The sequence below is a fragment of the Coenobita brevimanus genome, chromosome 94 (genome assembly GCF_032717465.1).
Source record: "Coenobita brevimanus isolate Jiangsu-jjx chromosome 94, ASM3271746v2, whole genome shotgun sequence".
Lineage (NCBI taxonomy): Eukaryota > Metazoa > Arthropoda > Malacostraca > Decapoda > Coenobitidae > Coenobita > Coenobita brevimanus.
Window position 1 is genome coordinate 10,235,880 of NC_137047.1, and position 72,089 is coordinate 10,307,968.

At 43.3% G+C, this 72,089-nt stretch overlaps 2 non-coding genes across 2 annotated transcripts; both read right to left on the bottom strand.

Annotated features, from left to right (window-relative positions):
* Positions 1-1,436: 1,436 nt before the first annotated feature.
* On the bottom strand, positions 1,437-1,508 carry TRNAP-AGG (transfer RNA proline (anticodon AGG)). Its single transcript has one exon. It is a non-coding gene; the product is annotated as a tRNA-Pro (tRNA).
* A 14,188-nt stretch (positions 1,509-15,696) lies between these two features.
* TRNAK-CUU (transfer RNA lysine (anticodon CUU)) lies at positions 15,697-15,769 on the bottom strand. The gene has a single exon. It is a non-coding gene; the product is annotated as a tRNA-Lys (tRNA).
* Positions 15,770-72,089: the final 56,320 nt, after the last annotated feature.

Genomic DNA, 72,089 nt, shown 5'->3' on the forward strand with positions numbered 1-72,089 from the left:
TCAGGCGACGATTGGCCGCTTCAAAGCTGCATGAAATCGTCTGTAGGTAGTAAGAATATAATGAAGACGCTTGTATCATCATCAGAAGGTTAGTTGGGAGATTCTTTTTACCCTTCCCCGATGACAGGCCATTCCAAAGTTATATAAAATCGTCTGGTGGTTCCTAATTTAAAATAGTTACGAATATCTGTGATGGTCAGAGGGTAAAGGCACCACACCTGTCACCAGTTTGTACCAGCATTCTCATCGGTTAACGAAACTCCCTAACACCTCTTCCTTGGCGATTTATTGTGCTTATCACACCTTACTGTTCGCCTCTGTGTTACGTGAATCCTTCCAACATCCCCATACTCTGCATAAATATCATACAAAATTATATTAACTGCCTTATTGAAAAATAAATCGCTATGGAAGATGTTTTAGGAAGCCTCCAAGATTCTGCCTACCCCTGGCTATAGTGGCTTTGCTTTCACCTGAGGGATCTGGGCCACTCCTATAATACTGAGCTTTAGTTATGACGTAGAAATGAGTCTCCTTGGTTACTAGACATAATTATCCTCCCATCTGTACAAGAGAATTACTACTTGAACAAATATGTCTGTTGGACCAAATGCGTCTGCTGGAGTCTAGAATGTCTGCTGAGGCCGTGATAATTTGTTGAGCCGAATGTATCTGCTGGAGGCGAGATGGTCTGCTTAAACGAGATTTCTGTTAGGCGTAAATTACTCTTGCTCTCCTAAATACTCGAGATGGTTTACAGGGCCGATGTCAAACAGAGTCGAGAAAGTCTGCAGTGTGTGTGTGTGTGTGTGTGTGTGTGTGTGTGTGTGTGTGTGTGTGTGTGTGTGTGTGTGTGTGTGTGTGTGTGTGTGTGTGTGTGTGTGTGTGTGTGTGTGTGTGCGCGCGCTGGGGCCGAGATAGTGTGCCGGGGACGAATTTACTCCCTCGGGCCCGAATCTGGAGCGACAAACAGCGCCTTGATTAAACTGGAGGGAGGGAGGGAGGATTGCTGGGATTATATGTTTTATTTTTTTTTTTTTTAGTTTCCCTCTTTATGTTCTGGTTTATTCTAAGTTCTATTTTTTTTTTGTACTGTTCTTTTGTTTTCTTACACTGTCGTTGATGTTTCAATGTCATCATTATTATTATCAATATTATTATTATTGTTTCTATTTATTATTATGATCATTATTATCATATCAGTATTATATTCATCATCATTATTACTTCCACTATTTTTCTTGTTACTGCAATAATAATAATAATAATAATAATAATAATAATAATAACTATCCTAGTCCTTTTTCCCACCTACAAAACATGAGGTAATGTACAGTACAGTCATCTTGTGTTCTCATGTAGTCACCAATCCAGGTACTAACCAGACCCACCGATGCATAACTCAGCTGACTGTACTGTTGCTAAAACTTTCTCCTGGGCCTGACCGGGATTTGAACCCGGGACCTCTCGCACCCTAAGCGAGAATCATACCCCTAGACCATCAGGCCGATACATAGCTTTCTCATTATTACTACTACTATCATTATTATTATTATTATAGATATTTTACTATTAATATCACCACCATATAATCATCATCATCATTATTATTATTATTGTTGTTATTACGACCATCATCATCATCATCACTATTATTATCTGAGATTATTCGAACTGATAATAACTGTCTTCACAAACCATACTTTTTCTTATTAACATCTGGTTTAATACATCATCTCGATATAATCTTCAGTGTGACTCACTAGCAGACGCAACCAACACCCCCCCCCCCTCTCCCGACCCACTCTTGCCTCATTCCACCACCTCCAGCCTCACCCGCACCGCCTCCTGCCCCACTCCACCACCCCCTGCCTCACCTCACCAGCTCCTGCTTCACCCCACCACCTCCTGCCTCATCCCACCACCTCCTCCTCACCCGCCTCACTTCCAATGCATCCTATAACGCACCACCTGCATTAACTCACCCCACCTCCTCCTGCCTCACTCCCGTCCTCCTGATTGCCATTCCCCTCAACACACAGCATCATCTCTCCCTCATCCATCAGCCTGCATCTTCCTTCATCCTTCAGTCTGGTTAACCAACTCTTTGCTTTTCAAACTGTTTATATCAGTTTTATAATATTTTTCCTTGTTGATATGCTGGAAAAAATGCGTATGTTCCGGTTCCGATCAAAACCACAGTACATGCGTTGAACAGCAAAACGAAAAAAATGAGAGAAAAAATAGAAAACTACATACTCTGAACACCAAGAATACCATACATACATCAGATCAAAACTACACTCTCAGAACAGCAAATAAATAAATAAATAAATAACATATGGGGAATTCTGTACACTGCCTATACACATCTTCCACTCATGAACATAAAGACATGACTACTTTAAGCAAATCTAAGTACGAACATGAAAGACATATATACATTTTCTAAACAAAAAGGAAATTAAAAATACCCGCTCCACCCCAATCAAGTCCAACAAAAGGAAGCCAAAATCAAGATGACGTTCCTTCCCAACCATCCCTTGTCATCTGGGTCTTTCTCATTTATATTCGACAGACATTTCTATATGTCAGCCATCCTCTCATTCATGTTTCCATTTTCTCCTCTTCATGATGTTGTGTCTCGTCCAGTGCAATAACTACCCAGTATCATGTGCTCTCTTCCTCTTTTCACTATATTATCTCTCTCATCTATATCTAATAACCTAACCTAACCTAACCTTTCATAATCTTGCTAAATCACTTATGTTTCTACTTTCATTGTCATTTTTCTAATCTACTTGTTAATAATTTCCCTAAGTGCTGTCCGACTAATCAATTGTCTTCTCCTTTCCTCTCTGTAAAATATTTCTGTTTTGCTTACTAATCATATCCCTACCTGCTGTCACAATGATCACTTGACCATCCTTTCTTTTCACTGATCACTTCCCTAACTCACTGATCACTCTCCTAACTCACTGATCACTTCCCTAACTCACTGATCACTTCCCTAACACAATAATCACTTCCCACACAGGTGCCTGTATCTTCCCTATCCTCGTTTTCTTTTCTTTTTTTTTTTCAATTTAACCCGTCCCATAACATCATAAGTAATGTTAACCATTAGAATAAAAAAAGCTATTTCTTAGCTGAATAATACAGTCTGGTGGTAGACAGAAAACAGTTTAGCGACAGCAAGATCAAAATAACTTAAGTTTTCAGCAATTGGAGAAGGATCAGTATCTTATTTGCACTCTCACACGACAAAAGGTTGACTGAGTAAAATCGTCCAAGGGTTGCTAAATAAATAAATAAGTAAATAAGTGAAAATAAGATAACAAAAAGGATACAGATTAATAACAAGCATTCTTAGATCTTTAGTGGAAAAGTTTCTAGAGAAGGGAAAGAAGTTGTATGCGGCTTTCATGGATTTGGAGAAAGCATATGACAGGGTGGATAGACAAGGACTGTGGAAAGTGTTAAGAATATATGGAGTAGATGGGAAGTTGTTGAATGCTGTGAAGAGTATGTACGATGGTGCGAAGGCTGCAGTGCGTGTGGATGGTGAACTAAGTGAATTTTTCTCTTTGAAAGTTGGGTTGAAACAGGGATGTGTCATGTCTCCATGGTTGTTCAATCTGTACATGGATGGGGTAATAAAAGAGGTACAAGGTAAGGTAGTGGATGTTGGAGTGGCCCTGGTGAGAGAGGATAGTGTTTGGAAACTCCCTGTACTGTTGTTTGCAGATGATACTGTGTTGTTGAGTGAAGACGAAGGGGAGCTGCAAGGCTTGGTGGATGAGTTTGAGAGAGAGTGTAAGAAACGGAATCTAAAAGTGAATGTAGGGAAGAGTAAAGTGATGGTCTTTGAGAGAGGTGAAGTTAGTGAATGTACAGCGAGGTTGGATGGTGAGGAATTGGAAAATGTGAGTACGTTTAAGTACTTGGGTAGTGTGATGAGTAAGGATGGAGGTTTGGAGGGTGAAGTGCTTGAAAGGGTACAGCAGGGAAGAAAGGTTGCTGGTTCTTTGAAAGCAGTGATAAGAAACAGGGAAGTGAGCATGGAAGTGAAAAAGTTACTACATGACAGTATTGTGATACCAACTCTAACGTACGGGAGTGAAGCTTGGACACTGTTGGAAGGACACAAGTCAAGAGTGAGAGCAGTGGAAATGAGTTATTTAAGAGGAGCCTGTGGAGTCACGTGGAGAGACAGGCTGACGAATGAAGATATAAAGGAGCGTTGTGGTGTGGATGTGGATGTGATAGGAAGCGTTATGAGGAACACACTGAGGTGGTTTGGCCATGTGGAGAGGATAGAGGGTGAAAGACTGACGAAGAGAGTGTATGTGAGTGAGGTGGAGGGGGGAAGAGGGAGGGGGAGGCCGAGGATGAGATGGAGGGATGGGGTGGAGAGGTATATGAGAGAGGGGGGTGTGAGTTAGGAGCAGGGCAGTGAAATGGCGGGGGACAGGGCGACTTGGAGGCGATTTGTTTGTGGCCACCCCAAACGGGATTGAGGCGTCTGGCAATAGATAGACAGATAGATAAATAAAGATAGCCAATATTTCCACTGTCTTCAGAGGTTGCAGGAGACCAACGTAAGACGTCTGAGGTCAAGCGGTTCCTCCAAAACTAAGAAAAATCGTCGAGAGGTGTACCAATACTAAAATACCTGAGAATTCTATCATCATCTGAAGGTTAATTTCCACGTCTCCCCTTCCCTGTCCTAATCCAGTATTTCGTTTCCCCTCCTTTCACTCCTTCATTTTTCATTTTCTTCCTTCTTTCCTCTGGTCACTACGCCACTTCCCCTCTCCTCCTTCTCGTTCTTCCCCTCCCTTATCCATCATTCCATTTTCCAACCTTCCATAATTTCCCGTCTCCAACTCCCTTTTTTTTTTTTTTTTTAAACTCCCTCTCCTTTACTCATTAGGCCACTTTACCTTTTATTCTCTCTCTCTCTCTCTCTCTCTCTCTCCCCCCCCCACGCCTCCGAGGAAGATTGGGGGAAGTATTAAATCAAGTCCCCACATCCTAATATTCCTCAATTAATTGTTTTTGGGAGACGCCATGAATAGGGAATGAAGTTAATTGCATATAGAAAGGCAGGGTGGGAGACAAGAGAACTGAGAGAGAGAGAGAGAGAGAGAGAGAGAGAGAAAGAGAGACAGAGAGAGAAAGAGAGAGACAGAGAGAGACAGAGGACACGTACAGTAAGTGAGAAGAAAAGGAGAGAAAATGAATAGACAAACATAACTTCAGATATAAAAAAAAAAAAGGGGGGGGGGGAAGACCACGAAGAAATAGGGTTGCCGACTGTTTGATGAGGGTGAAAGGCGCAGACCCGGATCGCTGGGAACTGGAGAAGGGTGAAAAGGATGGAAATGAGGAGGCGAAGGTCATTATGTGTGGTGAGATAACTGGATGGCGTGAGAAATGACATGGAAGCAGAGTTGTGGAGGCAGACGCAGTACGACAGAATGGGTTGAAGAGGATGTTTCAATCTGATAGGCCCGTATTCTCGTCTAGGAAGCTCCCTAACACCTCTTACTAAGCGATTCATTTTGCTTATTACACCTTGCCTGTCCTCTTCTGTGTTACTTAAATCATTCTAATATTACCAAACTCTGCATAAATAACATACTAAACGATACTGGCCAGCCGTATCCAAAAATAAATTGCTAAGGAAGAGGAGTTAGGGAGCTTCCTTAATCTGCGAAAGTACGAGCCACAGAGAGAATGAGAGATGAGACAGCAGTGAGAAATAAAATATAACTGTCATCGTATAAAGTTAATCCAATGCCTCACCTCAGACAACGACTTCAGAAAGCACAGGAGTTCAGATAAAATTAAAACATGGCCAGAACAATCTAATACTCCCTTGTGCTCTATATGCATCTTTTTAAAATCGACATAGAGTTCCAGTAATAACATACAAGAAGATAATTAGGCTGTAGTGTGCACAATAAATCGCTTAAAATGAGATGCTATGAGATGCCCTACAACAAGAATACGACCCCAAACCAAACGACCTCTTATAAAAACAAACTTCGCCAAACCTCCCCCTTGAATCGGTACTAGGGGTCGTGTTGGCACAAGGGAGGCATCTGCATCGTATCACCGGCCAGCCCCACCTTCACGGTCCAATATTCAGATTCAGCGATACCCAGTCGGAGATCCAACAGGTCCTGCCAAGTACCACTAGCGCTTCAACAGGTCCTTAATAACACTGGAACGACCTCAACACTCATTATGCTTTCTTTACACTAACCTGGGCCAGACTTTCGTTCTCTTGTACCTTATTTTACGTAGCTCAAGACGATTCCACACCTCTGCATCCTCCCCATAGTACTTCTTTGTGACTGGCATCATCTTCCAGTGTTCATCTAATGTTACAACTCGGAATTTAAGGTAGAGATGACAATTTTAGGCCAAGTTAGAGGAAATTGGGTATAGTCACCGAACAAGAATTCTCGTGATATATCTCAGAGATGCAAGTTGACCATCTAGGTATCTACAGCTTGTATTATAGTCCTTCCACCTTAACTTGGCCCAGAATTTTTACTTTTTGCATCTTATTTCACGAAGCTCAGTGGTAGAATGAGACTATATATGTTTAGCGCTACACTCTATCCACAGCACTTCTTCGTGACTAGCATCATATTCTTGGGTAAATCTCTCGAGCAAGAAAAGTACAGTAGTTAGTGGAGTGTGGCTATGAGTGACGTCAGGTCCTGGGCTCGTATTCTCGTCGGCTAAGGAAGCTCCTTTGCACCTTCTCCTTACCGATTTATTTTTGGATATGACTGCTTAATATCCCTGTGTATGTTATTTTTGCAGTGTATGGGGACATCGAAAGGATTTATATAACACAGAATAAGACAGTATGGTGTAATATGTAAAATAAATCGCTAAGGAAAAGATGATTGGTGGTTCCCTTACCCGATGAGAACACGGGTCCTGGAACACGGTGAACTCTTAGTATTATTTCCCGGGCATTTTTATCTCGCTAAACCACACTGTCTTAATACTCTCTTTCTCTCTCCCTCCAACCCGTAATTCAAGGATCCTGTGCCCCTCCGCTCCCGATCCCAGCCGCACAGGGATCCCTTTGTGCTTAGCGCCACACCTCCCACGGTATTCACAGCAAATTTACATAGAAATCGTAGCATCCTCCCTCCTCCTCCTCGTCCTGCTGCTGCTTCGCCCCCATCTGGTTCCACTCTCTGATGGCCTATCCCAGTACTCTATCGGTATTAGGCCAATCCTCTGCCGTCTGTGAAATGAGATGGGACGGGCAGATAAAAGTCTTGCACAAAACTCCACTTGACTCCTCTATTGTCCGCCAGTCGCCCGTATGGTAGAATTTTGCTACGTGAGAGAATGCAGGAAGTCTCAGTGGTCCTTAGGTTTTCTCTAGATACTCTAATTTTATAGCTGATTCTACACTGTTTTATTCATTTTAAAGGGTGATGGTCACTGGACACAAGATGCTTAATACTTATCTCCATTAAGTGAGAAGAGGAGAGAATCATCATCATCATCATCATCCCCACGAGTTCATGTGAGAAGAATAGAGAAAATCGTCATCATCATTGCTAAGAGTTTATGTAAGAATCATCATCATCATCATCGTCCTATTCCTTTGAGCTTAAGTGTGAACAGGTGAGAAAGTCATCGTCATCATCATCATCACAATTCCCACTAGAGGACGACGAAGAGAATCACAGCAATAAACCCAGGAACTAGCTATGCAACGGGAAGGTGTGGAAGCGGAACTTAAATATTTTCTTAGGCTGCGTATACAATCATTTCCTAATATTTCCGTCTTAACTCGAACAGGAACCAAACATTTCACTTGTACAAAAGCAGAGGGAATAAAGCGTGAAAAATGCAGCACGACAAAATTATTCATGATTTTTTTTATTACTGTGCAAACTAAAGTTGTTTCACTTGGGGGATTTTCATCATTCTGTAGTTTATTTCCCGTAAGTCAATGACAGAATAAGCTAATACTATGGCTCTACATCCTTTTCTGTGTTTCTGGCATCATATTCTAGTGTCAGTCTCTTCCTACAGCTCTGCATTCAGGATGGCAAGATGGCAGTTTCAGGCCAAGTTAAAATAAACAGAGCACAAGTTATCGTTCAGGAAAAACTAGAGGCATTTTCCCCCGTCATATCCCAGCATTTTCACCCTCCCTCACTCTTTCCTCCAGCCAGCCAGCCCGCCTCACCTCGCCGCTCGGGGTGGAGCGTAAAAACATGGCGGAAGGAAACAACAGCCTGGGCAATTTAGGAACAAAAGCAGAGATGAGAGGACTGCCGGATCCTCTCCCCCCCACCTCCCCCAGTACCTAATGGGACTCTTCTTTCATCAGCATAATCTTCACCCTGTTCCGCACCAAATATCTCCCCTAAGCTGAAATCGTCTGCCAGCAATAATAATTAAAAAAGCACTTTAATGAGGCGTTGAATGGAGACTGCTTCAAAGTCCTAACCACGAAACGTCTCTAAGAATATACAAAATCTTGCGTCAATTCCAACAATAAAACATAAGACATCATCCAATCAAACTGGTTAATGGCTATTGTTTCTAACCCCGTCAGTAGCAGAGGCTTTCCTTTAAAAAAAACAAAACTGTCCGGCCGTAGCAAGAATACTGTGAAACAAAAGGCGTGCTGGAAGTGAGGGTGTCAATTTCGGGAGGAGGTGGCCCCAGGAGGCACCTTGATGGCAGTGGCTTAGATAGGGGGAAAAAAAAATAAAGGCCTTCATTTCCGTTCCTTGCACCTCATCACACGCAGTGCTGGCGTGACGGACAAACTGGAAAATAAGAGTGAGAGAGACTGGGAGATGAAGACTGAGAGAGACTGGCAAAAATGACTGAAAGAGAGTGAGAAAGGACGCATGAGAGAAACTGGAAGAAGGTGAATGAGAGACAGGAGATTGGGAGAGACTGGCAGACAAAGAGAGAGAGACCGGGGCAGACTGAGAGAGGAAAACTGAGAAGGATTTGGAGACTGAGAGACAGGGAGAGGCTGGGAGAAGGCAGAGGGAGGAAGATTGAACAGAAAGACGAGGACAGAGAGGGAGCAAAGAGAAGAGGCAAAAAAGAGGTAGGGAGGGAGGTGGACAAAGGAGAAAAAAAGGAAAAAAAGGGAGAGAGGATGAAAAAAGGGAGAGACAGGAAAGTAGCAGGAACCAGAGGGACAAAAGGGAGCAGACACAAAGGAGTAAAAAAAAAAAAAAAAAATAAGCAGTTCATTTCCTCTTGCTGCAGTTGTCCTCCTTCATCAGACGCCGGTGTTGGGGAGAGACTGGCGAGACTGAGATAAACGGGAGGGAGGAAACGTGCAGAGAGGAGAAAAAATGGAGAGGGAAGGAAATAGTACTGAGGGCAGGGAGGGGAGAGAGGGGGAGAGAGGCTGAAGGAAAGAAAAAGAGGGAGACAAAAGGGGGGGGAGGGGAAGCGAGAGAGGTAGAAGGGAAGAATTCGAGAGAAGGGAGGGAAGAAGTTGAGAGATAAAGGGAGAAAGGGTGAAATACTTGAGGAAAAAAAAAAAAAAAAAAAAAAACTTGCTTCATTTCCGCTTCTTGTAGTAACAGTATGTTACCTGAGGCTGGTGTTAGGGAGAAGAAGAGAGGCAGACTGGGAGACGAGAGGAACAGGAAAGAAGAGGGAGAGAATACAGCAGATAGGAGGGAAGAAGAGAACAGAGAGTACTAGAGGAAGGACTGAAGTGACAGAAAATGCGGAGAGAAGGATCTAGCAGAATCAAAAGGGAAGGAAGACGGGGGGATGTACTGCCTGTCGACTACACAAGGTCCAGCAGGGCAGACAATCGGTTTCCGCTATGCAGAGTGGGTAGAGAGATCAACTAACTGTCCCAAAGGTGGCGAGTTCGATCACAGGCGAGGCTGGGAAGTCTGATTATTTGCATTTCGTTATAACAGACTTTACTTATTCACCACAATACCTACGGAAATGTCGTAAAAACGCCCCAAATATCATAACATCAGTCTTGAACTAGCAAGCCCAAAAGTATATTCAATAAGAACGGCGTGTATCAGCGCCTAAGTGGTGACATGTGAAAAGTGTGTCATGCAGAACTGCTAGGTCTTAGGCAACGGATAATCTGTTTATGCCCAGAGTCAAAAACATTTAAAAAATCCTAACTGTACTGCTGGACAAACAAGAACAAAGGAGGAACAAACTTCGTCAAAGCGCCTGATCGGCAAGAGAATCGAGCCAGTTAAAAAAAAAAAAAAAAAAAAAAAAAAGTAGTTAATGAGGCGGATGAAAGGAAAGCGAGGGAGGAGGGAGAACGGAATGGATGGAGGAGGGGAAGGAGAGGAGGAGGAGGAAAGTGGAGAGGAGGGAAACGAAAGCGAGACTACAAAAAGTATAGAAAAAAAATTGGGGGCAATAAAAGAGAGAAGTTGAGCGAAGTAGTAAAGAGTAAAAAGGGAAGTGAAGCAATAAAGAAGGAGGGAGAGGCAAAGGGTAAGTGGCCATAAAGAAGATGGGGAGGGGGTGAGAAGGTGTAACAAAGGGACGAGGGACAGAAGGAGGGAGGACGTGGAGAGCTGGAAAAAACAAGAGTACCAATTTACCGGAGAGAGAGAGAGAGAGAGAGAGAGAGAGAAACCCATCCACTTGAACAATACCACAAACAACTTAACCAAACTCACACACACACAACTTATATAATGCTGAACATCCCAGAGAGAGCCAGCAAAGTTAAGGCAGCAGACGGTAGCGGAAGTCAATGATAAGTACCACACCTCGCCATCGCTATTCCTCAAGTGCCCTCGATGATCTAAACACACTTCTTACTTTATTCTCGCTACCTAGGAAAGCTCTCGTGGTGAAGGGGTTAGAATAAATCTCCAATAATCCCATTAATTAAAAAAAACACATACACACGCTGAATAAAATCGACTGAAATGTAAGAATAAAAAAATAATACGATCTTGGATTCGATGGGTTGGGAATACGAAACACATAATTTTATCTTGATTTTTACTTGGTAATTTCAGAGTGGTCCATATATTACTCTTCCCTTTCCCTCCGCCTGGTGATTTCTCGTGTACTGAGGGGACGGCTCAGTCGAGGTCTACTCAACATAATCTAGTAATTCCCTACTTCCAATGTCACACCCGCGCCCACACCAGCAGACTGTACCATCCTCGCAGAGCACAAGATACCGCTCAGTGAGTTTCTGTAGTGCAGCGCTATTTACGGACCTCGCTGTAAATATTAAATTTGTGTGTGTGTGTGTGTGTGTGTTTGCCGAGTTTGGTCAAGTTGTATATGTTATTACGCGAGTGGTTGGTTATTTCTCTCTCTCTCTCTCTCTCTCTCTCAGTATGGGTTAGAGGCACACACACACACACACACACACACACACACACAAAACACATCCGGTCAGTCCCTGTGCAGTCGTATGAGTCAAAACTACATTAGCTGATTAAGTTACTGGCAGCAATTACCTCCCCCTCACTCACTTGCTACTTACACACTCACTCACTCACTTATTTACTCACAACTTACTCACTCGCTCACCCACTCATCACACTCACTCACTCGCTAACTTACTCTCACTCGCTCGCTAACATTCACTCACTCACTTGCTACCTTACTTTCACTCACTCACTCACCCATTCCAGACCTCACTATGAACCCCATCAGTCCCACAACGTATTTCAGATTTCTGTCTTGTTATCTCCAGACGATTTTATTCAGCTTCTCTGAGACTGTTTTTTCTCCTTCCTCCACACGACTTTTTTTTTTTTTTTTTTTAGATTTTCAGACTCTTGAAAACCTGGGATGGATTTTTCGAACTGGAAGGGTTAAATACAGCCTCCATCAACCCCTTCGCTACTAAGATACCCGTCCAAGCTGAATCAAATCGTCTGGGAGTGGGAAAAGAACGACATTATGCGATTCAAAGGGGTTTACCTGATCATGGTCGGTCTCCTCCCGTAGTTCATTCCAGCTAGCGCCAGACGATTTTATTCATCTGAGAGAGAGAGAGAGAGAGAGAGAGAGAGAGAGAGAGAGATGAGCCTGGGAATTTTAACCTCTTCAGTTGCTACCAGACGATTTTATTCAGCTTGGCTACGGTCCTAAGGGGTTACTGACGGCTAAAATCAACCTTTCCAATTCGAAGAAGTCTACCTTATAAAACCGCCTGGAGAAAGTAGGACTAAGAAGGAAATTACGACCCCATATAAAGGAAATTACACCATACAGAAGACATTACGACCCCAAATATATGAAATTACGACCCCCATTTATATGAAATTACGACCCCATGTATTGGACATTACGACCCCATATACATGAAATTACGACCCGATGTGGAGGACATTACGGCTACATGTAGAGGAAATTACGACTCAATACAGAGGAAAATACGACCCCATACAAAGGAAATCACGACCCTCACTCATTCACAGCCGCTCTCACCCCAACTCAACACGCACAAAACTGCAAACCTAATTAAGCATGACGTAAAAAAAAGGGAGAGAGAGAAAAAAAAAAAGGTTGCACAAGCTGAACTGAATGAAAAACAAACAGAAGGTGACTCATAAAAAAAAAAAAAAGAAGAACAACAGGTGAAATCATACACACACTGCCAACACCAGAACATCATAAAGAGAGAGAGAGAGAGAGAGAGAGAGAGAGAGAGAGAGAGAGAGAGAGAGAGAGAGAAGAGCAACATGTGAAATCATAAACACATTGTCAACACCAGATTATCATTAAAAAAGAAAGAGAGAGACACACACAGGAGAAACGGGTGAAATTATACACAAACTGCAAATACCAGAAAAAAAAAAAAAAAAGTCAACAGGCGAAATTACACACACCCTGCCAACACCAAACCGATTTCAGTGTCGAGAACGGCTGTAAAAATATCGGTATTAAGTTATATTTTTATTTTTATTATTTTTTCCCCGAGAGCGCCTTTTCCGTATTAATCTTGCAGTCACTTTATTATTATATTCAGGTTAGGAAATATCTGTCGTCCTGAAGGTGTTAATGAGGGTTGCATCAATCTCATCTAGTTCATAAAATCAGGTTAAATAAAGTCGTCTAGGGGTGGCAAAAATAATAAAGCACGTCATCGTAGAGAAATGGTTAACCACATCCTTATTAGGGACCTTACATAACCTGGAAACAATAAAATAAATACATAAACAAGAATACAAGAAGCGGTGCCAAGGCACAGCAAACACGTCCCCGGGAGCCATTTTAGTGCAGACGTATAAACTCAACAGGATATCTAGTAAGAGATGTCACATAACAAATTTGGAGTAAATCGAGTGAAAAATTACGATTTTATGCCCATAAAGTTTTAGGCCCGACCCACCCGACACTGACCCCCCTACCGCTAACAGAAGGGTGACCCCCCCACCCTGATGTAAAGAGGTATGTTAGAAGATGCAGATTTGAAAGATGCACCTTGAGGTTTTGGTTTCATGTTGATATGACGATTCTGAAAGAAAACCGATTTTTTTTTTTTTTTGGGGGGGGGTCTACAGTACAGCCTGGGCATTGGCCCAAAATTTAATCAGGTGATCAGAAGGTCATAGACTATCATCCCTGTAATTTTAGTTAAAATCGCACCAGCAGTTTTCGGGCAAAGTTGTTAACAGACAGACAGACAGACAGACAAACAGATGGACAGACAGGCAAACAAACAAACCAACAGACAAACCGGGTGAAAACAATACCCGTCCCCAAGCCCGTCCGGGGCGGGGACGGGTAAAAAGTCACGCACTGCTCTCATACACCTGCCGACTAGGGATGCTGAATAAAGGACTACATGGAACTGAAAGGTTCCCTCATAATAGCTTTGAATGGAAAAATTAAAATGTCTAATTAAAGCAAGTTAATGAGTTTGCTCACGATCAAAGTATTCGTAAATATTGCTCTCTGAAATTTTATGAAATATTCTCCCTTAATATGTATTGAAGAAATTGGTTTTATTAAGCTAACTCTTTATTAGCCTCAGAAAAGCTGTATTCTCTCTCTCTCTCTCTCTCTCATCGCTAACAAAAACACCTTAACCACTTCAACCCGACGGTGCACTGTTCTAGTTCAATCTTGCTACCCAGAGACGATTTTACTCAGCTTATTAGAGAAGATCTCCAAGTGTGAGGGATTAACTGAATAGAAAAAAACAAATTAAGTAAATAAGCAAATAAAATAAAATAAAAAGACGTCATGGCATAGAAGTGGTTAAAGAAGCGAGAGACGAAACGGAAGCTCCTTTAAAAGCAGCAGGTAAAGACAATCTAACTCACCGAAATTGGAATGCACCGAAGCCGAAACGCGGTGGGGGTGGCGAGGCGGGACTTGAGAGGAGGGGGAGGAGGGTTGTTGCTTGCTGGGTATAGAGATTATTGTTTTTTTTTTTTTTATGGGACCAGATTTTTTTTTTTTTTTGTTATACACAGGACGAGAGCCATTTAAGTGTTGTTATTTGGCTTTGTGTGTGTGTGTGTGTGTGTGTGTGTGTGTGTGTGTGTGTGTGTGTGTGTATTTTCATCGTCAGCCAAAATCATCAAAACCCATCTACCTTGTTTCCAATTCACACTGCCATCATCATCACCATCATCATCACCACCACCACCACCACCACCACCACCATCATCCTTAGCGATAAGATAATATTCCGTGTCAACTCAGGTACACACACACACACACACACACACACACACACACACACACACACACACCAGCCAAGTCTCCTGCCAGCTATTCGACATACTGCATCCTTCATTTTTTCACGACATTAGGAGGGTAATATCGGAAAAGCGAAAAAGTCTACGGGGGCAATTTTAAAGATACGCGCGAGTTTCACAAGAACCCACGTTAAAAGACTTGAACTTTTGTCACTTCCTTCCGAACAATTCCAATAAAGTGAGCAGCTTGTGCCTGGGAAAGTTTATGATTTTTTTTTTTTCGTTTTTTAATTAGTACTCCGCTACGTTCATGACTTCGTTCTTACCAGTGATAAAAATGCTACAAAAACATCGGACCCAGTTCTGCAACCTGAAAATTTTTTTCTCAGCCTTATCTATTCTACTTCCTCTCTCTCTCTCTCTGACCACTAATGTATGCAAGCGACATATGTTATACACAGTCGAATTCTTAGTGGCCCTAAGCGATTTATTCCATGTTACACATTAGTATCCTCTTGTACGATCTGGATGCAAATTATGCTGACATTAAAATGATATAATAGCAAATAAAAGTGAGTTAAAGTGTGATCCATCCATCCATCCTTCCAAATCTATACCGCCCCAACACGAGCGTTGGGATCCAGGGCTAAGTTACTCAGTCCCAAGGGTGACCAGCCCCACTCGCCCCTGACTGGCATTATATGAACGACGAACCCCAACCACCCCTCAGATGTAACAGTATAATATAATTCAAAGTGGGTCCCCTCCGAGTGAAGCTCCTTAACCCATTAGACCATCAAGCGTCACTGGCTATATGGTTACCACCCAGAGTGGTAAATGGTTTCCTGGGTTAAAGGAAACCGAACCTTTCGGCCTGTTAGACAGTGTAGAGTCACCTCATGGCAGAACTACATCGAATAAGTGGATAGTGGGTGCCCCCACCTACCTCATAAGAAACTCGGTCCCTCAGCATGTGCAGCGAGCCAAAATGTTTGCTCGCCCAACGTGGGGCTCGAACCCACGACCCTGAGATTAAGAGTCTCATGCTCTACCGACTGAGCTAGCCGGGCAGCTACGATGTGATGTGCACAATACATCGTTGTTGGTTGGGAAATGTTACGATGCCTCCTATGCCACCTATATGACTTTGACCTGGCCTGCAACTGCCATCTCACCATCTTGAATACTGGGTTGTAAATGGATTAACACTGGAATATGATGCCAGTCACGAAGAAGCGACATGGAAAGGATAGAGCCGTAGTACTGTCTTTGTCCACCACTGGCCTACATGAAAATTATTACCTGCAAAAGGGCAAAAACCTGGACCAAGCTAAGGTGAAAGAAAGTTAGTGCTGGAGTCATCTGTGATTCCAGGACCAACAACGTGGGATCTGTGCCCCAGCCCCCTTGCTACGAGAGGTCAAGTTTATAATCGCCTTAGTATAGTAGGAATAAAGCAAAATAAGTCCTGAGAGGGATGGACAAGATTCCAAAAGTGGGCTTGGTGACCCCGTAGATTTTTTATAAGTTGCGAAGAGGATTTTGTAAGCTGGGAGGTGACTTGTGAGAGGAAGAGCTTATAGCCAGTTACTGTAATAGCCTGTAAATTTATCCGCCCATCCACTCACTTATCTGTCAACCTACCCCTCTAACTACCTGTCTGTTAATCGGTCAGATTGTTTGCCTTTATGAATGCTGATCAATAAACCGATATTTCCCTATCAACATTTCTTCTTTATTACCCCCACCTCCTGACAAAGACTTGAGAATCCGTTCCCAGACTCAGAGTTCCTCCTACGTGCCAACACATCTTCACATGTCATCGCCTTGGCACAAACAGGCTATACATTAGAAATGTCTCACTGAAAACTTGTATGAGATGAGAGGGGTTTTAAGACATTATTGGGTTTGTCCAAGATCAATGAAGACTGTTTTAATGAAATTCAAACTCCCTAAACTGCTCTCTCCTTTAGACTAGGATCAATCTCGCGTCTGCTCGGACAGACCACCGCTCTAACCACTTGGCCACCAATGCAAGGTCCTGCGGCAAGACTACTCGTCAGTGGCACGCCCAAGGATCACTGCAGTACAGGGAACAGAGGTCTGACTTGAGGTTCAGCAGCGATGTTTGTGTTCCACGTGAATGTAATGAAGGTGGAAGGAGCTCAAGCGGCCAAAGACAGATTGTCACACATCGTGGAGGTATACATAATCAACAGCGAGGACAGGGAAACCTTGCAGAAGCGGGTGTCAAAGGAAGTGCAGCCTTAGGGTAAGGGATGAGGGTTGCGTAACTCACACAGAACAGGGCCTGGGTAGATCTCACTTGGACTACGCGTACAGGACAATGACAGCAAGGAGTGTTTACAAAGTCAGGAGAGAGGATGTAGGGACCAACAATCAACATGCAGAGCCACAGTAACAGTTGAAGAAAAAAAAAATCCCACATAGGCTCCTACATCATCAACTTTCCATCCCTATTAGACGTAAACACAAGCATTATATTCTCATCTGTGTTGTGTCACCAACATTACAGTGAAAAGAATAGGCCCTAACTCCCTACTCAGTCATACCCCCACCCACAAACAACTCGGAAGCATATCTTGAAGGGTAAGGGTGGGTGGAATTGGCTGGAATACACTACGAACACCATCCATACCTAGTGATACTAGCACAGAGAGGACAGTACACAGGTAACAAGAAGCAATCCATATTACCCTCTTGGGCCTACGAGGAAACCACCCCATGTTCCTGATACCGTTAAACACGATAGAAAAACCTCTGGCCACTTCTAAGACCGGAACGCAGCAATTATGACCGTTGTTGTCCTGAGAGTAGTACTGTACCATCCGTCCACCGGGAAAGAAGCATGCAATGTATACGTTCACCCCAAACCATTTATACGGCACGTAGTGTCACACTGTCGGCATTCACACGACTGAGACAACAATAGACACTCAAAGTATGTCGGACCTGTTACCCGTCCCTGTGGAATCGCTCAACTACCTCACACCGCAGAGCCTGGCGCTGTCCGACCACCACCACCACCACCACCACCACCACCACACCAGACTGCAGGTACACAGAGTATTCCCAAGTCCAGAGGTATTTCGGCAAAGTCCTGCAACTACAACAACTTCACTTCACGCAAGGACAACCCAACAGAGACACTGCACCCTCCAGCCTGCACTTGTTTAGTCAGTATGTTGGGTATTTCCAGGAAAGCTAAGTTTAGACTTTGAACTTTGGCCAACCTATCATGTAAGAAAATGCACCCAGTTGGTTTACACACACACACACACACACACACACACACACAAAGAATACTGGGAAACACAAGCTGAAACACATTTGGAAAAATATCATCATCATCATCATCATCACCATCATCATCATCATCAACCCTAATTTTTTTCCCCTAAGAATGGGGTGAGCAAAGACAGTAGAAAAAATATATAGGGGCAAAAGAAAGTGAAGAGAACGTAAAGGAAAAAAAAAGCCAAAATGTATAAAAACATAATTCTCTTCACGCTGTACCATCTACCAACCCCTCCTCTATCTATCTATCTATCAGTCAGGGCAAACAATCAGACAGACAAAGACAGAAAACTGAAATCGAAAAAATAAATCCATGGGGTCCAAATTGAAAACAAAAAGATGGAGCGAGCGATGGGGTGGACTAGGCATTTTTCCCGCCCCTTATGTTTTTTGTTGCAGCAAGCCTCTCGCCCCTCTCCCTCCCTCCTACCCACTTTTTTTCAGAGTTGGTCAGGGGCAGTTAGTTTGTATGTGTGTGAGGGTGGGGGGCAGGGTGCAGTTATGAGGGGTTAAAAGAGAGGGGAGGCTGTAGTTGTGTGTGTGTGGGGGTGTTGTAATGTGTGTGTGTGTGTGTGTGTGTGTGTGTGTGTGTGTGTGTGTGTGTGTGTGTGTGTGTGTGTGTGTGCGCGCGCTAGTATAAGAAACATGCATTTTAACTCGTTCATGTGCGAGGACTAAGCCAGATGTCTGAGGAGGTATTTATGATCAGAATCCAAAAACATAAACACAAATAAAATATAATTGTGTTGCCAAACTTCTGAGGATATTCCACTTCTATCTATCTGTCTTCCTATATCTACCTATCTACCTACCTATCTGTCTGTCAATCTAGCCATCTGTTTATCTATCTGTCCGTATATATATCTACCTATGTATGTATCTATCTATCTATACAAATGGATTTCCAGGTATTTTTGTTCCTATTCAGTAAAGGTCTCTCATCCTTCCTGCAACAAGTGGCTTTTGTGAATGGAAACAAATCTATCTACCTGTCAGTTTGTCAGTTTATTTACCTGTCTCACTAGCTACCTATTTATCTATCTAGATGTACAGATAGATATAGATAAACTGATAGATAGATACAGACGTTTATTCATTTATTTATTCATTCATGCATGCATGCATCCATTCATCAAGCAGTCTATCAATCTATGTCTATCTATCTATCTATCTACCTCTGTCTTTTTGTTGGCCAGTGTCAATTTACCTGTATGCCTACTTGCTTTTATCTATTTAAATCTATTTACGCTACTGTTACTATAATCAATATACATATCCATGCATCTATCCATCCATCCATCCGTCCATCTATCTATCTACCTATCCATCAGTCTATCTATCCATTTCCGTCCACCCACTTATCTACTTACCTATATATCCACATCCGCCCACCTACTTACCTATCTATCTATCTATCTATCTACCTCACTGACTATATCACTCGACCTCTGCAGCATCCTCTGAGAGTTGCCGCGACAAGCAGATTTCCAAGTCCTTCTGTCCCTCTTCAGTAACGACCTCCTATTCAGCTCCAGCTCATAACAAGGGCAATGGTGAATGGGAAGCACAAATCTGTCTCTCTGTCTGCCTCACACTGTCTATCAGTCTGTCTATTCATCCACCCATCCATTCATTTCTATCTACCTATTTATTCATGTATCTGTCTATCGTACATGTTCATCTATCTTTCTATCTCTGTTCATCCACACATTCATTCATTTCTGCCTACCTATAATTTCATCTGTCTCTCTATTGTACGAGTGAATGTTTATCTATCTTTCTTACTCCATCAACCTATCAATCAATCAGTCACTCTATGTATTTATCCATCTATCAATTCACCTATTTATCTATCACGTATCTCTATAATTATTTACCAGTCCATCTGTCCATCTACATATCTACATCGTTTAAGAGGCGCCTCGACGAAAATAACTTCCTTCTGTCCCTATTCAGTAACGAACTCTCATCCTTGCCCTAGCTGCCTCCACCATCGTCTCTCTCTCTCTCTCTCTCTCTCCCCTCCTCTGCTCCTCTCTTCGTATTTTTTCAGCAAATCTTTCACTCGCTTTTTTTTTTCCTTGTTGATATTGCTTTTTGTATTGAATTCCTCTGTATGCATATTCAATTTTTGGCTCTCGCTTCGAATCCTATCAGTCAGTCATGCCCTCTGTATTTCACCTGTTTCCTCTTCCCCCTCTTGTTTCTCCCCCTTCCCTTCTCACTCTTCGCTCCTCCTCTTTCCTCTCCCCACGTCCCTTTCTATTCCTCTTTCCTCTAGCTTTCCTCTGTCCACTTTTCTTTCCCCTTTCCCATTCTCTCTCTCTCTCTCTCTCTCTCTCTCTCTCTTCCTCCCTCTGTCCGTCTCGCTTCTCATCCTCCTTACTCCTCTTCCCTCCTCTTTAACTCTTTCCTCCTCCTCTCAACCATTTTTTCCTCCCTTACTCCTCCTTCTTGTTTCCTCCTCTCCCTTTCTTAAGTCCCCTCTTCTCCCCTCTTCCATTCTCCTCTCTTCTCTTCCCTCCTTCTCTCCCCACCTCCTTCCCCTCCTCTCCTCCCCTCCCCTCCCAAACGCTCTCCTCTCTTCTCCCCTCCTCTCCTCCCTCTTCTCCAAATCTCTCCCCTCCCCTCCCCAACGCTCTCCTCTCTTCTCCCCTCCTCTCCTCCCTCTTCTCCAAATCTCTCCCCTCCCGTCCCCTCTTCCCCTCCCCCTCCCTAGTTTTCATCCCTCAAATCCCTGTCAACAAGCATCATAAACACCCACTTACACCCACATGCACACACACACACACACACACACACACAAGCACGCAAGCACACAGACACACACACAAAAAAAAAACACACCCACATACACTCGGCCAAATAAGTATCTGAACATCTGTGTCACGATGGGTTTCTGATTAAGCACTGTGGCTTTTGTTACCTCGGCATGACTGACTGGTATATCTGCATGCGAGGTACGGTCATCGGCACAAGTTCGGAGACACTTTTCTGCTCGTTGTGGCAATTGGAGGTGACACGCACTACTAAATACGAGAGCAAAATGAAGTACAAAGCAAAACATGAGAATGGAGATACTCGCTGTCGTTCGGGGAGCAATGAGAAATGTGGAAAGGGAGACACAGTGCTGGCAGAAGACTGTCGGGGAATTTTTACTCGTGGCTGTTCACTCGATCGAAAAATATATAAATAAATAAATAAAGGCGAACACTCCACGCGGAAGAACACCTCAGACGACACTAACTGCAAAGTGACCGATGATATAGCCCACGATGGTAAACCCGCGTCTATGTGGATGCCTTATACATATCGCATTGCTTGTGGTAATTCCTAATAGGCACCGTTATCATGTATTCCGATGATAACAGATTTGTGATATTTCTTAGGCAGTACCGTTATCAGGTAATTTTTCAGATAATAACAGATTAATCTTTTTGTAACATCCAAAGCCATCCTGATCAATTAGGTCGAGCACATCATCACTTCCCTCCACCGCAATACTTCTCGGATCATGTGTGAATCTCTAAATAAATTCAGAACAGTATATGGGCCTCCAACTTGTGTACTTAAACATAAAACACTGCGATTTCCAATACTTGATGATTAAATGGCCAATGTTCACATTTGCTACGTTATACTGTTAAGAGCAGTGAAGTGTTTGGATATTGCTGACTACACACACACACACACACACACACACACACACACACACACACACACTCAGACACACGTTTCATGACAACCAAGCACTCCTCTCAGGCATCACACCATATTCCATTCATCTTTCATTCTCCCTCACCCCCATCCCTCCTCAATATTTCCTTCTCACTCTCCTCTCTCCCTCGCCTTCCTTTCCCTTCCTCTCTCCCTCCCCAGTCGTCCCTCCCCTCCTTTCTTAATCTTCCATTCCCTCCTTTTTCTCTCCAGCCTCTCTCTCTCTCTCTCTCTCCTGCTGGTGTGTGTTTCCGGCACAGGAGGCAAACTCGGCTCCTGTAAAGTTTAAAATGGAGACGCTACACAACACCGGATAGGGGCTGTGTGTGTGTGTGTGTGTGTGTGTGTGTGTGTGTGTGTGTGTGTGTGTGTGTGTGTGTGTGTGTGTGTGTGTGTGTGTGTGTGTTTTATGAAAGGTGAACGGACGAAAGTGAGAGACCATAAGCGAATGTGTGCGTGTGTATGTGCATCTGTGTATATGAATCTGTGTACGCGTGCTTGTGTGTACCGGGAAAATGCACACAGGCTCTTGGACCTTCGGCAACCTGAACCGAGTAAGATTTTAATGCTGGGGAACTGCAACATTACGGTTCCCTGGTTGTGCAATCTTTACACACACACACACACACACACACACACACACACACACACACACACATACACACACACACACAAGGTCATTATAAGTACGAGTGACATACAGTAGACTATAAACAACATCCAGGACAGAAATAAAACGTAATTACCAGTACTAAAAATAAATCACTTCATCCCCATACGGCGTCTCCCATTCTCTCTCAACAAAATGGTCGGATGGTAATGGGGGTATAATTAATGATGATTACTGACACTTAATAGATACTGTTCCTAACCCCTTCACTACGAGTCGTGCCCTAAGCTCAATCAAGTCGTCAGTTGGGTTCCTAGGTCGTCATCATCCTGAAGGGGTTAAATCCTCACCAGTGGCACTTTTCTCTCTCTCTCTCTCTCTCTCTCTCTCTCATCTAGCGAGATATACAAGCATATATTCCGTGTCAATTCGTTCTTGAAGATTACCCAAATCTGGCCAGAGCGGCTGCATATGCTCAATAAGAACTCAATGGCCGCTATGAGGCTAATTCTTCCACCTGAAAATTTACGGCACTCTGATACAAAAATTTAACCACAACTCGCAAATAAAAATACAAAACCCTGATTACTGAAGATTGGAATGACTGTGGTTATTAGGTAGGGTTAGCCTGCATCCCGTGTTTCAGAACGCAGTCAGTAGCCATACGGGAAGGCCAGATACGTTATATTATCATCATCACGCACGTCAAAACTCGCCATTAAAACAAATTCGGGGTCCGCATCCCACTTTGCCATTTCAGGTCTCAGCATACGACCCTAAGACAACAGAAACAGTCTCGGTAATGGCGAAGCAAACGTAGCCGCAGCGGTATAAACTGACGGTACCTACAAAACTATAACGCCAGTACCAAAGCTGCGGCAGGGAAAATGGACACTGACGATTATAGCCAGTACCGGGAATTTTATGCTTGTTAAGTGAGGCTCAGAGTTAAGAGGGATGGGTCGCTGTGTGGTCGTTACTGCCTAAATTGAAGAAAAAGAGTGTCATTACAGCTCTCGTCTCGGTGACAATGTCCTTTATGAGGGGCATTAGGCCCTAGACGACCTTAAACCCCCACCCCCGCCCACTCTCCCCTCCTCTCTCCTCCTCTTTCTCCGGTCCTTCCAGCTCTCCCTCCCGTCTTTCTCTCTTTCTTTCTGTCCAGTAAAAGCTCTCCCAATCTTACTTGCCTCCTCTGTACAAGAGCTCTTTTAGGTTCATTCCTACTTCCTCTCTCTCTCTCTCTCTCTCTCTCTCTCTCATTATATATAATTTTTTTTTTATTTATTCATCTATCTATTATGCATGTTATGTATGTATGTATGTACACACACACACACACACACACACACAAATTTCTTCTGTCTTTATTTCTCTCGCTTTCCACATTTTTTTTTTACTATCATACATCCTCCCATACTGTCCTTCTCTCCCTCTCACTTTTACTCTCCCACACTCTCCCCTTCTTTCCTCTTCTCTTCCTTTCGCCCTCCCTCCTTTCCTCCCTATCCTCGTAACTTTACTCCTCTTCTTTTCCACACCTCTCATAACTTCTCTATATTTTCCCTCGCAGTCCAGAGCTCTCCACTTCTCTTACTCTTAAACTTTCTTCCCCTCCAATAAATTCTCTCTCTCTCTCTCTCTCTCTCTCTCTCTCTCTCTCTCTCTCCTGGTATAGTTACGATCAATAATTAGAGAGTTCCGAACTCCTGCAACAAAATTCTAACCCTCTCGATTTTTAGTAATTAGTCTGGCCAGATAATTTGTTTATGTTTTGGCCGGATCAAGATAAAGTAAAGGAACTATTAACCTCGATTGTACCCTTAACCTTTTCTTATTCTTCTATTGTACCCTTAACCTTTCCTTATTCTTCTACTGTACCTTTAACCTTTCCACATTCTTCTACTGTACCCTTAACCTTTTCTTATTCTTCTGTTGTACCCTTAACCTTTCCTTATTCTTCTATTGTACCTTTAACCTTTCCTTATTCCTCTGTTGTACCCTTAACCTTTCCTTATTCTTCTACTGTACCCTTAACTTTTCCTTATTCTTTTAGCGTTTATACTTCACACATTTCCACATTTCAGTCACCATAACTTTTTCAGTCACCATATTTCTCCTGGAGACTGAATTAGGGCCTATCAGTGAAGAGATATCTGGTCCCGCAACTTGATGGGACCCGGGTTCGAGTCCGTAGAGACACCGCCTGAGATATTTCCAAAACGACAGTCGATGAGCCGTAATATTAAGACGGAGAACGTGAAGGGGAAGGGACGCCCCTAGTTTTTGACGTGAATTTCTTAAGCAGGTTATGAATCTTGGGATGTAAGCTAATATAATACTTCTTTATCTTCACCAATCCATCTCGTAATCGGTTGTGGTAATACGGGTCTAACTCTTTTCCTCAGGTTTATCAAGGCTGGCAATATCTACAGCATGTTTTTCTCTCTCGTGCAGAATACATGAATCAATTTTCTCTCTCTTTCTTATCTCCTAGGATCTCCAAGGCTGCGTGTACCATGAACGCTAGGTGAAGGGTGGCCAAATTTCTAAGTCATATGCTGGTACAAAGAATGGGGATCTCCTAACCATTTTCACTGTCCACTTTATCCCCTTTTCTTTACAACATGCTGGAGACACGTGGGTGGTAATCTTTCATCCAGTCCCGGAGGTTATAAAAGTCTAATAGTAAATATAACTCATGTAAAGCGTAAAACCTACGGCAACAGTGACACGACTTAAATCACATCACATCACCCAAAACACACACACACACACACACACACACACACACACACACACACACACACACACACACACACACACACACACACAAGAGGCAAGCAGACGGAGTTGTAGGACCAATTGTTTAACTTGAGGGAACCGGAATCACATCCACGGCTCGATAAACTCACCGTGGCGGCAAAAAACTGATCACAAAATAGGGTCCATCCATGTCCAAGTCAGACTGGGTCGTGGGTCTATATAAACTTCTGACGTCTTCGAGTGTAGGGGGAATTGGATGGGAACTGATATGGAGCCTGGATGGGACTGGTCATTTCTCGTAATCCCTCCTACGTCGTGGTGATGTTATCTCCGGTCAACAATTTCCCAAATGCAGACAGTTCTTATTGTCTGGGAAGATATACAGCAGTTTTGTTTATATACATACATACATACACACACACACACACACACACACACACACACATATATATATATATATATATATATATATATATATATATATATATATATATATATATATATATATATATACCTAGGCTGCTTCCCCCAAGGAAAGGGAGGTAGCCGAGACAGGACGACACACTCTCCATTTACTCATCCATTTAAACACATTCATTCACATCTTAGCCCCAAAGGGGAGAACGGACAGATCCTCACCGCACCACACCGCACAAGGGTCAACTGCGCAATGCAATCAGTGACATCCACAGCAGGGCCCGACAGCAGAACTGGTTTACCCCTGCCACATCATAACATACCCATCCCCTTACCCGCACCTGACCTGACTAGCTGATCAGACCAAATGCGGGAGAATATCCCCTCAGGGCTGCGTCATCACTTATTTATTCACAATTTCTCTCCATTTATTTCTGTCACGCACAGCCACTCTTCCTTGCTCAACAGACATCCCTCTCGCATCCAGCGCTCTCTTCACACTATCCATCCATCCTATTCGTGGTCTTCCTCTCAGCCTTACACCTCTCACATCAGATCTAGTTATCTTTTTCACCAATCGCTCATTATCCATTCTCTCCATATGCCCAAACCATCGCAACACCCTCTGCTCAACTCTACCAGCCATCTCCTGAACAACTCCAGTTCTCCTTCGCACTTCATCATTTCGCACCCGATCCATACGCGTCACTCCACACATACTCCTCAGACACCTCATCTCCATTACATTCAAACTTTTCCTCTCTGCTACACCCATATTCCATGTTTCAGCCCCATATAATGCAGTCGGTACTACAACACCCTCATACAGCCTTCTCTTTACATCCATTCTAAGCGAACGACATTTAAACACTTTTTTCATTCCTCCCAGCACTTTTCCTACTTCATTTATTCTAAACTTCACTTCTGAATCTATTCTTCCATCCACAGCAACATGTGACCCTAGATATTTAAAACAATCTACCTCCTCAAGCAACTCACCATTCAAAACTATATTCATCCCCCTACCATCTATCAACCTCGTACACTTCATCACTTTACTCTTATTCTCATTTACTTTCAAATTCCTCCTTTCACACACCCTTCCAAACTCCTCTACCAACTGTCTCAATCTCTCCTCTGAATCAGTCACCAGTGCAGTATCATCTGCAAACAGCAGCTGCTTCAGATTCCAATCTCCACCATCAACATTTACCAGACTCACACCACCTAAAACTCTTGCATTCACCTCCCTTACAACACCATCCATGTAAATATTAAACAACCAAGGTGACATCACACATCCCTGTCGCAGCCCCACTCTCACCGGAAACCAATCACTCACAGCATTTCCCACTCTTACACATGCTCTACTATTTACATAAAAACTTTTCACCCCTTTTAGTAACCTACCATCAAGTCCATACAGTCTTAAAACAGTCCACAAAGCCTCCCTATCAATTCTATCATACGCTTTCTCTAAATCCATAAATGCCCAAAACACATCCTTGCCTTTCGCTAAATACTTTTCACACACTTGTCTCACAGCAAACACCTGATCAACGCATCCCCTCCCTCTCCTAAAGCCACACTGCTCATCACTAATCACTCCCTCTGTACCCTCTCTAACTCTCATAATTAACACTCTACCATACACCTTACCTACAACACTCAACAGACTTATACCCCTAAAGCTAGTACATTCATACTTATCACCCTTGCCTTTATACAACGGGACCACACAAGCACTTGCCCAGTCAATTGGCTGGGCAAGTACGGGATATATATATATATATATATATATATATATATATATATATATATATATATATATATATATATATATATATATATATATATATATATATATATATCCCGTATATAACATACTCGTATATATCAAGTAGCGTGTGTGTGTGTGTGTGTGTGTGTGTTGGCAGTTCTATACGCCACACACCCTTACATGTAGATGAGAACTGGCCTGGGTTAGGTTAGGTTAGGTTAAAGTAAGGCTTCCAGTAAATAAGTAAGTGATCAGTCTGGGTAAGAGAAAACTTAGTGTGTGGTGCTGACATGGCTGACTGTAAGGAACAACACCTCCCCCCACCCTACCCCTCCGACCAGGGATAAAGGAGAGACGCTCCATTAACTAAACCGCTGATGACCCCCAGTTTCACCAGCGGCGGATTATCCGATAGTGCTGGGGTGAACTAGGTCATTGAGCCGGCGTTTGGGTCAGGGAATGTTTTGGGTCAGAGGATGAAGGCCGGTGGGGGTGGTGGGCGCGTGGTGAGAGTAGTGTGGTAACAAATGAAAGACGTCACACTGTCATGCGAAATCGAGGTTACACAGAATTTAGAGCACAGATTGATCATGAGCAAGAGTGGCAATGCGTGTGGAAAATAAACGAAGCGATTTCTTTTACTTGAACTTCACCTAAAACAGTGATATGCCATGTGCAAATTATTTGTCAACATATTTGATTTATAATACATATACAGGTGGTGCAATCAGAGAAACAGAGTACAAGGTAGCCCAGTGGATGTTGGGATACCCCTAGTGAGAAAGGTCAGGAAACGGCAGCGAGTGAAAATTACTTGTTCTGTTGTTTGCAAATACTTTTCTGTAATGCGGGGATAAGTGGAAGTCGCTAGGCATGGCGAATGAGTCCTGGAAGTAGGTGAAGGGACAGCGAAACGAGCATAGAAGTAACAAAGTCACTGCATGACAGAATATTACTGTGATCTCCACATTAACGTATGAAAGTAAATCTTGGACTTAGCCGGAACGACACAAATAAAGAGTGAAAAGAGTGAAAATTAATTTTCTGAGGGGAGCATGTGGAGTTACGTGGAGAGACAGACATAACAATGAGGATGTTCATGAGAGTTGTGGTGTTGGTGTGAATGTGTTGGACAGTGTTAGTGGGCGTACCCTGTAATGGTTTGGCCATGTAGAGAGAGTGTGAAGAGCAAGAGACTGTATACGAGAATGTGAGTGACATGGAGTAGGGGAGGTTTGATGAAGAGACCTACGATGAAGTGGAGGGACGGGATGGTATGGAATATGAATAAGCGTGGTGCTGGATGGAGGGAGGCCAGCCTGTTGCCGAAAGACGGGATGATGCTGAGGCGATTTGTTTGTGGCCATCCTTTCCGGAAATGAAGGGTCTAGGTAAAGATAAACCATTTATAAGGTTCAAGAAATCGTACCCTTCAGAGATCTAGGCCTCTCTTTAGTACATTATTCTCCCTTCTTCAAGACAACTTAGTTCCTTTGAGATCAGACATTTCCATGTAAAAGATTAAGGAAAGAAGGGAAAAAAGGACAGGAAATTATCGTCAAGTGGAATTAAGGTCAGTGATAAAGCATACCATCAGTGCTGGAGTTTCCCGCTTCTCCTGAGACGCCTTACCTCCATTAGTTCCTTCATTATCTCCATCAATGAGTATGCCACTGCCACCCTCCTTCTCCATCACTTTCTCTCCTTCAGTTCCCCCCCCCCTCTCTCTCTCTCTCTCTCTCTCTCTCTCATCCCCCGATTTTTCCCCACCCTCTCTCAACTTCCTCTCCTTCCTCCAACCTTTTCTCTCACTCCCACTCTCTCCATCTCCTCACTCTCTCTCTCGCTCCCCACACTTTTTCCCATCAACTTTGCCTGAACTTTCCTCTCTCTCAATTCAGCTCCTTAGTTTCACTCTCTCATTATCTCCTCCTCCTGATCCCGGCGTCATCTCTTTTCATCAGCTCCTCGTCTGGCTCGTTTGCATATTTCTCTCTCCAGCCAATTCACCTTAATCCATCTCGTGGAGCGTTTTTGAGTTCTCTCTCTCTCTCTCTCTCTCTCTCTCTCTCTCTCTCTCTCACACACACACACACTTCACCTACACTTCCACCTCATCCAAGCATAGCAAGCAGATCAACACAACACTTAAAACCCTAGGACTCAGTTAAATGACCCAACTCTGCTCTACTGTACAGGAGTTACCACCAAAGTAACTTGTCAGCTGGAGAACACGGGTATACTTTCAGGATCCATTATAATTATGTGATTGAAACTTCTACAATCCACGCTGGGGAGGAAGGCTTAAAGTTAAATGTGGGAAATGCAATATGGAGTTTATGTTCCGTAGAAAGATGAGGTGTAATATGAAGCAAAGATAAGGTGTATTATGATGCGAAGATGAGTTGTCTTATGAAGCAAGGATGAGGTGTATTATGAAATGAGGTGTATCATGTAGTGAAGTTGAGGAGTATTATGAAATGAGGTGTATTATGAAGTGGAGATGAAGTGTATTATGAAATGAAGATGAGGTGTATTATGAAGCGAAGATGAGGTGTATTATGAAATGAATATGAGGTGTATTATGAAACGAAGATGAGGTGTAGTATGAAATGAGGTGTATTATGAAGTGAAGATGTGGCGTATTATGAAAGGAGGATGAGGTGTATTATGAAGTGAAGATGAGGTGTATTATGAAGTGAAGTTGACGTGTATTATGAAGTGAAGATGAGGTGTATTATGAAGTGAAAATGAGGTGTATTATGAAGTGAAAATGAGGTGTATTATGAAGTGAAGATGAGGTGTATTATGAAATGAAGAAAAGGTGTAATTATGAAATGAACATGAGGTGTATTGGGAAGTAAAGATGAAACATAATAAGAATATATATTCTGGGGGAAGATGACATGTAAAACGATGTGTAGGAAATAAAATATGATCTTATATTTCAGGGGAAGTTGAGATGCAGAAGGAAATGTAGGATTTGATACTGATTTATTATTCAGGGAAGATGAAGTGTGTAAAAATGAAATGAATAAGAAAATGAACAGATATTCTGACGGAGGATGGGATGAATAATAAAAGGAATAAAATGAAACAAATATACATTTCGGTGATACACACACACACACACACACACACACACACACACACACACACACACAGTTTCTAGTCAGCGCAGTAAAGCTTCATAATGATATCTTTAAATTATACGTCAGCGATAAGATGTGGCCAGCCTCCACTCCATGTGACACCGATAAGTTAGTATCATATTATCTGTTTCAAGGTGAAGGTACCTGGAGAGAGGTATAAATAAATAAATAAGAAAAAAAAAATCCAGTACGTCAGCTCCAGGGAATCAAAACACTGTAATCAGTAAACAAACTTTTTAATTATGAACGAGGGGCTGTCTCAATTTTAACTCCTTATTCTTATTCTCCCCTTATCACGTATTCCATCAAGGACATCAGAAACTAATAGCCTGTCGTCTCTCAAAATCTCTGTCTCAGGAATGCGACCATAATTAGCTGGCCAATTGTGTGTAGAAGCGAAGCAGGTGGGGTAAGGAGAATTTTTTACCTGTTTATTCTGTGGACGTATTTCTTCTTAGCATTCTTGTTACCACGAGATTATTCTAGGTTTAAGGGATATGTCTTGCAGTGATGGGGTTGATAATGCAAAGAATAGGTAGGTAGGTAGGTAGGTCAAAAGACAACAGGTAGGTGGAGAGGTAAGTAGGGAGGCAGGTAAGTAGAAAGGTAAGTAGGTTGATAGGTAAGTAGAAGGCAGGTACATAGACAGGTAAATACGCAGACTGGTAAGTACAAAGGTAATTAAGTACGTACGTAGACGACAGGGAGACAACAGGTAGTAAGCATACAGGTAAGTCGACGAGGATGTAAACAAGCTGACTCAGTGCTCCTTCTTCTTCCTCCTTTTCCCTTCAGCCAAGGCTAAAGAGGCTGGGTATTGGCATTTACAGGGATGAAGTTTGGTGCATCTTTTAAACTTTGGCTTGGGGCTCATCTCCATCATCTCTCCTCTCCCTCCTTCAAGCACCTTCGGCATCTCATCATTCTCTTCTTCCCTCTTACTTTCACTCTGTTCTCATTCTTTTTTACTTTCTTATCTAGTTCCTTTCACTTTTCATCCTTCTTTCCTTACTTTTCCCTATCTTCTCTCTTCTTATCACATTTTCGAACTTCTTTTGGCCTCCAGCTGTTGTCTTTTATCAGGTGCACGGCTCCTCTCTTCTTCTTTTTCCTGTCATATTTTCCTTCTTTTTTCTTCCGCCTGGAACTGTTATATTCTCGTTGTCTTTTTTTCTTTTTCCTCTGGCTTTTTCCTACTCTCGTTCTTCCTTCAAGCAAGTTTCTATCATCATCATCATCATCATCATAGCCCCTTCTTTCCCATCAAACATTTTCAAATCCTCCTCCTCCTCTTCCTCACCATCATCCTTCTCCTCATCTTCTTTATTCACTCTTCAGCGTTACGTGTTCCCTCTTCTTTTTCCTGACTCCTCCTCTTTTTCCTGACTCCTCCTCTTCTTTTTCCTGACTCCTCATCTTTTTCCTGACTCCTCCTCTTCTTTTTCCTGACTCCTCCTGTTATTCACTCTTCAATATTCCGTATCCCTCTTCTTTTTCCTGACTCCTACTCTTCTTTTTCCTGACTCTTCTTATTTGACACCATCTTAACCTCCATCGTCGTCCTTTCATTTTCTTCTAAGTTTTCCTCTTTTGTCTTTCCCAGTCCCATTTTTTTCCCTAATTCTTTTCTCTCGGTGTTACCCTAATTACACTCGCTTGGGTCGTTCGTTTTCCTGTCACTTTTGCTTTTATTTATCTTCCTTAGTCACCGCCAACTCATTTTTTCTCTCCAGTTTTTCTTTCTCTATAGGCCATTTTTCCTTTTTCCTTCCTTCTTTATGGTCATATTCTCGTTTTCTCGCTATTTTGCTTTACTTTTCCATTTTTTCCCTTTTACTGGGCAGACTTTCGCTAGTTATCCGTTGTTCTTCTACCCTGATCCTACCTCAACCCAGCCTCAGACGGAGAAAACAGGTCTGGATGATGATGATGATGATGTTGATGACGATGATGATATACTTTTCTCTCTGCTTTCTTTGGGCGCAGTTGTCGTCTCTTTCTCTGAGTGTTTTTCTTCATTTTCATCTCGCTTTGTCCATTCCTTTCCTTCCTGCAGGCTCATCATCATCATCATTATCATCATCATCTTCATCATCAAAGACCCACCTCCATCACCTTCCCAAACTTCACAAGCCTTCATTACCTCATCTTCCGTGTTCCTGTTTTCCTTTCACTCTGTTTTACTTTCCCTTTTCTTCCGTTCGGCTTTCCTTTCTTCCCTTTCAGACCTTTCTCTTTTTCCTGTCACACTTTTTACCTCCATTCACCTTCCTCTTGCTTGCTACTTGTTATTCCTCTGCCTCTCCTTCTCCCTCTCTCCATTTCTTACCCTTCAGCCTTTTTCCGCTTCTTCGCTTCCTGCTCCTCACTCTCCTCCTCCCTCCTTTCTCCGAGTCTTTTTATGCCCCCCCCCCTCTCTCTCTCTTCCTCCTTCCAACTTGGCCCCTCCATCTCTCTTTATCAACTCCTTGGTGACACTCCTAATTTGCATACTGGACAAAGACGTTACTGCTTTTTTTCTTTCATAGTCCTCCCTCCTTCTCTTTCGCCATTCATACACCACTCGTTTTCTTTTTTCTCCTTTCTCTCTTTCCAGTGCACTTGTTTCTTTTCCTCTCTCTCTCTCTCTCTCTCTCTCTCTCACACAAAACCACACACACACACACACACACACACACACACACATTCGTTTTCCTTCCTCGATGTTCTTTTTCCCTTCTTTCGAATCCTCCTTATCACCTTCAACTCATTCTCTGCACTCGTATCCTCTATAGGGGAGAAAGGCCGAAAATAACCCCCACACGCTGGCGAAGTACGAATCGATAGAGGGTTTCTGTAGTACAAAGAAGTGCGTGTCAAAGTGGAAATGTTGGACTCGTTATTTTTTTGTGTGTCTGTCTGAAAATTATCTCGGTTTGAACTATGATACAAACACTACCTGATTTATATAAAGAACATGCCATCAACACCCAGGCATCTCGAAAAAAATGGATCTTGATTTTTTTTAAAACTCTGGAAGGGTTAATTACTGCAGAGTCTCAGCTATTGATTACTCCGACCATTATATAAACACACACGTTCGGCGAGTTTCGAACCCAGGCAAAAAGGTAGCCACACGCAACTCAAACGTCATGTCTTACCACTGAGGCTCTCTGCAATTCGCCTCCATTATACTTTCATCGTGAAATATCATCAGCATCACTATTAATCATACCATCATTATGCTTATCATCACAATTCACCATCATTATTACCAATTACCCTTTCCACCATCATCACCTGTTTCCGCCATCCTACGATGAACAACCCTTCTCAGGATCCATACCAGCCTCAGACAGGGGGTTCTAGGAGGAAGGCGCGTCTGTGGTATCAGGTTGAGTAAGGAGGCGAATTCCACGTGGGCGAGACAAAGGGGCGACTCACCTTTCGTCGCCCATTACGTCCATTCTTTACCCCCTGCACAGTTGTTGATTTTATTCAGGGGTTTTATTCGTCCTTGGGTAAAGTACAACTCTTATGCACAGGGAGGCTCCCCACATATAGCGCTTCTTAACAAGGTTGTGTCAGAGGATTTTCGTCTCATTAACTCCCCTACTCTTACTGGTTCCCTTCAACCTCTGTCTCTTCGTCGCACTGCTGCATCTGTATCTCCTTTCCATCGCTACTTCAATGGTCACTGCTCCTCTGAGCTGTCGGCTTGCATACCTCCACCACTACGGTGGGAGCGAGTATCCGTCTGGCAGTAAACTCTCATCACTTTTCTGACTAGCTCTGATGCAAGAGTTACTCCCAATCCATCTTGTACGCAACAAGTCAACTCTTAACCTGTCTTCGTCTATTTGTATTTTCTACTGCCTATGACCTCTAGTATTCTGACGCAATGCGTCCAGGCATCTCGAAATGAACAGATTTTGAATCTGGCTCTCTGTTATTTTCTTATTTTTATCTTAGAGGAAATAATCTTGCGAGTTCTGGCCTTTGGCTTCTTTTTCCTTGCTTTAAAAAAAGATACAGCAAGCACAATACTTAGTAGAAAGTGAGGAGGATTGAGGGATAAACAAGAAATGGGATAAAGGGGAAACGAAGTCAGGGGGAAAAAAGGGATGAGGAAACAGAATGAAGTAGAAAGCACACGAAACGGGGTGAAAAAAGAGATGAAGAAGGAAAACAAAGAGGAAAGACGACGTAGGTAAAGACAGGGAAACTGGATGAGGAGAAAGAAAAGGAAGAGGAAGCATGATGAAGGAACAGACGGAGCATAAAAAATGGGAGAGGAGAGAAATTTAAGAGGAAGAATAAACAGAATAACAAAAAATCAACAGGAAGAGGAAACAGGAAGGGAACTGAAGAAGAAACATGATAAAGAAGAACAAGGGAGATGAGGAAGAAGATGAAATGAAAGAAGAGGATGGTGCTCAGCAAGGAAGAACAAGATGATGAACAAGGAAGAAGATGAAGAGGACGAATAAGATGATGAAGCGGATGAACAAGGAGGAAGAGGATGAGGATGAACAAGGAAGAAGAGGAAGAGGATGAAAAAGGAAGAAGATGAAGAGGCAAGGGGGAGAAAGAGGGTAAAGTGGCGTGCCTGTCCTTCCCCTCTACTGTAAGTCAAAGGAGCACATTCCAGGTAGGGCAGACAAAGGGGAGTATCACCTGCCCTAGCCCAACCCAAACCTTAAGCCACCACACACAGAAATTCCCTAAATAAAATGGACCGTCAGGAGCAGAAATGTTGAAAAAATTGATGATCATTATATGCATAAACGGTAACTGGCTAAAGCTAAACGGATTACGTTGAGCAAAATTTAATGATTTTGATGTCTCAAAAAAAAAAAAAAAAAAAAAAAAACTCATGACTACCAGAAACAGTCATGAAACAAATAAAAAGGATTCTTTTCTTTTTTTTAATCAGTAATTAACAGAAATGGTAAAAAAAAAAAAAAAATGAGCACAAACACAGCTAAAAATTACACTGCCATCGTCAAGAACAGAAAATCACGATTCTAGATCCTTCTCAAGTTTACTAATCTAGGACATAAACCGGATGCAATTTATACTTTCCCAGCTTTCCACCCCAATATTATCATCATCACCATCAACATCATCATCATCATCATCATCACAGTCCTATTCCCAATATTACAAAAAAAAAGGCGGGCAGGATCAAAAACTGGGAAATGGAAAACAGAAATTTAAAAAAACTATTACCCTACCTTCAATTACCCACGATTCAAGCCTTCGAAACATATCATCATCATCACCACCACCACCACCACCATCTCTGTTATATATGGGCTGGGAAGGATCGGGAAACAGTGGTATGGAAAACACAAAAGCAGGAGAAAAATCATCTGAGCAGCGAGCGAATATGGGTCACGCCTCCATCCTACCATCATCATTCAGGCGTTCGAAATATTAGGCACCCCATTCTTCTCCTCATAAATAAAAGATGGGTGGATACAAAAAGCCGTCGTCCCTTGGGCTTAGTAGGCTCCTTAAAACCTTATCCTTAATTTGCTGCCTTCTATATACTCGAGATGAGAGGAGGGAGGAAGAGATCAGTAGGGCGGAAGTAGTGGAAGCGATGAAGAAGATTAAGTTGGGAAAGGCCCCAGGAATTGATGGAGTGTGTGGTGAAATGCTGAGGTATGGGGGTGAGATTGTTGTGGAGTGGATATGGAAGTTGTGTAGATTGGCTTGGGAAGAGGGAAGGGTTCCAGAGGACTGGAAATCAGGTATAATTGTTCCTCTGTACAAAGGAAAAGGAGAGAGAGAAGTATGTGGTAACCATAGGGGTATTTGCCTTCTTAGTGTGACTGGTAAAATATATGGTAGAATACTCATTGATAGGGTTAGGCATATGACAGAGGAGCTAGTTGGAGAAGAACAAGGGGGATTTAGGAAGGGAAAAGGGTGTGTAGATCAGATATTTGTTCTAAGATGTTTAGTAGAGAAGTATCTAGAGAAGGGAAGGAAAGTGTATGCTGCCTTCATGGACTTGGAGAAAGCTTATGACAGAATAGATAGGCAAGGTATGTGGAAGGTATTAAGAATATATGGAGTGGAGGGGAAATTGTTGAGTGCTGTGAAGAGTATGTACGAGGGAGCTAGGGCTACGATGCGAGTGGATGGTGAGCTGAGTGAGTTCTTTGATCTCAATGTGGGACTGAAACAGGGGTGTGTGATGTCTCCATGGCTGTTTAATATATATATGGATGGGGTTGTAAAGGAGGTGCAAGGTAGGGCAGTGGATGTGGGGCTGGCCCTAATGAATGAGGGTGAGATTTGGAAGCTTCCGGTGTTGCTGTTTGCTGATGATACAGTATTGTTGAGTGAAGATGAATGGGAGTTGCAAGGTTTGGTGAATGAATTTGGGACAGTGTGTAGGAGGAGGAAGCTGAAAGTTAATGTAAACAAAAGTAAAGTTATGGTGTTTGAGAGGAATGAAGTCACAGAGTGTGCAGTGAGATTGGATGGTGAGGATATGGAGAATGTGAGTGCATTCAAGTACTTGGGTAGTGTGATGAGTAAGGATGGAACTTTGGGGGATGAAGTGTGTGAAAGGGTACAGCAGGGAAGGAAGGTTGTTGGTACACTGAAAGCAGTGATGAGAAATAGGGAGGTGAGTATGGAAGTTAAGAAGTCACTGCATTACGGCATTGTGATCCCTACCCTGACGTATGGAAGCGAGGCGTGGACCTTGCAAGAGGGGAACAAGTCAAGAGTGAGAGCAGTGGAAATGAGTTACTTGATAGGAGCATGTGGAGTGACGTGGAGGGACAGGTTGACGAATGAAGAAGTGAAGGAACGTTGTGGGGTAGATGTGGATGTGGTTGAGAAGATTAGGAGAAATACACTGAGGTGGTTTGGACATGTGGAGAGAATGGAGAATGAAAGACTGACTAAGAGGGTGTATGTAGGTGAGGTGGAGGGAGGGAGAGGGAGGGGTAGACCGAGGATGAGATGGAGGGATGGAGTTGAGAGATATATGAGGGAGGGGGGGGTGAGCTGGGAGGAGGGTAGTCAAATGGTGGGTGACAGAGTGACTTGGAGGCGTTTTGTCTGCGGCCACCCTTTGCGGGATTAGGGCGTCGGGCTATAGATAGATAGATAGATAGATTCACTTTAACTAAACGCATAATTGGCATCTCTTGATCTTGAATGCTGAGCTGCAATAAGAAATTAACAATACAATACGGTGCTGGTCACAAAGAAGTATTATGGAAGATGTAGAGCCTTAGCATCGTCTTTTTTCGCCAGTGAGCTACGGAAAATAAGCACCAAAATGGACGAAAATCTGGTTCAGGCTAAGGTGAAAAGATCAGAAGAACCTGGAGAGCCAACCACAACAGCGTCCTAATTTTCACTGCATTAAAGGAAGGAGGGAGGGGCGGCGGTGAAAATAAAGCAGGGAGTCTTTCCAAACTTTGCCCATTAAGAAGAGGTTCGGGGGAGACGGTGGTTGATGGTGGTGGTGGGGTGAGGGGTGGTGGTGATAGTGAAGGATAGTGATGGTGGTGGGGTGAAGGATGGTGGTGGTGGTTGTGGTGGTTGCTGGAGGGATGGGGTGATGGACAGAGATAGATGGTGGTAGTGTGTGAGAGATATTGGAAATGGTGGTAGAGAATGAGGGTTAGGTGGGTGGTGGTGGTGGTGGTGGGGTAAGGGACAGTGATGGTGGTGGGTGATGGTGGGGTGAGGTGATGGGCAATAGTGGCTGTAATGTGTACAGCACCCTACCCGTATCCCTGACCGCCTTGGAGAGAGCTCCAACATATTTGACCTCTTCCTCACAACTAATCCTTCTGCTTACTCTGTTAATCTTTTCTCTCCGTTGGGCTCCTCCGATCACAACCTTATTACCTTAACCTGTCCTATCACTCCGGTACGGCCTGTGGACCCTCCAGTGAAACGTCGTCTGTGGCATTTTGGAGCCGCGGATTGGGAGGCCCTCAGGCAGTACTTCTTTGATTTTCCCTGGAATGATTATTGCTTCCATGGCCGTGAGCCATCTGAGTGTGCCTTGCGCATTACGGAGGTTATTCTCTCGGGCATGGAAGCATACATTCCTTTCTCATATCCTTTGACTAATGCAAGAAAGCCTTGGTTTAATCACGCTTGTTCTAATGCTGTCCGCAACAAGGAGAGGGCCTACAAAAGGTACCGGAGCCAACCCACCCCTGAATCACACCATCTTTACGTTTCTGCCCGGAATCGTGCTAAGTCTGTTCTTCGCTCTACTAAAAATAATTTCATCCATACTAAATGCTCTCAACTCTCCGACTCGAATTCTTCCCGCTCCTTCTGGCATCTTGCCAAAAATCTTTCTAACAACTTTACCTCATCATCCTTCCCTCCTCTTTTCTACTCTGATGGTTCTGTAGCTATTTCTTCTACTGATAAAGCAGATCTCTTCGCACAGACTTTCTCCTCCAATTCTACCTTAGACGATTCCGGTGCTGTTCCTCCAACACTTCCCCCCTCTGATTTCCTCATGGCTGACATTAAAATTTCTTCAGTTGATGTATTTTCTGCCATCACTGGCCTCAATACTAACAAGGCATATGGGCCTGATGGGGTCCCTCCTGTTGTTCTCAAGAACTGTGCTTCTGTGCTTACACCCTGCCTAGGCAAACTCTTTCGCCTTTGTCTGTCAACTTGTACCTTTCCTTCTTGCTGGAAGTTTGCTCTCATTCAGCCAGTCCCAAAGAAGGGTGACCACTCCCAACCCTCCAACTATCGTCCAGTTGCTTTAACGTCCTGTATTTCAAAAGTTTTCGAGTCAATTCTTAATAAAAAAATTTTAAGGCATCTTTCCTATCACAACCTTCTTTCCGATCGTCAGTATGGGTTCCGTCAGGGACGCTCCACTGGCGATCTTCTCACCTACCTTTCAGACTCCTGGTCATCCTCCTTTCGGGACATTTGCGAAAGCTTTGCCATTGCACTTGACATCTCAAAGGCTTTCGATCGAGTCTGGCATAAATCTTTAATTTCCAAACTGCCCTCCTACGGTTTCTATCCTTCTATCTGTGCCTTCATCGCTAGCTTCCTTTCTGGTCGTTCTATAGCCGCTGTTGTAGACGGCCATCGTTCTTCTCCTAGATCTATCAACAGTGGTGTTCCTCAGGGCTCTGTCCTATCACCAACTCTCTCCCTTTTATTCATCAATGATCTTCTAAGCTGTACATCTAGCCCTATCCACTCATACGCTGACGACTCCACCCTTCACCTTTCCATTCGGTTCCCGCAACGCCCATCTCAACAGTTACTTCAACAAGCAAGGGATGAGGCTGTGGCACACCTAATGTCTGATTTGGCTCGTATCTCTGACTGGGGTAAAAATAATATGGTTGTCTTTAATGCATCTAAGACTCAGTTCTTACACTTATCAACCCGACAAAATCTTCCACAGGTATACCCACTAATGTTTAATAATATTCAGCTTAATCCTGCATCATCCTTGAACATGCTTGGGGTTTCATTTACTCGGGACTTATCTTGGAAATATCATATTACATCTCTTGTAAAATCTGCTTCCAAGAGATTGGGTGTGCTAAGCCGACTCCGCACTTTCTTCACCCCTGCACAATTGTTGACTCTATACAGGGGTTTTATCCGCCCCTGTGTGGAGTACAACTCTCATGTGTGGGGAGGCTCCCCACATACAGCTCTTCTCAATAGGGTGGAGGCAAAGGCTTTTCGTCTCATTAACTCTCCTCCTCTTACTGACTCCCTTCAACCTCTGTCTCTTCGCCGCACTGTTGCATCTTTATCTCTTTTCTATCGCTACTTTAATGGTCACTGCTCCTCTGAACTCTCTGCTTGCATTCCTCCACCTCTACGACGGGCGCGTAGCACCCGTCTGGCAGCAAACTCTCATCCTTTTTCTGTCCAACTCTCTAATGCAAGAGTTAACCGTTACTCCCAGTCTTTCATTTATGCAACAGGTCAGCTCTGGAACTGTCTCCCTCTGTCTGTATTTCCTGCTGCCTATGATCTCCAGTCTTTCAAACGTAGTGTGTCCAGGCATCTCAAAATGATCGGATCTTGAATTTGGCTCTATATTGTATTTTGTTTTTCTCTTGGAGGGAACTGTTACTGCGGGCTCATGGCCTTTGTTTCCTTCTTCCTCGCACACACACACACACAAAAAAAAAAAAAAAAAAAAAAACGTGGGTGGTGGTGGTGAACTTCTGCAATAGGGGTGATGTTGATGGTGGTTGTGGCTGTAGTAACGGATAATGGATAGTTGTGGTGGAAAGGAAAGATGTTTAGGTGCATGATGATGATAATGATGAGCTGGGTACGACATGGAGGCAAAGGGTGGGTATGGAAGAGAGGGAGGGACATGGCAGGACATTGAAGCAAGGGGGAGCTGGAGAACAGGTTAAGAAGACGAAAGTGATGAAGAATGCAAATGGAAGAAGAATGTAAAAAAAAAAAAAAAAAAAAAAAAAAAAAAATGAAGGGAAAAAGGAAGGAAAGGGAGAGAGAGAGAGAGAGGGGGGGGGGATATATAATGCAAACTATGAATTACATCCTTGCAAACTATGAATTACATCCTTACATAACACGACCGTTCAATAAGCATAATACAATAAAAATTAAATATAAGGACATTAACTATAAAAGAAATAATACTGCCTTTTGAGTTCTTTGTACGTAATTGATCAAAGAAAACGTGACCGGCACCCTCACCTGTGACAGAAAACAATCAAGGGGAACTAAAGGACTTGTGAGATTGGGGCTACTAACATGCAGTACTGTGAATGATCGTAAAGCTTTTGTGGGTAACCTAATGAATGTATGATAATGATGATATTATGATGATCGTTATTACTGTTATTATTGTTACTGTTGTTGTTGTTATTATTATTATTATTATTATTATTATTATCATTATTATTAATCATTAACACCATCACCATCATAACCGCATCAACTCTACAAATTCAGGTCAAAGTCGCCATATTCCTCTTAAGCCATGTTCCAAAGAAAGGCTTAACTTCAAGACACAGTTACAAAGATACTGTTGCTAGCACTGGTTCCTATCTACACACAAGAACTGACTAATGTATCAAGCACTTTCTCTAGGTAAAGAATAAATACACAAGATCATTAGCCCCTTCAGTCAGATAATGATGTATTCTTTCATCTTGCAACCTCCACGCGATTTTACTGAGTTTACGAAAGACCTGCTATTGTGAAGAGGATAAGGAAGGAGGAGGAGGAGGCGAAAAAAAAAAAAAATCCCTCCAAATCCGAGTAAAAATATCTGAAAACAGCAAAAATACAAGAAAGAGGTATGCCGGCGGTCAATCACAGTGTCGACAAAACTGCATAAAGAATACATGTAAGGAAGGACGGAGACTTGCAGGCGACTGTAAATTCCAACGCCTACTGTTTTCGGTCGAATACGTGGATTACATTCGGTCTCTAACTGAAAAATGCTCAAAATTGACGACGATTTCTTTTTTCTTCCTTTTTTTTCGCTCTTCGTGTTTAGACTCATAATGGCTGTCATTCTCAAAGCATTACGTACTTCCCCTGTGCCGGCATTTCTATGGTGTGTCTGTCTGTCTATCCGGTTATCTGACTGTCTGTGCTCCTTTCTATTTCATTTATTCCACCTCTGTCAGTGCCTGTGTACCTTCTGTCTCGTCTTTGTGTGTATAATTGTCTATCTGTGCTTTCTTTGTCTCATTTTGCTTGTCTTCGTTGCGGGTTTATATCTCCTCATATGATGCGCTGTCTGTCTCTTTTTCCAATTGGCCTTTATATATGTTTGCTTTTTATATGTCTTTATAAGCAGAACAGTGGAAAAAGTCGACGTGAAAATGCAGGGGAACACACATTCAGAGAACACACCTGAGGAAACACAAAAGAAGAAACGAGAGGAAGAGAAGAGAAAAAACAGAAAAGGGCGGAGACTAAAGAGAGGAGAAGAGAGGACAAGATAAGTGATAAGAGATGAGAACAGGAGAAAAAGGAAAAAAAAAAAAAGGGGGCAAGAGAACTAAGGAAAAAGATATGAGAAATTATGAGATGAGAGAAGACAAGAGAAGAGAGAAGATAAAGAAAGAATGGAGAAAAGGAGAAGAGATGAAAGGAGAAAATGATTAAGAAAAGCAGAGAACGGAGAGAGAGAGAGAGAGAGAGAGAGAGAGACAGACAGACAGACAGACAGACAGACAGAGACAGAGACAGACAGACAGACAGAATGAAGTTTTATCGTCATCTGTTGTCCACATACATCGCCCTGGTTCCCCTCAGCGTGCAGCCTGTTTGTATGCAAATGAGAAACAAACTAGCGTGCACAACTTGAGCAGGGGAAGCTGGGTCGGTAATCTATGGCAAGGGCACACTATAGAGAAGGACAAATTAGGTCAGGACTAAATATAGGGCAGGACACAGTACCGGAAAGGACACGGTACTGGGAAGGACAAAATGTAAAGCAGGAGAGTTGGGAAGGACGGAAGGACAATATGTAGGGCAGGATATGGTATAGGGAAGGGCACGGTGTTGGATATGGCAAAATGCTGAGCAGGAGAGTTGGGAAGGACCAAGGACAAAATGATGGGCAGGACACAAGGGCAGGACAAAGTATAAGGCAATATAGTGAAAGACAAGAGGGTGAGGATCGTGTGGCACCAGACCTTTTATCATTTAACAACAGCCTTCCACTTACACATCAGGTATATGAAAGCGGCGGGTGTTTACTCTCATAATTATCGTTGCTGTAGTTCGCCTTCCGAGAAAAGCATTTAACTAAATCACGCCCATACTGACCAGCCAATAACTATGATCTCCACACACAACAGTACATTCATTACTCACACCCAACCCCATCGTTTATCATCATCCCTACCCATCTTCATCCACAACACCCACTTCTGCTCTGACGCGGTGAATATCATAAAACTTACTGCCTTGACCGCCAACAGATCAGCAACACCCATCTTCATGCCCTACCACTATCCCAGCCCATTTCACACGACTGGTTACCGAGATGCATCAAATTCAATCAGCACAAACTTTGACCTCAATACAAGTATTTCAAAAATTCACAAAAGGCTGAATCACCCTTGTGTATCCGAGGGTCTCAAATTATCCTGACTACACACACACACACACACACACACACACACACACACACACACACTCGTAATGGAGTTATTGGAGTGAGGTGCTTTTCAATTCGCTTTATGTAACACTGGCGAAAACGCATCATCAAAATTCTATTTGTCCACGCCGCCGTAATTGCGTATTAAACGCCCGAAGAGACCCGGAACTGACTTCGAGGGAAAAAAAACTGAAAAGCGGATTGGGAATTGTGATTGGCCCTCGTAGTGTGAGTGTGCTTAGAAACACAATTGTAAACTGAACAACAATAAACCCACACACAAAGCCCATATATCTAATCCCTCCAGTACAAGAACTCTATCGTATGTTGAATAAAATTGTGCAGAGACAGCAACAATAAAAAGACAAAGGATACCTTTGGTAGTCGCATATACCACATCAACATATTCAAAATGGTGTCCCATGTTTTAGGACACACCTTTTAGACACACCTCAGATGCACACCACACGCACCCCAGACACGCCAGACATGCCCCGAAACACACCGGACACCTCAGCAATAACCCCCACTCAACACAACCTCTTTAGTCTGACGCTCCAAACTCTACGGTTGCAACTTGCCAGATTTCAAAATTCAAAAAGGTCCAGTGATTCAGTGAGTTAGTGAATGAAACAGTTAGGAACACACACTGGATTTGGTCGCCCATGTGGAAGCGACAAATATATATCTCACGTTAGTTCCCGTCTAAAGTATCTAAATAAAAAATAACCACAATACTTGAACGCCAACCCCTCCTGTTGTACAGTACATTAATAGGAAGAGGCAGGATGTGAGGAGGGAAAGTGAAGGGATGGACGGAGCGGAAGGAAGGAAAGGGAGAAAAGAAAGAAACAAACGAGAGGGTAAGACAAGATGTGGTGATAGAAAGAAAGGAAAGGAAAGGAAAGGGACGAAAACGGAAAGAATATGGAAGATAAGAGGAGAGAGAGAAAACAAGAAAGACTGGCTGAGAACAAGAAAGACTGGCTGAGAAAAGAGATGGAAGAAAGGAGAGAGAGAGAGCGAGAGAGAGAGAGAGAGAGAGAGAGAGAGAGAGAGAGAGAGAGAGAGAGAGAAACACAGCTCACAGAGGGAACCAAAAGACCTTCCCCATACAGGATCCACGTAATATGCAGGTTTCATAATATTATGGTACATATTCTGGGGGACTTTCTCCTTCGTTTCCTCATCTTTATTTTCATTCTTTGCTGAGCCTCTCTCTCTCTCTCTCTCTCTCTCTCTCTCTCTCTCTCTCTCCTTCAACCAGTCCTCCTCCTCCCGTTCACCATCAATGATTCCTTCCTTCCACCTCACCTCCTCCTCCTCCTCCTCCTCTTCCTTCCTGAACATTTCCTTCCTTTCTCTGTTCCCTTCCTTCAACTTCTCTCCTCCTCGTCTTCCCCCTCCTCTTTAACTTCATTATCTGGATCTTCTTTTCCCTCCTTCTCACAAAAAGATAACAGTGATATCTCGGGATCAGGCATGGGTTAACCTTCCTTTCCTCTTCAATTTTATTCTCTTCCTTGCTCTCCTCTTCTTCCATCCACAGCGTCTTCCTCCTCCTCCTCCTCCACTAAGACCTCTCAAGCAGGCAACAGTGGCATCTCGGGCTCAGGCAGAAGTTACACACAATGAGGCGGGGGTGGGGGAGGGAGGAGGTAGGAAGACGGGAGAAAAGGAGGAGGAGGAGGAAGGCGATAGGCAGACGGGAGGAGACGAGAGGAAGGAGGAGAAAAAGAGGAAAGATGAGAGAGGAAGGAGGAAAGAGGAAGGAGAGAAGGAGGGAGGCGAAAGGAAAAGAGGCAGACTGAGGTCGAACAGGAAGACTGGGAAGCACAGAGGAGGGAAAGAGGAAAGGCAGATGAGAAATGGAGGTGAGAGAAGGAAGGAAGCATAAGAGCGAAAGCAAGGAAGGGAGAGAAGACGGATATGGTATGGGGGAGGGAGGAAAGTGGAGGAGTGTGGATGGGAGGGAGAATGGACAATGGAGGAGGGGAAAGCTGAGCAGAGATATACCATAAGTTCTGCTATTAGTGTCTCGTTGGTAGGTAGTATTGTTCATGAGTATACAGTAAGATGAGACAAATAGTTAGCTTGTATCAGTGTCTCCCATATCTCTGACACACACACACACACATTTACAGAGAGATAGATACAGATATAGAGATACAGATATATACAGATAGATAAATAGATAGATAGATAGACAGATGGATGGATGATAGGTAGGTAGGTAGGTAGATATGTGGGCAGGTAGGTCGATAGACAGATACACAAATAGACAGGTAGATATTCAGATACACAGACTGATAGAAAGGAAGGAAGACAGAAAGACAGACAGATACAAAGAATGAATATACAGACAGACAGACTGACACATAGAGATACACAGACACAGATAAACAGACAACAGACAGATACAGATAAACACAGACATTGAACACCACTCCAAACCCACCCAAAACCACGACTAGGGGAAAAAATCAACTCAGCCAGGAATAAACCAGACACAAGACGCAGGACAGCTTTTAACACCCCCTTCCCCAACCCCCTTAAAAATAAAAGTAAAAATTGTCCTCCCTTCCCTAAACTTGCCGCAGAACTCCCTCCACTACTCTGCCTACCAAACGACCCTGCCACTCCACCGCAGGGAAATATAATGTGAAAATTGCGGATCCCCTGTGGGAGTGTTCTTAAGGCCACTAATGGCGAGACACTTTTCACCGCTCCTACTGTGCCCCCTCCCCCTCAGCCCCTTCGTTTCTCCTCTCTCTCTCTCTCTCTCTCTCTCTCTCTCTTCCTTCCTTCTATTCCTCCTCCTCTCCCTGCCTGCCGCCGTCTGCTTTCATGCCATCCCTTTGTGCGAGCTCAGGCTACACATACCCACACCAGACCCTCACAAGCAGCATACCAGCACACACACCACCTTCCTCACGCCATAATACCATCAGCAGCCTCACAATACCAAAATGCTCAGGTACGGTGATGTCAATATTATACTTGTTACTGTCAGATGGTCTTGTTCACAGGCCTCAGCTTGACCTAGGCAGGTACTGTACCCATCAGCACAATTTCCATCTCTCTCTCTCTCTCTCATCCCTCTTTCCTCCCTTCTCCCCCATAAATCACAAAACCAAAAGAAGCCACATGCCAACTACAAAGGACGCGTCTTTATATTCTTGCTGTTGCCACATGATTTAATTCTGCTCCAACCCTCACAAGTTACTGATGAACTGAAGTGGTAAAAGAAATATCCCCATTAACTCCTTCAGTATGCTCACGTTCACATTAATCCTACTATTGCCAATCGATTTTATAAACTTTTAAAATGTCTAAGCTCTTTCTATTAATGAAATGGAGTAAACACGACGGCTGAGAGTATCTGGAGTAATAAAAGAAAGCTAAAACAAAACAAAAAATATTATAGAAGTAAAGACAATCACCCCAAACGAGATTAAGAATATTCAGTGCAGTTCTGGGCTCTTTATATCAGCAAGGAAAGGGTTGCATTAAAGTTGGTGCAATGCTGAGTTGTGCTGAGTTACTAGACTAATAATTTCCCTCTGCATTTAAGGCTGGTCCATATACTGCTCACCCCTTACCAGTGGCTAGAGATTTTGTGTGAGCTGCGGGAAAGGCTCAGTCAACGTTACCAGTGTCTACCCTGCATAGCATTCTACATCCCATAATGCTTATCATACTTTACTCTCTCTCTCTCTCTCTCTCTCTCTCTCTCTCTCTCTCTCTCTCTCTCAACGTTCATGAAGCAGCCAGTATGTCTGCACTCCATCCTATCAGACAGATCAATCTCAACACACCAGACAGAGGGCGGCATTATACAGACAACCCTGGATATCTGCTTTGAAATATAACACCTGAACCCTTGACGAAGCATGGGAGGGACGGATACATACAGAATACTTTAAAATAAAAAAAGTAAATAAATAAAAACACATGAGCATTGTCCCAGCTGTGCCTACACCTGGGAACACCTTAAAATACACAGGGCACAAAGTTAACCTACATGTCACAAAATATTTCCCGGCCAACGATGTGAATGACAAGTGGAACAGACCTCTGGGAAATATGAAAGACAGACCCGCCATAAACATTCTCAATACACGGCACGATGACCACCTGCTATCAACTGGGGACAGCGTAACCGTAAAGAAATAACAGTATAATAAAGATACACAGATAGATACAAAGACTGATAGATACAGACAGAACAGAGACAGACAGACAAACAGACTGAAATAGACGTCAAAATAGGACGAAATAATCCTATGAGCAAAAGAACTTTAAGAGCATTTCATACGGTCTAGCTTTCCTGTGCATATTCTTAACGTATTTGTTTTGCAATATCCTACTTCTCAAACTGATCCTTTACGATTTGTTCCCAAGGCTCAGGAGGATAGGAGTGAGTTTTCTTTATATTTTTGTTATACTTCCGCGGCAAAATATTAACGCTGGATCTCCTTGCTGGGCTGTAAGGTTGGTGCGGAAAGTATAATTCAATTTAAGCCGTTCTCTCTCTCTCTCTCTCTCTCTCTCTCTCTAATAAAGGTCACATCACGCACAGTAGAAGAAAAATGTTGGTCATGACTCAAGATGACGGGGTTGGGGTAATTACTTCTCTCTCTATATGCAATCTTGTTTCTCTCTCTCCTTACTAGACTTATTTCTCGACCATCTTTCTTCCTCTTCACCATCTTCATTCCCCCAACCTGAGTGCTTAATTTTTCTTCCGACTTCTCTTTCGTCTTCTTTTCCCTCCTCCTCCTCTTCCATCTCCTCCCCCTCCTCCCACCTTGAAAGCTTAAAGAAGGAGGAGGAGGCAGCGAGATGAAAGGAAGAATACAGAATGAGAAAACAAAAACGAAGAGCAGAAAAGTAAACAAATGGTATATGAAGAAATCAAAGAGAATAAGAAAACATTAAGAGGAAAAGCAAGAGAGAGAGAGAGAGAGAGAGAGAGAGAGAGAGAGAATGGGGGGGGGAAGAGGAAAGAGGAAAAGAGCAAGGGGGAGAAAGCAGAGGAGAGAATGGGGAGAGAGCTGGTGACAGTGAAGAAGTAGGTGACAGGAGGAGGAGGGATGGAGAAGGAAGAGAAGCAGAGGAGGAGGAGGAGGAGGAGGAGGAGGAGGTGAAATAAGAAAGGAAGAAGAGAGAGAAAGCGATGAGAAGGACATAATTATCTATCAATCAATCTATATCCAGACGCCTTAATCCCGAAAGGAATGGCCACAAACAAATCGCCTCCATGACACCGTAAACTGTCATTAGTTGCACTCCCTCCAACACACACCACATTCATCTACGAAAAAGAACGGCACAAAACAGAAACCACTACCGACAAAAAATAAAAAGGGAAAGGCAGAATGAAGCAAAACCATAAAATAATGAAAAGGAGAAAAGTGGATGCAAGATGAAGAGATAATTGACGAAGTAAACCGTGAAATAAAAATATTATGATAAAATCAAAATACGGAAATCTATGATGGAAATGAAAATCGAAAAGTCCTGAAAAAAGGAATACACAAACATGATAAAAAATGATTTAATGTGATATTTGTTGAAAAGGAATTAAGGAATTTCCCTACATGATAAAATAAGAAAAAAAAAATTGAAACAAATATGGAGGTATGTGACTAAAAAGAGTGAAAGAAATGTGACTGAAAGGAATACAAGAATTATATGTTAAGCATAGAATATTAATGAAGTATAAAAAGTAGTTGACAGTATGATGAGAATGGATTTACGTAATTATATAACGTAAAAAATATGAGGCAAAGAACGTAAGGAAGTAGAATGAAAAAGAGGATGAAGAGAATGTATGATGATAATGAAAGACGTCTTTTTATTCATTCTATTTGTTCATCCAGACGATTTTATTTAGCACAAGGACCTCTGTGACCGGAGAGACCAAGGGACAACCTCTCTCTCTCTCTCTCTCTAGACCACGGGACGACTCCCTCCCTCCTTTCTTTCTCTCTCTCTGATACCTTCATTAACCTTTTCGCACCGATGACGCCTTTAATATATTTCATTCTTGCTCCCAGACGATTTTATCCAGGAAAAAAAAAGATCACTCGGTAAAGAAGTCAATCCTTTCATTACAAAGACAATTATCTGAAAAAAAAAAAATCGTCTGAGGGTGACAAGAATACGACGGAAAATAGATCTAGGAGTGAAGGGGTTGATGGAAGGTGTTATTTAATCCACTCACAGCTGAATGAAATCGTCTGTCAGTTTATACAGTAAGCTTGAAAAATCGCCACCACAGTTGCACAAAATCGTCTGTCTATGTATTTAGTAAGATGGAAAGATCGTAGTAACCTAAAATCGTCTGTATAGTAGTACGATGGAAAAATCATAGTTACCTAAAATCGTCTGTCTGTATAGTAGTAGCAGGAAAAATCGTAGTTACCTAAATTCGTCTGTATAGTAGTACGCTGGAAAAATCGCAGTTACCTAAAATCGTCTGTCTGAATATTTAGTAAGCTGGAAAAATCGTAGTTACCTAAAATCGTCTGTCTGTATTGTAGTAGCTGGAAAAATCGTAGTTACCTAAAATCGTCTGTCTGTATATTTAGTAAGCTGGAAAAATCGTCAGCGTGGTAAAGGAGTATATGAGGGAAGAGAAATCAACTTTCAGCACATTTCAGTAACTCGGTGAGGAAAGTATAAGCATTCACTAAACTTATTTTTTTTAAGTGGCCTTGACTTCACAAGCAGGCCAGCACACACAGATTCTCTCTCTCTCTCTCTCTTACTCCTTTCCCTCCAACTCACTCTAACACACACACACACACACACACACACACACACACAGGAACCACCTCTAACTTTCTCCCCCATAAAAGTGAACTTCATAATATTTTTTAAAACCCAAACTTCTCGCTCCAAAACCCGGAATTATTCATTTACACTTTTCTAATATCTATTTTTTTCTTTTCAATTTGTTTCCAGGGAGCGTATAGGCTAACAGATGTAAATAATGTTCTCGTTTTCTGTCTACTTTAGTCTGCTTTGGGGATCACTTAAACTTAATTGTGTGTGTGTGTGTGTGTGTGTGTGTGTGTGAGAGAGAGAGAGAGAGAGAGAGAATGCACCATTGTGGCACAGAAAGAGAGTGACACAATCTTCATTAAAAGAATAAAAGGTTGGACCAAGCCTTTCGATTCCACCCCGTTGACAAGGCCTTTGTGTGAAGAGCTCCCCTGACCCCTCCCAATCACACACACACACACACACACACACACACACACACACACACACACACACACACACATACACACAAACACACACACATACACACATACACACACACACACACACACGCAAACACACACACACACACACACACACACACGCAAACACACACACACACATACACACACGCAAACACACACACACACACGAGTGGCTTATTCCACAGAGAGTAAAGCATAGTCCCTGTGCAGAACCAGCGACTGTGAAGGACTGAACAGCCCATTACTCTTGGCATAAGCACACATTAAAGATACATTAATTAAAGAACCTATGTGATGTCTCAGAGAGAGAGAGAGAGAGAGAGAGAGAGAGAGATTTGCAAAACACTTTAATAAGCTCAGAGAACAACAAGTCACCTTAAATCATTCTTTATCTAATACTTTCTTCACACTATAATGAAGGAAGAAATGGCCATCAATAAATCCACGTAAACTATATCCACATCTCACAACACCAGATTCTTACATACATAACACCTTTTCCACATCAACCCCACTTTACTCCAGTTCCCAGTACTCATTTTCCCCTCGTCACAAGTTTTCCCCTCTTCACAAATTTTCTTCGTTGCCAAGAACATAGAAGTCTTTGGAATCGGCACGAACAAATTCCCGTCTTTATTTTTCCACTCCAAAATTCGGCTGACTTGAGCTCGTTAGTACATGAGGGCGAGGGAACTGAGGTGAGGCTCCAGGCACGTTCATCATCATCATCATCATCAAAGGGAGACGCTGTGGGTATGGCTTGGTGAGTGTCTGTGGATTCGAATTCATCTATCGGTATCTGTTTGTTATATTGTTCTAACTGTATCGATCCATGCTTATCAGGTCTACTTTCACTTCACACTGGCTCATATTATACTATCATACTACCACACCACACACTACTATACCACACACTATACCATACCCACACTATCACTCCACACACTACCACTCCACACTCATCACGCAGTACACTACTACATTACACACAGCCAACCCACACGCAACTGAACTTCACTGATTTTTCATAAGGATCCACTCACTGAACGCAAAAACACCCCTGCCAATACCACCATATCAAACCTGAGTGTGTTATCCCTAGCATATTACAAGAGTGATGGCAGGTATGGATGCTTACGTACTGGCAATTAATTTTTTTTCTCTCTCTCATATATATATATATATATATATATATATATATATATATATATATATATATATTTAAAGTGCAATACAGATTTTAGCAGAATCTGTAGAGACATGAGAAATTCCAACGAGGCAATTAGGCAACTTTCTTTTTCAGTTACGCAAACAATAATCTATAAAAACGCCTTAATTACAAAGAAATGCAGATTATCGTAATCAGTAAAGCTTATGGATGAATGCGAAGCGTGTGCGTTGCAGCCGGTGAATCCAGCAAGTATGAAGTTAGGTCAGGGTCTTCCAGGAACTGCACTTGACTGCCCAACACGCCAACCATCCCTCACACCCCAGGCACATCATTACGCCAGGGGGTGCCATTCTGACCGACCTAGGCTTAGAAATCTTCTTCCTCCTTATCATCATCATTATCATCATCATCACTATTATCCAAACCCCCTTTCTCACTTATGGACGCATAGTAATACGGTCATAATATATTTCCTCGTTTTAATCACAGCGTTGAGTCGGACGGATGGACATAAAATTCCTCACACATCACGTTACATCTAGTGGAATAATGGCCACTCTCTGTTACTGCTGTGGCCTAAGGTTCATATACCTTAACTCGGTGGACTGCAGGCTTAAGTTCCTCGTCGCCTGCACTCCACCATCTTCCTATTGGTGATCAAAGGAAGGTGAAGGACATTTGTATAACGCGTGAAGACGACCCTCTGACCTCTCGAGCGTCTGTGTGTGTGTGTGTGTGTGTGTGTGTGTGTGTGTGTGTGTGTGTGTGTGTGTGTGTGTGTGTGTGTGTGTGTGTGTGTGTGTGTGTCAAGGCCACAATCATCAAGCCAGCCAGGCAGTTCAGGGTGGAGGTCATAAGCCGGCAGGTCTGGCACATGGCACCATAATATCCTCACGCACGCACACGGACGCAACTACACACGCACGCACGCAATCAGGCACGGAGGAGGGCATGGAGGTTAGTAGGTAGGTAGGAAGGTAGTCAGACAGACAGACAGGTAGTTCTGCAGGGAAGCAGGTGTGATAAGTATGCAGGCAGGTAGGCAGGATGCAATAAGGCAGGAAGGGAGGAAAGCATGGGAATGGCAGGTTGCCTGGCATGCAGGTAGGTAGGTAGGTAGGAAGGTAGGTAGACAGGTAGGTAGGTCGGTAGGTGGGCAGGTAGGTAGGTAGGCAGGCAGACAGGCAGGCAGGCAGGCAGGAAGCAGTAAGGTAAGAAGAGAGAACATCAAGGAAATGGTAGGTTGGTAGGTAGACAAGTAGGTAAGAAGATAAATAAGCGAGTATTCAGGCAGGAAGTAGGAATGAGGGAAAAAAAAAAAGCATGGAAATGGCGGGCAGGTAACATGGACAGAGCTTGGTTGTGAGGAAAGCAGGAATGGGGATACAAGGGAATAAGAGCATGAATGAGGACAGACAAGGATAAAATAAAAAAAGGCACAAACAACGATTAAGGAAGGAATATGGCTATATAAAGATGAGGACCTGAGAGCAGGGAGGCAGGCAAGACTAGGAGAAAGACGGGACTACAAAGAATTAGGCACGTGGATGAAGGAAGCAAGAGGAAAGAACAAAGGCACGAATACAGACAAAGATAAATTCAGAAAGAGAGACAAATAAAGATAACGAAAGCAGGAACGCAAAGAAAATTACGAAGGGAGAGACATAAGGATGAACGAAGAACTACAGAAAAGGACGGACATATAAAGATAAAGAGAAGAATAATGATAAATAGAGGCTGGACAGGGAGGCAAGGATAGTAGGTGGTGGCCGGCAATAGACTCTGTTTTCTGGTACAGCGATCAAGCAAAGGAGACCCATCAGTATCCACTACACCCATCCACCACTAGGAAGGGGAGGATAGGTGGGTGACAGAGAGGGACAGAGACAAACACAGAGAGACAGAGACAGAGACAAAGAGAGGGAGGGGGGGAGGGGAGTTATAAAGCTACACACTGCACACAGACCTTACCGTCCTTTACGAAGTGGTCCAGTACTACTGTACTACTAATGATACTTGGCACACTGAATGATGAATGACAGAAGTGCAAGATATAGACTCCAAAATGAATAAATCAGTCGCCAGCTCATGACTGTCACCACCATCACCATCTTCATCACCACCACCTGCAACACGTTCATCACCATCAACACACCACTACTACCACCACCATTAAAAAAAATTACCATCACTACCACTAAAAACAATGACACTCCCACTCCCCCCCCTCCTATCTCCACCACAATCCCCATCCATCCCCACCACCATCATCACCATTCCCACCCCCTTCCCTCAACACAATCACCATCACAACCACCTCCACCTCCACCACCACCATTAACTCCACCTTTATCATTCCCTCCCACCTCCATCACCACCTATACCCCCAACCCCCACTACTCCCCCTCCCCCACCACCTCCACCCCCCCCCAGCCCCAGGAAATTATCGTTCCTCTATTTCCCATCGCCAGCCACCAGCACCCCGGGTCGGAAATTGTCCCACCAAAACTTATCTTACGCTGTTTTTCCTATTCCTCTCTCTCTCTCTCTCTCTCTCTCTGTTTATTAAGGGTGAGAGGTGGTTTCCTATACTAACTGCATTACTTCGAGACGTCTCTAATATGCTAAGTAAAATCGCCAGAGAGAGAGAGAGAGAAAGAGAGAGAGAGAGAGAGAGAATACCAAAAGTCACAAAGTCCATTAAGGCAGCGGACAGGTCTGAATCAGTGACCCTGTATTTCCTTCGCACGTGTTCAAATGACACTGCTACTACAACAGGTCTTTCATCAGCTTAAGAAAATCGTCTGACGGTACCAGGAGTAGATTAATTTTTTAATCTATGAGGAAGGGTTGACGGAGAACTCTTCTAACTCCTTTAAAAGTGATGTCTCTCTAACGCTGAATGAAAATAACATTCTAATATCCACAATGTAAGAGCAATAACTTGAGCTCTTCCCTGTTGTGTCCAGTGGAATTCAAGTCATGTAATCTTAAATCATTCCTTCAACGTTAGAGTGTCAAGGCAAATGGGCCATTACTGAATCCTTTCCTGATCTGAGTAAACCAAATAAAAACGTATGGTAATACAAAAAAAAAAAAGAAAGAAAAAAAAAAAAAAAGTGTCTAGTAATAGCACAAATCAAATAACGGAAATGTCAAGAACAAAATAAAGGAAACGTCTAGAAATAACATGAACAAAACAAAGGCAACGTCTCGCAATAACATGAATAAAGGAAACATCTTTCAAGGCGTCAGAATGCCAATCACGCAATCCTAAACCATGCACCTGGCGGCGGAGAACCAGCGGTGTGTCATTAGTAGCCTACAATTGAGGGAGTAATCAGCATGGAGAGGCCAGGGCTAATTTGGACGCAGCAGTGGGGATAACAAGTAATTCATTAGCGGTGCCCTAATTCCGCTGGATATTGCCGGGAACTCGACTCATTAATTGATTACACTGATTAACTGATTTGAAGTCAATTACCCCCCCACCCCACCCCAAAAAAAAATACAATTGGCTCGCTCTGCCCAGGTGATGAAGCTGTTATATTCTGTGGTATATTTTTACATATAAGGATACAACATATCACTCGTCTACTTACACTTGGTACACTTGGTTGAAGGTGTTTGATTTATTCTAGACGGATTACGTTATAAATGAAATGGATTACCATGGCTTTGGGATGAATCAGTTTCCATGTTTCGACAGTAAATGTGGGACCTTGGTGTCAAGTTGACTGCTGCGTGTCGTATACTAGAAGATTGTGACTTGGTATAAACATTGACTTAATAACCATCGTGCAATCGATAGGCACTAATCCTAAACATTCTCCTTCCTTCAAACACTGTACTTCTTCAGCTCTCCTACTGCTAACACCTACAGGGCTTAATGTAGTAGAGTATTTCATCAGGGAGAGAGAGAGAGAGAGAGAGAGAGAGAGAGAGAGAGAGGTTGGTAAGTTGTCTCCATTACTTATCCTAAGGGTCCATTAGCGTATGCTCACAACCCATTTACCCCCATCCATTACAGTACTCAACCTACATTAATCTCTCTCTTTCTCTCTCTCTCTCTCTCTGAAAAACGGTAAAACTATACTCCTATATGTCCAATTTTATTGACAGAGTGGAAAAAAATATAGTGGCTGATTCCATAAACTAAACTCTTTACATCCCGTGACTTTTTTTTTATTTGTTTACTTCTGCCATCCTCAGATGGACAAGGGGATAGATTATATCCTTCACTATCCTTTCGCTGCTAAGGGAAGCCTCTTGAACTGAATAAAATCGTACTTAAAAATTGCAGGAGAAATGTGTAAAAAATACGTCATCGGAATGAAGGTGTTCACGTTATCATCAACCCTATCAGTAACCTTTAAAACTGATGTTGGAGAGTGACGCCTTCATGTGGTGACACTGATGTAACCTGGAGGCATCGCTTTCCGGTTAAAGAAACGTCCTTCATTTCCCTCAGTATCCCCTGAAAGGTGGATGATGGACTGCAGGAGGACAGTTTTAGCCTGCAGTCCACCCTGGGGCCACAAGAACAGCAACAACAACAACAAAGCAAAACAAAAACAACAAAACAGCAATAACTACCGATAACCCTTAACCCCTTCAATCCCATGACGCATTTTCTTATTTTACTCTTCCTATTCACAGATGATTTTGTTCAGCTTTGGAAGGCTCTGTAGAAATGAAGAGGCTAAATATGGCTAAATGTAACCTCTTCAGCTAGAAAAATCCCCTCTAATCCCAATAAAATCGCATCAAGGTAGCAACAATAAACCTCTGAAATACCGGTGACGTCATCCAATGCAAGGGGTTAAAACACAGCTAACGACTCTCTCTCTCTCTCTCTCTCTCTCTCTCTCTCTCTCTCTCTCCACACAGTTGTACTCCCGCCTGGCAAACCCTCTGTGGTCTGATTTACGGAGAGTCAGCGCAAGAGGCAAACAGCTGCGCACAGGTACAGCCAATGACAAAAGTGAAGATTACAAACGCGAGTCACAGTTCTTTGGGATAGAGGGAAGGACAATCTGGGGGGGAGGGACGGCTGGTTACAGCGACAGTTAGAGGACTTCTTTCTTACTATCCTTCTCTCTTCCTGGTTCTTCCTTTCTTTGTCATTCTTTCCTTCCATCTTTTTTTTTCCTTTTCTTTTCTCTTCTTTCTTTCTATCTTTCTTTCCTTGCACATTTTCTTTCTTTCCTTTCCATCTCTTTCTTTCTTTGTTTCTGTTTTCTTTCCTTCCACCTTTCTTTCTTTTTCTTTCTTTCCTTCCTTCTTGTTCTTTCTTTAATTTTTGCTCCCTCCAGTTTTCTTCAACAGGGAGAGACTATTTGGACAGAAGGGATTTGGTGCAGGCTTCATAATCCGGTGAATTACCTGGGTGCTCGTCTATGCTGAATAAAATCGTCTGGCATCAGCAAAAAAAAAAAAAAAAAAAAAAAAAAAAAAAAAAGCTAATTCACGTCCTCGGGTTGAAGGGATAAAGACGCAACACAAAGTCTATCGACTACACGTGTCACTCAGGCAGGCCATCAATTTCTGCCGAGTTCTGATCTTCCCTCTGAGTAAGACCCAACACAGTCAATGTTACAACCAGGTCCCCAGCAGCAGAGCAAGACCAAAAATAAAATACCCAAGTCACAGTTCACTAGAGAAATCTATCTATCTATCTATATACTAGAGAAATAGTGGAGGAAAATCTGGTTAAAGTTGCAGCTTGGATTTTCTCTCTCTGTTTAAGGGGATAACTCGTACGTTTCCTGGAATAAACCCAGCCACAGTCAATGTTTCATCCAGGTCCCCAACAGCACAGCAGGTTGCAAAGCCAAAGATATATACAAAACCTGGGTCACGGATCTCTCGGGAAAGGGTACAGGACAATCGGGTTAAAGCTGCAGCTCCCGTTTTCTCCCGGTTTTAGGGCGATGGGGGTAACTCGTACGTTTTCCCCCCGCCCTGGCCTTGACCTCCTCTTTTAATGGGGCTTGAAACGGTGGCTGCTGCCCGTCGTATATCAGAGGGGGCTGTGCTCGCGTGCCGCCGCCCCATCCCTTCCACGCTTACAGGTTTAGAGGGGATTTGGTGTTGGGAGTCGGGAGTGGGTTTTCATGTGGACGTCTGTGTTGGGGTGTGGGGAGAGTTGGTCGGGGAGACAGTGAAGGGGAGTCAGTGGGGGTATATGGTTGGGGAGAGATGGCGAGGGGGACATTAGAGGAGGGGACATGGTATGGTTTCGTGGGGGAGACAGTGAAGGGAAGTTAGTGGGGAATATGGTGGGGGTGATGATGAGGGGGAATTAGTGGAGAATATGGTGGGGGAAATGAGGGGGAGTTAGTGGAGAATATGGTGGGGAAGAGTTGGTGCGGGATATGGTGAGGAACAGCAGGAAGGGAGACAGGGTAAAGGGACAGTAGGATGAGAACAAATTGGGGGGAAAGTATGGTGGGGTGGCATTGAGTGAAGGGACAGTAAGTGTAAACAGAAGGTACAGGGAAAGGTGAGAGGAAAGTAAAATGGACAGTACATAGGTAGGGACAAGATAAGGAGAGGAGGTGGAGGGGACAGTAAGAGAGAGGGGGACTGTAAGTCAGGACAGCAAGTGAAGAGATGGAAGAGGGAGGAAACGAAGATCACGGGAGAGTGAAAGGGATATCAGAAACTTGGGGGGACAGACGATGGGGGAACGATGGTAAGGAGAGAATGAAATGGAGTGTAGTAAGTGGGAAATAATAGGTGGGAAGGGGGAAAGGCACCAGACGGGGGAAAGAAGATGTGGGAAGAGTGAAAGTGGTAAAAGTCAGTGGGAATATTAAGTGGGGGATACAAGGAATGGACAGTAAGTGACAGACAAGTGGCAAGAAACAGTAGTAAGTGGAGGGAGTAAGTCAGGACCAGGAGGAGGGGAAAAACAAGGGGAGAGGGTTTTCATGTGAACGACTGTGTTTTGGCCAGCCTACAAGGTCGACTGAGGGAAAATGGTTGATCTGGGACGTGACAGGCTTTCTGGACTAAGGACGAGGGGAATTAAAGGGTAAAAGACTGGGCAGAGAGAAAGTGAATTAGGTCAAGGGGAAAGTTAACAAAATTCTTCCCCCACCCCGTCTCTCTCTCTCTCTCTCTCTCTCTCTCTCTCTCTTCCTCCCTCCACGACAGGCTCCATATTTTCCTGATCACCACGCCCACACCGTCTCACATCGCTAACCTCTTCCCCTCGCTTCTCCAGGCAAGTTTATAATTTTGTACCTTTCAATACCTCACTACCTTTAAAACCTGTACACATACTTTTTTTTTGGGGGGAGAGAGAGAGAGAGAGAGAGAGAGAGAGAGAGAAAGAACCTAGTTGCCCAGCTCATAACAACCCCTCCCCTACCTCTCTCCCCTCGTCCCACATCTCGCACCACAACCTTGCAGCAAAATTGGGTTACTGTGTCCTTGGGTGCTAAATGCAAAATTATTAATCCTTTCAGTGCCAGGACATCTAGTGTTACATGTGTCGCAAGAGGCAGGGTGTCTGAGATCGACCGCGGCTTAATGATCTGCCTTTTACTGTTGTTGCTGGAGAAAACTTTGACTTCAACTTTCACCATACCCCCACCTCCCGTTCTAAGATGCCCACCTTCACAGGGAATACTACCCCTGTCTTGGCCCACGCTCCACACAATCCCAGTCTGTCCTATCCACACTTCTCTGTCCACCTAACTAATTTCCCCCTCCCTCCTCCCACTGAACTTATTGAGGATAATTGTTTACTTACATATTCCTGACCGTCCTACAATGGTTAGCTTCATAGGGTATACTCTCCCTGTTGTACCTCATCATCCTTCCCCATTTCATCCCGCCGGCCACATGTTACTTGTCTCTCACCACCCGTCATCCATCACCCACCTCTCACCACACGTCACCCATGACTGGTATATCGCCACTCGTTACTCTCCATTAGTTATTCATTATCATTTGACTCACCACTCTTCCCTTATTGCTCGCGACTCATCACTACCTGCAGCCCTTTACCCCCCCCCCCTCATTCATCACACACCACACCTCCAACCACTTACCACTCTTTCCACACACCACACCGCTACCATTCACCACTCTTTCCACACACCACACCCGCTGACTCTCACCACTCTTTCCACACACCACACCCGCTGACTCTCACCATTATTTCCACACACCACACTCCAACTACTCACCACTTTCCACACACCATGCCCGCTACCACTCACCATTCTTTCCACACACCACACTCCCGTCACCAGTCAATCACCATTCGCACTTCTGATTCCCCATCCATTATCCGGCCCTCGTCCCTCCTCCCCCTTCCCTCTTCCCCCCTTTCCCTCTCCCTCCCTCCTCCCCCTCCCTCTCCCCTCCGGTCACAAGGCAGCATAAAATGCAAGGTGTCCCCGGGGCCGAGTGAGACACCACGCAACCACCTGCCCCCGTATGCTAATGAGATCCCGGGGGTCATGAGGATGGGGGAAGCCAGGTGGGGAATTCGAGAGAGGGAAGAAGGTCGTGCGGAAGAAGGGGACTGGGGAGAGAGGACTGTGGGGAAAGAAGGGACTGGGAAGAGAGGGCTGTAGGGAAGGAAGGGACTAGAAGAAAGGACTGTGGGGAAAGAAGGGACTGGGGAGAGAGGATTGTGGGGAAGGAAGGGACTGGGGAGAGAGGACTGTGGGGAAAGAAGGGACAAAGGAGAGAGGACTGTGGGGAGAGAAGGGACTGGGGAAAGAGGACTGTGGGGATGGAAGGGATTGGAGAGAGAGGACTATGGGGAAGGAAGGGACTGGGGAGAGAGGACTGTGGGGAAGGAAGGGACTGGGGAGAGAGGACTGTGGGGAAGGAAGGGACTGGGGAGAGAGGACTGTGGGCAAGGAAGAGACTGGGGAGAGAGGACTGTGGGGAAGGAAGGGACTGGGGAGAGAGGACTGTGGGGAAGGAAGGGACTGGGGAGAGAGGACTGTGGGGAAGGATGGGATTGGGGAGAGAGGACTGTGGGGCGGGGAGGAAAACAGGTGGAAGGAAAATGCGTAAAAGGATGGTGGGTGAGAACAGAATATGGGGTTACAATGCGTGGGAGGTGAGTGGGTGAGGTGACTGCGTGGAGAGAAGAGTATGTGAGGTGAAGCTGGGTGGGAAGGAGGAGAGTGGGTGGGGTGACAGTGGGTAGGGAGGAGAATAGGTGAAGGGGAAAGGTCGTAACGAGATGGCAGTTTTTTTTTTTTTTTTTTATGCGAGGAAGAAGGAACCAAAGGCCATGAGCCCGCAGTAACAGTTCCCTCCAAGAGAAAAACAAAATACAATATAGAGCCAAATTCAAGATCCGATCATTTTGAGATGCCTGGACACACTGCGTTTGAAAGACTGGAGATCATAGGCAGCAGGAAATACAGACAGAGGGAGACAGTTCCAGAGCTGACCTGTTGCATAAATGAAAGACTGGGAGTAACGGTTAACTCTTGCATTAGAGAGTTGGACAGAAAAAGGATGAGAGTTTGCTGCCAGACGGGTGCTACGCGCCCGTCGTAGAGGTGGAGGAATGCAAGCAGACAGTTCAGAGGAGCAGTGACCATTAAAGTAGCGATAGAAAAGAGATAAAGATGCAACAGTGCGGCGAAGAGACAGAGGTTGAAGGGAGTCAGTAAGAGGAGGAGAGTTAATGAGACGAAAAGCCTTTGACTCCACCCTATTGAGAAGAGCTGTATGTTGGGAGCCTCCCCACACATGAGAGTTGTACTCCACACAGGGGCGGATAAAACCCCTGTATAGAGTCAACAATTGTGCAGAGGTAAAGGAAGAGCGGAGTCGGCTTAGCACACCCAATCTCTTGGAAGCAGATTTTACAAGAGATGTAATATGATCTTTCCAAGATAAGTCCCGAGTAAATGAAACCCCAAGCATGTTCAAGGATGATGCAGGATTAAGCTGAATATTATTAAACATTAGTGGGTATACCTGTGGAAGATTTTGTCGGGTTGATAGGTGTAAGAACTGAGTCTTAGATGCATTAAAGACAACCATATTATTTTTACCCCAGTCAGAGATACGAGCCAAATCAGACATTAGGTGTGCCATAGCCTCATCCCTTGTTTCTTGAAGTAACTGTTCCGATGGGTGTTGCGGGAACCGAATGGAAAGGTGAAGGGTGGAGTCATCAGCGTATGAGTGGATAGGGTTAGATGTACAGCTTAGAAGATCATTGATGAATAAAAGGAAGAGAGTTGGTGATAGGACAGAGCCCTGAGGAACACCACTGTTGATAGATCTAGGAGAAGAACGATGGCCGTCTACAACAGCGGCTATAGAACGACCAGAAAGGAAGCTAGCGATGAAGGCACAGATAGAAGGATAGAAACCGTAGGAGGGCAGTTTGGAAATTAAAGATTTATGCCAGACTCGATCGAAAGCCTTTGAGATGTCAAGTGCAATGGCAAAGCTTTCGCCAAAGTCCCGAAAGGAGGATGACCAGGAGTCTGAAAGGTAGGTGAGAAGATCGCCAGTGGAGCGTCCCTGATGGAACCCATACTGACGATCGGAAAGAAGGTTGTGATAGGAAAGATGCCTTAAAATTTTTCTATTAAGAATTGACTCGAAAACTTTTGAAATACAGGACGTTAAAGCAATTGGACGATAGTTGGAGGGTTGGGAGTGGTCACCCTTCTTTGGGACTGGCTGAATGAGAGCAAACTTCCAGCAAGAAGGAAAGGTACAAGTTGACAGACAAAGGCGAAAGAGTTTGCCTAGGCAGGGTGTAAGCACAGAAGCACAGTTCTTGAGAACAACAGGAGGGACCCCATCAGGCCCATATGCCTTGTTAGTACTGAGGCCAGTGATGGCAGAAAATACATCAACTGAAGAAATTTTAATGTCAGCCATGAGGAAGTCAGAGGGGGGAAGTGATGGAGGAACAGCAGCACCGGAATCGTCTAAGGTAGAATTGGAGGAGAAAGTCTGTGCGAAGAGATCTGCTTTATCAGTAGAAGAAACAGCTACAGAACCATCAGAGTAGAAAAGAGGAGGGAAGGATGATGAGGTAAAGTTGTTAGAAAGATTTTTGGCAAGATGCCAGAAGGAGCGGGAAGAATTCGAGTTGGAGAGTTGAGAGCATTTAGTATGGATGAAATTATTTTTAGCAGAGCGAAGAACAGACTTAGCACGATTCCGGGCAGAAACGTAAAGATGATGAGATTCAGGGGTGGGTTGGCTCCGGTACCTTTTGTAGGCCCTCTCCTTGTTGCGGACAGCATTAGAACAAGCGTGATTAAACCAAGGCTTTCTTGCGTTAGTCAAAGGATATGAGAAAGGAATGTATGCTTCCATGCCCGAGAGAATAACCTCCGTAATGCGCACGGCACACTCAGATGGCTCACGGCCATGGAAGCAATAATCATTCCAGGGAAAATCAAAGAAGTACTGCCTGAGGACCTCCCAGTCAGCGGCTCCAAAATGCCACAGACGACGTTTCCCTGGAGGGTCCACAGGCCGTACCGGAGTGATAGGACAGGTTAAGGTAATAAGGTTGTGATCGGAGGAGCCCAACGGAGAGAAAAGATTAACAGAGTAAGCAGAAGGATTAGTTGTGAGGAAGAGGTCAAGTATGTTGGAGCTCTCTCCAAGGCGGTCAGGGATACGGGTAGGGTGCTGTACAAGCTGCTCTAGGTCATTAAGGATAGAAAAGATGTAGGCTTGTTCACCAGGTGGATCCGTGAAAGGAGAGGAGAGCCAAAGGTGGTGGTGAATATTGAAGGTTAGTTTTTTATTTTACGTTAGTTTTTTATTTTACGTTACATCATTTTACTTCATACAGCTTAGGTGTGTCCATTCATTGTCTCTGGGTTACATAGACAAAAATTTACTAACAGGAAATGCGAGAAGAAAATTAAGTACATCAAGATATATATAAATAATACTAATACTAATCCTACTACTACTACTACTAATAATAATAATAAAAACAACAACAACAAGAGTCATAATCATAATCATAATACGGTAATAATAATAATAATAATAATAATAATAATACGAGGACTCAAAACAGGAAGTACAGTGACCGTATAATGATAATAACTATGACGAATGATACAGGCTGAATGTAATACCAGGAACAGAGGGTGAAGTACAATGCAGGTGTAATTACGAGAACTAATTACGGCACTAACGAGCAAACGAGCCAAAAATAAGGATAAGGACAACAGGCACATAGGAATACACTACAGTATTATTTGCCTGTCTATATATTTATCTATCCATATCTATCTTTGTCTCTATCTACCTATCTATCCACTTATCTATATCTACCTACCTACCTACCCACCTACTTATCAATCTATCTATCTATCCATCAGTCTGTCTATCTATCTTTCTATCTATCTATCTATTATTTATCAGCCAAACGAACCTGGTAATTCATCCACGAACAGGTCAGTAAAATGCAATCATAAATTTCGACAACATGATGTGCTACAGGCAGGCTGGACTCCCCACAATGAGACTCGAGGTTTTTGTGTGATGGAATGCCACCAAGGGCGTAGGCCAGTCACCCGCCCTTACAATATGTTCCGGACAGCGGTAGCCTAGTCACGGGGCCTTACGCTTGGGAGGACGTTATATGGGACTGGTTGTTTTGATTCTTTTTGTATGAATTTTTTGCAACGCTATCTTACATAATTTAATTCAATATTTAGGTGGGGATAAAGGTTGCTGTGGTGGTGGTGGTGGTGATGATGATGATGATGATGATAATGAATTTCAGAGGGAACACAAAAATAAATATGAAAGAGTATCTGGACAGAAGTAAGATGCGGACGCAATAATGACAACTGTAAGTTTAGTTCGTACAACAAAGAATGAACAGGAGGACGCAAGAAAAGAGGATAAGTGCAGGAGGAGAGAAAATAATACAGTAATGAGGGTAAGGAGAGAGGGAAGGGGGAGTTCAATTTTGACGCATTTATGGGAATTATAATAATGACTCTATTATTATGAGAGAAATTTGCCGATCGCGGATTCAATAAGGGGAGGGGGAAGGAACAGAGATACAAAAAACAGGACACGAACACTGTGAGACGTACAGATGTAATTATAATAAGTACAGGAATTAGGATACAAACTCTTGCATACAGTGAGACGCATTTAATTTTTACCGCACCAATAGTGACGGCCAAATCCAGTGTATGTCCCAAACTGTGTCACTCGCTGAACGAATCAGTGTGCCGTTTTGAATGTTGAAATTTGGTGCGTTCCAACAACAGGGTTTCATGAACGTGCGTGTAGTGTGCATTTGGGGTATGCCTGGAATGTCTGGGGTGTTTCTAAGACGTGTGTCTAATGACACACGACACTTTTTGGAATGTACTAGGGTGGTAGATACGCCTGGGGTGGTTGCGGCTATCAAAGGTGTCCTTCGTCTTGCTACTACTCCCAGAAGCTTTTCATATTACGAGATACCTCTCGTAGTGAATGATTTGATGAGATGAAAGCTATCGACTCCACCCTGCAAAAAGATGTATGCGGTTCCAGCAAGCACGTAAGCACACACACACACACACACACACACACACACACACACACACACACACACACACACACACAGAGTTCTCGTAGTGAAAGGGATAAATACATAGATACCACCGGCATGAGCCTGAGCCACCACAGTAAAACACACCTGTACCCACAACTATATATATACAGTGAGGGACAAAAGTTATCCTGTTGTTCCCCTGTGTCTGCTTCAAATTAAGGGCACGTCCAGCATTTTCCTCCCTAACGCATCAGATCAATCAGAATCATCTATGGGCAGAAAAACATAACGACACCTATCTCAGCTTAGGAACAATAGCCAACATAAGCAAGTGTGAAAAATAAGAGGTGAAATATCAGACGAAATTTCTTTACATTTTATATTGAAAAACTGTGCCTGTGTCTGGCCCTGTCCTCTTGTTTAAACCTCCTGCCCTCTCCTCCCTTTCCTCAAGCATTTTTTGCTCTCGGACACAGTCGAGTTAGATTATTCTAGCTAATTATCCAGTCCAGCTTGTCTCGCTGTCTCCAGAGTCGGTGATATCACCTGTACTTCCCTTTTCTTTTCCTCTCCTCCTATCCCCCTCTCCTCCCAATCTCCCGATCCCCCCTCTCCTTCCCTCTCGTCCTATCCCTCTCTCCACTCTGGCTCCTCCTCCCCATCCCCCCTATGGTCACTTCCAGCTTGCTCCACTGGCTGAGTGGGACAGAAGGGGTGGAAACTGAAATTATACTGCTTCGGTCAGAACATAAACTTCTGCCGCAGACAAACATTTCTACCTGAGTCCACAGATACTGCACATTTTCTTATTTTCCTTTTTCTTTTTTTTTTCTTTTTTTTTTTCGTTGCTGCAGTCTACATATGGAAATTCTCTTTCAGTTCGGTGATGAAATTTTTAGCTATATCAGCTTAAATCTAGGTTAGTTCAGTTCGCAGATGAAAATTCACGTCACATAAAAGCACTGAAATGAAAAGTTTACAGATCCTCTTTACCATCTATACATTTACCGATCAACACCAGCCATTATTCTTTCCTGTATAAAAAGAAGGGACCAAAGTTTCCCGTCTTCAAAAAAAAAAAAAAAAAAAAAAAAAAAAAAAGCAAGATGAGTTCACTGCAAGATGCCCGGAAGCTGTCCATCAAGCTTACAATATATATGAATAAAAGTAGTAACGTCGGCAAAATCAACCAAGACACAATCCACTGACAGTGAGATATAGTATAATGATGATGATGATAATGAGCACAGGTGTATGCAACAACGGTTGGGATAGACTTCAGAACTGCACATCCAAATTCACACATGTCGCTAAAGCCTCCCTCAAAACGTCCCACAATCTCAGGAATATCGCCCAAGAAGAACACTCTGAAACCTGGAGAATATCGGGACAGGTATTGCAACATGGAAGTGAATATCGGCAGATGAAGCTACAACTGGCAAGGCTGGTCCCTATGGAGATTTGGCTATTCTGGGCAGCAGCGGCAGACATTACAGCAAGCACTGCAACTGTAGCCGAGTGTTAAAATGACGTTCTGTCTTGCTGAGTATGCTACAGGTAATGAGGAGATGCATCTTTACTTCTGTGCAAATGTGCGTGAAGAACGTACGAGTTTACATACACAGACTACTCCATTCAAGTATTACACACACTCCTCCCTTTTAAGCGCGCGCGCACACACGCACGCACGCGCACACACACACACACACACACACACACACACACACACACACACACACACACACACACACACACACACACACACACACACACACACACACACACACACTTCTCCTTCTATCACCCCCCTCCTAGAACACAGGAGGGAGGCGGGCTGGGATGGCGAGAGGTCCCGGGTGCACATCTGATACCGCGGGGGAGGGGGGGGGGAGGTGAGACGTGATAAGATAAGAAGCGGAAGCAGAGAGGGAGGTAGGTCGGGGTGTCACTGATAAAGCTCTCTCTCTCTCTCTCTCTCTCTCTCTCTCTCTCCACTTGGTTCATTACACCTGAATATACCTGTAATTTAGTTGTGTAAGCTTGAGTGATGGGCTCCGTAATCATAAAGGTTTCTTCTACTTCATTAATTTTGAACAGACGTATTATGAAGACTAATTATTCGTGTGTGTGTGTGTGTGTAATGTTTTTTCTCCTTCTAATTTGGGTATCCATGTCATGAGGGCCTGAGTTTCTTCTAAATGACAAAGTGATTTCAAGTGGGATATCATGAGTTTTTGTGTGATCATGTGCCCAGCTGAGGCATTTATAGAATTATCTGATGTTTATATTTTCCTACAGAAGTTGACATGATGACATGGAACGTGGCTTAGAACATCTCACCAGATCAAAGATTTTTAATTATATATACTGTAGTTTTTTATATATACAAACAAGCTGCAGTTTGACTCTTCATTAACGGGATGAAAGATGAAAATTACACCTATATATGTACTCCAAAATCCATCTTCGGACACAACAATAAAAACGAAACAGGATTCAGAAGAACCAACGATGAGAAGTTTCAACGGAATTATAGGAGAGGCAGACACATATAATCTGACAAAGCGTACGTTGGGCATGTAAAAGTTATGGACTAAAACAACTGAATGAGCAAAGTCTACATATTTATACAACCAGCTTGAGAAACGCAAAAACGAAACGAATGTGGAAAAGACTAAGTAGAAACCTAAGGAAATAAACAGCTCTCCTCTTCACTGGCACTACAGATCGTTATTAAGATAATACTATGGTAATGATGGCTGTCTGATTCTAAAATGTTGATGAAAGCAATTTTTTTTTCTCTCTTTCAGTGATGGTGAGTGTCGATTTTAGTCTTTATGGTGTGATAGATGTTCCTGTAACTTCCGAGATTAATGAAAATGCAAATGTATTAAAACGACTAAAACTATCCATGTACTGTACTTACCCAACAGGAGACATCCGATGAGAGAAGCATTAGTTGATCCATTCACAACAGTCAAACACTCTATCTGTAATGGGGGAAGACACCGGAATTTGGTTGTCAGCGTATAGTGCCGTGAATACCCAAATCTAACGAATGAAACAGAGGAAAGTAGTAGTAGTAGTAGTAGTAGTAATAACAATAAAACTAATAATAATAACAAATCCATCAACGCTCCAAACGTCTTATTAGTAGGTAAGCTTTTTCGTACAGGAGGGGTAAGTTATCGTTAACTTTCTCGATACTAAATAATTTTACCGAGTTGCATGAAATCATCTGCTCCTTCGCCACAAAAAAAAAAATAATAATAATAATAAAAATAAATGTGTAAGGCGATGGGAGGGGTTAAGAACAAAAGTGATTCAACACAAAAGTAGGAACCAGGAGAACAAAAAAACATTTGCAATATACAAAATGAAACTAAGAGATTATAACATAAATGAAGTTAAGAGGTAATTAAATCCAGAAATATGGAGGTAACAGAAAATACACACACACACACACACACACACACACACACACACAAGAGAGTTTGTCTGGGAAGTGGAGAAGAGACTGACGAGGAGATAGAAGAATAAAATGGAATGAAGCTAAGTGATCTAAATGAAATGGAAAGATACAAAGATTATGGGAAAATGAAAAGATGAACGAGGACAATGTTGAAGAAACCAGATAATCTAAATCTAACAAAGAAGCAAAGAAGCAAGGAACATGAGGAGGAGATCACATTCTTCCAACATCCTTCCCTATAACCTTCATCTTCACCCTTACCATCAGTCACAAACGTTTCTCTCGTCACAATCACCTCATAATCACTCAGTTTCACCACTACTAATCACCACACATTAAAGAAAATCTCATCACATCCCTACTCTAAATATGCAGCTTTTCACACTATCCTCTTTGCATCCTCTAAGCCCTCTATTTCACCACCACCACTCTTACCACCTTTCTTTATACCGTTCATATCACATCCCTTCTCCAAATCTGAAACATCTCACACCGACCTCTTCATCACACTTCACCATGTCCTTCTCTAACCCCTCATCTTCATCACCAGCATCTTTCACCACCATCCCTCAAATCACCATTAATATTACCTCTCTCTACATTTCTCTCATCACATACTTTCTCGAAATCTACAGATCGTCATCCCTATACTCCACCTCATCTTCCCCACCACCAACGCCCTCCCTCCCTCCCTCTCATCACAAGCATCACTCATAGCTTCACCACCGATCACCGGACACCCTATATCCCACCTCATCTTAGCACAACTGAAATTCTTCACAACGTCCTCTTCACCGCATCCTGCCCTAAATCCACCGCCCTAAAAACCACCAATCATCACCATCTCTAACATTACCAGCATCACTAATAGTCTCACCATCATTAATTATCACACCCATACAAAAATCGGTAGAAGGTAAGAAACTGCAATTTATCACATCCTCTTCCTCGTCTTCAGTACACCCTCCCAATATCCATCTCTATATCCTCATCTCCTCAGCCACCGTCACCAATCACCACCCTCCCTCTCATCACCAGCATCAGTCACTGCCTCACCTCTGATCACCTAAACCCCGTGTATCGTCCCGGGGCTTGTTGATTAATGCCACTACGGTAATTAGCGGTGTTTTTACCTGCCTCGCCTGCCCTCCTGTGAACTCATTACCTGCACCGCCGAACTGATGAGATGCATCCGGGTAAACTCTACTAACCTTATTCAGAGAGGATCTTGGGCCAATTTCTACCATAAACAGGTCTATATATAACTCCTTCAGCCCGAGGACGTAATTTCTACTTAATTTTTGCTACCCTCTGACGATTTGATTCAGCTCAGGAGAGACTTTTTTCAACTGAAGGGGTTCTATATTAACCCTGTCACTACCACATAATCCTTCTAGATTGCATACAAATCCTCTGGTGGGAGACTGATTAAAGTGAAACATACGTCACCGGAAACAGGGATTTTACTGTTATCTTCAGGAATGTGCTTCGTTGTATTTTCACTTTTAATACTCACTCTCCCTAAATACTTTTTTCTATTTTTTTACGCTCGTTAGCTGTAAGAGCGATGGTGAAATTATACACACGTATTCTTACACACTGTTTAAGCTTAGGCGACTTTATAAATACGGGACCTGAAGACCTAAAGTAAACCTGCAGCCTCTTCCTTTGACTTCCTGTATGTGGAGGACGGAAGCATCTTGAGACTTGGGGATGAAAGGCGTCTGGGAAACTGAGGGCAACTTAGCAGAAATATATGTCTTACAGAGTGGTGCAGGCAAATACCGTCGCATAATTACATAACTAAGGACAATAATATCGCTCCACTTAATAGCAACACAAATATGAAACTCCTACGTACTACTCTGAAAAGTTTGCTGGATTCCGAAAATTGTATCCTTAGGTTTGGAAAATCCTTGTTCACCATCTCGTTATTTATCGAAATGAGGTGGATTAGTATTTATGTCCGCGACCGTACCAGAGAGAGAGAGAGAGAGAGAGAGAGAGAGAGAGAGAGAGAGAAAAGGATGTAGCACTGAAGACTAGAACGAACTGAATGGCACAAGCGAGAGATGCATGGACGGTATGAAGTATATGAGAGAACTTGAACTATGTGGAAAACGTTTGGAAAGTATTACTGCTGCTGTCGTTGCATTCCCAGGCTCATCTTGTCGAGAACCCAGTGGACCGCAGAAAACCACTAACTTCAACCGGATGCTCCCACAGATCTTTTGATGAGGCTATGTTGAAGGATTGTCTGTTTTGAAAGAGGTGCGCGTGGGGTATGTACAGTATGATGGTGTGGGGGAGACTACAATGAAGTGTGAGCATAGTGAATTGCCTGAAAGTTGTAAATAGTGCTGACCTAAAGTAGAGAGAGGTGGTGGCTGCATCGTAGTCTGGCTCGGTGTACCCGTGTCTCTCTGGGTAGGGTAGTTTCCGAGGGGTGGATGTCTGGTGGTGGGACATGAAGGTTGCTGTTTGGCTCTCTATTCTGAATGGCCGTGGTGGTTACGTATTGATGTATGTGTTTGTGAAGTGTTCCGTGGAGGAGGAAGGATGTTACTGAGAAATTTTGTGTAGTCCTAGGAGGTTGCTCGTTTTTCTTTCGTCATTTCTTTCTGTGTGATAAGGAAGGATGAATGTTGTGCTGAAGAAATGATCTGTGTGTGTCTGATATTCACCTGATCTTTGGTTAGAAGTATTTTTGTTTCTTGATGCAAAAGATCTTCATTTGTGGTCTTTGTGCATCTTATTATTTGAACTTAGGTCTTTGTGTGTGTGTGTGTGTGTGTGTGTGTGTGTGTGTGTGTGTGTGTGTGTGTGTGTGTGTGTGTGTGTGTGTGTGTGTGTGTGTGTGTGTGTGTGTGTGTGTGTGTGTGTGTGTGTGTGTGTGTGTGTGTGTGTGTGTGTGTGTTTAAACATTTCCATGACCGTGGCGTGGGCCACAGAACCTAACTGGAAACTCTGGAAGCACACTAAGCATCTGACAAGAGCACGACAGACTTAAGCGGATTAGAGGGAGAGAATCTGGAACGTGAGAATATTTCCAAACGCCGCAGAGATGG